A 72,089-nucleotide genomic window follows, 5' to 3' on the forward strand; every position below is an offset into this window, starting at 1 on the left:
TGTTGTGGACGATGTTGTTGTGACAGGACGGTGTTGTTGTGACAGGACGATGTTGTGACAGGACGATGTTGTTGTGACAGGACGATGTTATGACAGGACGATGTTGTTGTGACAGGACGATGTTGTTGTGACAGGACGATGTTATGACAGGACGATGTTGTTGTGACAGGACGATGTTGTTGTGACAGGACGATGTTATGACAGGACGATGTTGTGGACGATGCTGTTGTGACAGGACGATGTTGTTGTGACAGGACGATGTTATGACAGGACGATGTTGTTGTGACAGGACGATGTTGTTGTGACAGGACGATGTTATGACAGGACGATGTTGTTGTGACAGGACGATGTTGTGGACGATGCTGTTGTGACAGGACGATGTTGTTGTGACAGGACGATGTTATGACAGGACGATGTTGGTGTGACAGGACGATGTTGTGGACGATGCTGTTGTGACAGGACGGTGTTGTTGTGACAGGACGGTGTTATGACAGGACGATGTTGTGGACGATGTTGTTGTGACAGGACGATGCTGTTGTGACAGGACGATGTTGTTGTGACAGGACGATGTTATGACAGGACGATGTTGTGGACGATGTTGTTGTGACAGGACGATGCTGTTGTGACAGGACGATGTTGTTGTGACAGGACGATGTTGTTGTGACAGGACGATGTTGTTGTGACAGGACGATGTTGTGGACGATGTTGTTGTGACAGGACGATGTTGTTGTGACAGGACGATGTTGTTGTGACAGGACGATGCTGTTGTGACAGGACGATGTTGTTGTGACAGGACGATGTTGTGACAGGACGATGTTGTTGTGACAGGACGATGTTGTGACAGGACGATGTTGTTGTGACAGGACGATGTTGTGACAGGACGATGTTGTTGTGACAGGACGATGTTGTGACAGGACGATGTTGTGGACGATGCTGTTGTGACAGGACGATGTTGTGACAGGACGGTGTTATGACAGGACGATGTTGTGGACGATGCTGTTGTGACAGGACGATGTTGTTGTGACAGGACGATGTTGTGGACGATGTTGTTGTGACAGGACGATGTTGTTGTGACAGGACGATGTTGTTGTGACAGGACGATGTTGTTGTGACAGGACGATGTTGTGACAGGACGATGTTGTTGTGACAGGACGATGTTGTGACAGGACGATGTTGTTGTGACAGGACGATGTTGTTGTGAGGTGTTTCCACATCCCACAGCAGATTGACTTTCTTCTTCTTCTTCTCCTCCTCCTCCTCCTTCTTCTTCGTTCCTTCCTTCCTTCCTCCTCCCTGCCTTCCTTTCTTCCTCCTTCTTCCTTCCTTCCATCCTTCCTCCTCCTCCTCCTTCCTTCATTCCGTCCTTCCTTCTTCTCATTCAGGTGGGTGTTCCTGGAGACCTTGGGGTTCTTCTCCTTCCTGGGCATCCTCCTGCTGACTGCCCACTCCTACCGCATGGAGCTGGTCATGTGCATCGTCACCGTCTTCTCCATCTCCATGCTCTGCTACGTCGTCTCCGACCTGGACGCGCCCTTTTCCGGCTTCTTCCGGGTGGATATCGGGGTGCTGGAGGAGGTGCTCAAGCGCCTGGATCTCATCCACCAGATGGCCAAGCACCGTGGTCACGTTGAGGTGTTCTACCCGGAATAAGGCGAGTGACAGTGTTGCTCAGAGTCCATCATCATGGTCACGTTGAGGTGTTCTACCCGGAATAAGGCGAGTGACAGTGTTGCTCAGAGTCCAGCCGATGGCAGAGGACCATAATCATGGACTGGAGTACAGACGAGTGAGGAGGAAGTGACGGGAATGGTGACGATGATAAAATGATGGGACAATGTTACTGATGGAATACTGTTTGTGCATTCCACGTCTGTTGGTGCCAGAGCCCTCTGGGAAAAAAAAGCATCAAACCAATTAACAAATAAATGTAAATAAACAGACACGCACGTACGCACGCGCACACACACACAGACACAGACACACACACACACACACATTGGTAGGACAAATGAAGAGAGATTGTGTAGAGAAAGATCAGTATCATCTCAAAGTCGTCGAACCGGCGTGGGAGTGTTCACAGCTGCAGGAAGTTCATGAACTATACAAACCGAAATAACACAGAACTGAACAGAACATGTACGGTATGTATGTATGTATGTATGTATGTATGTATGTATGTATATATATATATATATATATATATATATATATATATATATATATATCTGTTGCAGTAACTGAGCAGTGGAGTGTGACATTCTTCAGTTTGAGATGTTATGACGGAGTTTACCATGAAGGAGGTTGGATGTTCAGTTCATCAGTATTCTGTGATGTGTGATGTGTGATGTGCCGAAAAGCTTATATGGAAGACCAGTATGGACCAAAGACGTTACCTTCTCTTGTGTTTTTTTGTTTTGTTTTTTTTTTTTTTCAAATGTGACGAATCTGTTGAGGATGATGTGAAATGATGTATTTATATGATAGATTCACCATTGTGAGAGGAACACACACACACACACACACACACACACACACACACACACACACACACACATGAACACACGATAATGTTTATCTTTTTCTTGTGGCATTGGCGTTTTCATTCCATTCAAGCCCATTGGGCTAAACCTTTTACAGCTTGTTAATTGATTTTAGACATTTTACTTTTCTGAAATGTTAATATAGGCTTCTTGTTCTTGTTCTCGTTCTTGTTCTTCCTCTTCTTCTTCTTCTTCATCATTATCATCATCATCTTCTTGTTCTTGTTTTAATTGTTCTTCTCCTTGTTCTTGTTCTTCTATGTGGAGAGATATTGGGACGCCACACAGAAGAACTCTTCACTAGATTCCCTCCAAGTCCGAGAGTATGTTAAGTCCTGGCCCTCTGCTTATGGGTTTCCCGTTCACAGATATGGTAATGCTAAATTCAGCAATATGATCTGCTTGGAAACGCGCAGACTGGTACTAAAGTGTTACTATTTCGTTGTTGTTTATTTCATGTCATGTTTATTTTTCAAGCACTTGTCACACTGCAATGGGGTGCAACAATCATGGGTGAGTTCAGTTTCAGTTTCAGTAGCTCAAGGAGGCGTCAGTGCGTTCGGACAAATCCATATACGCTACGCCACATCTGCCAAGCAGATGCCTGACCAGCAGCGTAACCCAACGCGCTTAGTCAGGCCTTGGGGAAAAAAAGAAAAAAAAGAAGAAAAAAAGGAGTGAATAAATAATAGATAGATACATTAAAACAAACTACTACCACTACTAATAATATGTATAAGGCGCAAAAACTTGAAAAAAATCATGGCTGAGCAGTGCGGAACTTGCATTGTTAAAAAGAAAGTGACAACCTGTCTCAAGATGACTGGATAAGTCGTGACACCAACTGCTTTTTAGACAAAATGTGTCCAGATTCTGTGCACAGTAGGATTTACCATTTTGTTCCATTTCATCCATCCACACTCCCCATAGCAAAAAAAAAAAAAAAAAAATGTTACACTTTCTTTTTGATATAGGAGATTTCTTGTGGAAAAAAAAGTCATGTGATATCATTGTGCTGAAAAAAAAGAATGTCATGTAATTTTGATTATAACATTTCTTGCTGAAGTTGTTTCAGTATTTTCATGTCCAGAATCAAAATTTTCGTTCCGTGCTAAGTGGTGGCACACCATCAGAAAAGAACACTATGGCAGTGACTGTTCTGCATGATGATGCCAGCGTTTTAAGCAGTTGGCCAACGTACGTCTTGTGAATCTTCTGGTTCCATCGGATACATTATATCATCATGTATTCATACACACACACACACACACACACACACACACACACACACACACACACACACACACACACGTCTCACAGATAGATTAGAGGCCTCAATAGTGGTAACACGTTCGTCGTGGGAAGCGAGAGATTCTGTGCATTCAAGACTTACCAGAATCCCCACCCCCACTCCAGTGGAGTCCGAATGGAGGGTTGTACATAGCATGCACTTAGCGCACGCTAACGAACCCACGGCAACAAGAGAGTTGTCCCTAGCAAAATTTTGTAGTAAATTCCATTATGATAATATACGTGTATGTGTGTGTGCGGGCGCGCGCGTGTTTGTATGTGTGTGTGTGTGTGTGTGTGTGTGTGTGTGTGTGGCTGACTAAATGACACAGGAAACGAATGAAGAAGGAAAGCACCTCTCAGCCAGATCTACCCAGGTAGCCAGCCTGTTGTGCAAATGCCTCTGTAAAGCGCTAAGAGCTTGGTTTCTGAGCGAGGATTTGCGATACACAGTTATCCACATCAATCCATCAATCAATCAATCAAACATAGGGCCTCTCTCAGCGAACTCACGAATGGAGTGTGTGGTGTCACGAGGTGTATGTACATACATATGTGTGTGTGTGTGTGTGTGTGTGTGCATGTGTGTGCATGTGTGTGTGTGTGGTTGTGTGTGTGTGTGTGTGTGTGTGTGTGTGTGTGTACGTGTGTGTTTGTGTGTGCGCATGATAGCGAGAATACACACCCTATGAACATTCAGCACTTGTTTCTTTCATTCTGTTTTATTTTATAGAAACTCTCAACCCACGTTCACGCAAAATTCTCATTCAAATCCATGCAGCCCGTTGTAATTTGCAGTAATTCCCTTGATCCCGTGTTATATTCACGGGTGCTTTGTCAGGGAGAGAGAGAGAGAGAGAGAGGGTGGGATATGAAGGACAGAGACAGACAGTCAGACTGGAAAACAGACAGAGAACCCAGGACACAGAAATGTACAGACAGATAGGAATACCAAGACAGGCAGGAGGCCCACATGACATTTGACAGTCATGAATGAATTGTGGCTCAGATTGAAACGTGACGTATCTTATCTCTAACACAGGAGCAGGTACGTCGCAAAAGTTCACAAAATATATCTTTAACACAAATATGTAGATCCAAAATTTCCCATTTTGTTGTTTCAATTTCTTCTACTCAATTGTTCGTTTACAACCATCGGGTCAACATCAGTGGCTGAAATGTTTCCTTTTGTAGATGAGCAGAATTGGGGAAAACGGGAGTCACGACATATCCGGACTTTCACACACACACATCCACACACACATCCACACACTCGCACACACACACACACACACACACACACACACCTACACTCACATCCACATCCACACCCACAAACACACACTCGCACACACACACACACACACACACACACACACACACACACATTCACCAAAACAGAGAAAACACAACTGAATTGATCAGAACGTCATATCTAATCTTAATCAGTTATGAAATATGGGCGTGTGTAGTGGTACAGCACAAACAGAATACAGATAGGCACACCCACGCAGACGGACAGACAAAACAAGTCTACCTATAATACACCTATCTGCGACTGTGAAATAGACACATTTCATAACGAACGAACGTCGATCAGATAGTGTCTTGGTAATCTTACCCACAAATAAACACCACAACAAATATTGAAGACTGAATATCTACAAACTTTAATAAGATCTTTAAAAGAAATAACTTCACAAGCCATTGCGTTAAAGTAGTGAGTCTATCTTTACCAACCACCCCCTTTTTTTCCTTTCTTTGGTAGGAGGTTGGTCTTATCTACAGTGTGGAGACGTGGTCAGTAGAAGGTAGCGCAGGCCGTTTCATCGTTATCTAAGGTCCGTTTTAAAAGCCGAAGCTATATAATGTGTTGTAACGAATATTTCTTCACCCAAGGACTCTGGACAGCACAGAAGACAACATGAAATATCTGGCACTGGTCTTGGTGGCCGTCTGTCTTCTGGCCACAGCGCAGGCAGGTGAGTCCCATGATGTGTGTTTTGTTGTGTTGCTGCGTCAACAGGCAGTGTGTTCAGGAGGTTGTGGTTCTTGTTGCGATTCTTGTTGTCGTTATCGTCGACACCATCGTCGACGTCATCATCATCAGCTTCATTTTCATCATCATCATTATCATAATCATGATGGCTATCATCATAATCGTCATTGTTAGTCGTGGCGTTGTTGATGTGTCGTCGATGGTGTTGCAATTGTCGTTGTTTTGTAACAACAATTATTTCTTTATAACAACTGTTGACCACAATGCTGCTTCATAGCGATCTTGCCATCATCTCTCCAGTAGTCCTATCCATCATCTCTCCAGTAGTCCTATTCATCATCTCTAGTCCTATTCATCATCTCTCCAGTAGTCCTATCCATCATCTCTCCAGTAGTCCTACTATTCATCATCTCTAGTCCTATCCATCATCTCTCCAGTAGTCCTACTATTCATCATCTCTAGTCCTATTCATCATCTCTCCAGTAGTCCTATCCATCATCTCTCCAGTAGTCCTACTATTCATCATCTCTAGTCCTATTCATCATCTCTCCAGTAGTCCTATTCATCATCTCTCCAGTAGTCCTATCCATCATCTCTCCAGTAGTCCTACTATTCATCATCTCTAGTCCTATCCATCATCTCTCCAGTAGTCCTATTCATCATCTCTCCAGTAGTCCTATCCATCATCTCTCCAGTAGTCCTACTATTCATCATCTCTAGTCCTATCCATCATCTCTCCAGTAGTCCTACTATTCATCATCTCTAGTCCTATTCATCATCTCTCCAGTAGTCCTATCCATCATCTCTCCAGTAGTCCTATCCATCATCTCTCCAGTAGTCCTATTCATCATCTCTAGTCCTATCCATCATCTCTCCAGTAGTCCTATCCATCATCTCTCCAGTAGTCCTACTATTCATCATCTCTAGTCCTATTCATCATCTCTCCAGTAGTCGTATTCATCATCTCTCCTGTAGTACTATTCATCAGATGTATGCAGTTCAGAACTCTGCGTCATGAGCCAGTACGGGAAGGACTTTTCTTACGTACAGATGACAAGGCTCGTTCGTCCGGAAAAGAGAAAGGAGAAGATTACAGAATGAATCAGAGATCCGAAAAAATGTAAATAAAAAAATTAAAAAAATTGGGGGGGTGGGGGGGACGAGTGGGCGGAGGAGAAAATCATAGTTTGTAGATTTTCCAAAGGACAACATCGTACATACCTGCAAAACCCATCCCAATGTCTGTGCAGGCTATTTTCCAATAATTTTGTGTTTGTCTGCTTTTGAGTTTGTCTGTGTGCGTCGTTATGGGTATAGAAACCATTATTACAACACTAGTTGTCTTCAAAATTTATTTTCTAAATTACGCTTGGAGGGATGTACTCAGAAGGTATATGCATAATGGACCTGTGTTGTAACCGTTGACTTCGGAATATAGAGTCTGGGTATCTCTCGGACAGAATGATTTCTCAGAAATGAACCGAGCCAGTCTGACTTTTGACCACCTTGTGACATTCTGTCTCCAGCACCTACCACGGTCACTCCGGAGGGCTGTCTCTACAAAGGTGTGGAATACCAAGTCGGGGAGACGTACAAAGCTGACTGCAACACGTGTAACTGTATGGGCAACAACCTGGCTATGTGCACTCTGATGGCCTGTCTGCCGCCTGGCCTCTGAACACCGTCACCACGATTCCAAGGACCATCATCTTTATAGCATCTTTCAAGATTAACCAATACACACATGGTCATATATCCATGTGGCTGAACAAGTTGAAAAACCTTGAAATGTTGACAATAAAGGGCTAGAATATTCGTGAGTGTTTGTGTGTCCCAGGTCTGTTTGTTTGTGTGTCCCTCCCAGGTCTGTGTGTCCCAGGTCTGTTTGTTTGTGTGTCCCTCCCAGGTCTGTGTGTCCCAGGTCTGTTTGTTTGTGTGTCCCAGGTCTGTTTGTGTGTCCCAGGTCTGTGTGTCCCAGGTCTGTGTGTCCCAGGTGTCCCAGGTCTGTGTGTCCCAGGTCTGTTTGTTTGTGTGTCCCAGGTCTGTGTGTCCCAGGTCTGCAGAATGTGTCTGGGTGTTTGTGTATCCCAGGTCTGCAGAATGTGTCTGGGTGTTTGTGTATCCCAGGTCTGCAGAATGTGTCTGGGTGTTTGTGTATCCCAGGTCTGCAGAATCTGTCTGGGTGTTTGTGTATCCCAGGTCTGCAGAATGTGTCTGGGTGTTTGTGTATCCCAGGTCTGCAGAATGTATCTGGAAAGCGAGAGACCCAGACTGACTCTTCATCAACAACATGAAGTAGGTCAGTGGGTTGGAATTTTCTTCCACGAGGTTCCCAGCACTATTTCGCCGTGATCCACGTGTCTCTGTCAAACACTGTGGACGGTCACTGCCAGTGCCGTGACATCTGACCACTCTCATCCAAGAAACAAAACTAAAGTTATGTCAACCACATACACAAATCCCTCTGATCCCCATCAGAGAGAAAACGATGACCAACTGAAATGAGACCTGCTGTCATGAAGGATTCACCATTTGCGGTGTCCTGTCCCCTTTCACTCATCCTTTTCCTGTCGTTTTTCTAAACATCTCTGGAGAGTAGTTTTCAAGATGACAGAGGGTCTGCATTTTTCTCATCCACTATACTTTATAATGTCCACTGAATGTTCTTCTTTTCACACGCGTGCGCGAGTAGATGCAGAGAGAGAGAGAGAGACAGATACAGAGACAGGGAGACAGACAGAGAGAGAGAGAGAGAGAGAGAGAGAGAGACCGACCGACCGACAGACAGACAAAATGACAAACGGGATTACAACGAGAAGTTGGAGGATCACTGAGTCGCACTTACGTGCTTTTTGTATCCACTTCTCGCCCTTTTCATTGTCTAAACTGTCAAACAGTACGTGACAAAATTCACATTTACCTACACACAGTCACACTCATGTGCCCCGGAAATACCATCGTTAAAATGTAACAAATTAAGAAATGAATGTTCAACGGGGTATAATGAGAATATAAACATCTAGACAGACTATCTGCATCACGAGAGTTGTGATCATATCAGCCGTTCAGCCAGCCACTGGCAGAGTTAACCAATTTCTGTTTCTCTAAGCCATCGTTTGAAATTTCAATTTGCCATTTCTAGCTTCTCAAAAACCATAAACGTTCCAAACTACGACATGCAAACCCAAGATAACATCGGAACTGGCGACTTGCAAACTTTGAGCGACACACACTCTCAGTCGACACACACACACACACACACACACACACATATATATATATATATATATATATCATGTAGGTTCCACATAGGATCTTCTTATTCGCTCTCTCTCTCTCTCTCTCTCTCTCTCCACTATATCCACAAATACATCCATCAACCTCTTCGTTGTGACAGCAGTTAGCCAGTGTCTTCCTCAGTCCATATGAACTGACAGAGGTGAAGAGGACATTTGTTCATGATTCACTAATTCGTTGTTTAGTTTAACTTGTCACATTTTGTTTAGCATTTTGATAATTATGAGGTATAGTTAGATGTCTCCTCTATGAGTGCGCGCGCGCTTGTGTGTGTGTGTGTGTGTGTGTGTGTGTGTTCTGATTTGGCAATGGCCTATGCTGAGAAAAATTTCAGAAAAACAAGAAAAACACGCCAATGAATTTAATTTGCTTATATTTCAAAAAGTAATGAAGATAAGTGCATAAAAGTATACATCAAATGAAAGGAAAATGAACCACGATTTTTGTTTTTGATACATGTTCAAATAATGAGTCAATCTGACAGAAAAATTCCATAAAATGCATTAATAAAACAAATTGGGACTGTCATTCCACCATGTAGGTGCTACAATATCAACCAGGTTATCAACCTGTCTTTCTTGTGACTGTTGTGATCAACCACACACACTGTCAAGGCTGAGCAACAGTGTCCAGGTGCATAAGACTCCAACACAGTCCACACAAAGAATGAAAAGGGTGTACTCACCCAGCATCTATCGCCAGTAAAAACGCTGTGTGTGGTACTTGCAGAAACAGTCTTCAAGACACACTGCTGGTTTGCTGGGGCAGTCTGGGCAGTAGAACCCCACACCCTTTCTTTGTCCTTTCTTCCAGCAGACTGCACCTCCTTTATGGCCAGGCCTTCTGTGGGGTAGGTGGGATGAAGTGTCGTCCACACAAGACAAACAGCGTGGTCATCTTTAGCAGTGTCTTGGTCACCAAAAATCATGGCACTAATTACATCCTTCTGAAGTCCAGGAGTGTACTGCTGTTGCCTGCTTTTTTGTAGAGGATGTGTGCATTCAGCATGGCAATTTGTAGAAAATGCACACACAGCTATTTGTACCACTTCAGGGTTTTCCTTGTGACATCGTAGGGCTGCAGCTGTTGGTCATGACGGTCCATGGCACCCATGTTTTTGTTGTAATCCAGAAATGCTGGAGGCTTGTTTACTGCCCTTTGGTCTTGCTGCTGCTGGTCTTCAGCTGTAGGTTTGTGGCAAGTTGTCAACTCCAGATGATCCAGGATGAACATCATGATCATCACCATGCTGCATACCTGAAACACATTGCATAAAAGACTAAGTTTGTTGGGTTTTGGGTTTGTTTTTTGTTTTTTCACATATAAAAAGATCATGAAATGGTACCATTTTATTTCTGATTGTTTTCAGAAGCTGAAATACAAACACACACATACCTACCCCACCCCCCACCCCAAACCCCCAAAACACACACACTGAAACTGATTCATGATATGCCACACCCCCTTCATTCTCTCTTTCTCGTACAAAATAAAATGACAACACACACACACACACACACACACACACACATACTTCTACAAATGTTGCATTTACAAAGTAATTTAGGCATATAGTTCTGTATATCATTCTCTGATTCCAGTTTTATAAACATCATCTCCCCCCCCCCTTTCTCTCTCTCTCTCTCACTCACTCACTCACACACACAACAACAACAACAACAACAACAAACCAATATACACTCGGGAACGAACACACAGAAAGCTGCAGGCGAGCGACACACGCTGTCATCAACAATGAGCCAGCCAGCAAGCCACGCCCCCCTGGGCTGTGATGGTCAGACACAGTACCCACGTGACTGACTCTCTCTCACTCACACACACTGATCAGTGACTGACGAAGCCACTTACCACAGCTAACACATTCAAAACACACACAATGCAGTCATATTCATTGTTACAACAAACAGAAAGCAAATAATAAACTGACAAACCTCGAAAACACCCACCTGCATCTTGAATCAGCTGAGCTTGTCTGTCTTCAGTTTCGTCAAGCAACTCCCCCTCCCACCCCCCTCCACTGTCAAAATCAGCGTCTTCGGCATCAACTTCACGCAGTTCTGTCTCATTCAGTCCACAATCTTCATCTCTACTGTTTGCATCGCGAAAGAATTCTTTCAATACAAGTGCAAGTGTTGGGGTTTGTCTGCGTTCAGCCATGGCTTTGCAAACACAACTTGAGCTTCGTACAAACTTGCAAAACTTTCGCCATAAATATGACAATCCAATGAATAATTTTAGCTTATGGAACTCAGGAGATAAAGAGCTCTCAGGGGAGCTAGTTTAATGGTTAGCAGACTGTATTTTCTGAAATGCGGGACTCGAAACATAGAACGTTGTAACATGACGTACGGCGCACGTCAATACAGCACTCGTGAGCGACATTTCATGACGTACGCCGTACGTCAACAGCGCAGTCAAGAGGTTTTTCTTTTCTTATATTCATTGCTTCTGCGGCAATGAATTTTGCACCACTTTTGATTACAACTTCGCTGATGCTGGATAGCAGATTTACAACATTGCTGTCGCTTGGGTTGTCCTTAAGTAATAATAATAATAATAATAATAATACATAGTTTTTCTATTAGCGGCGCGATATCCAGCACCAATGCTGCTCAAAGCGCCTTGCATCATCCAGTTGACTATAAACATGCCTTAAAAAACACAACCGCTATCTGATAATGGAAAACATCCAGTGTATTCATATGAATGAAATAGCACACTTAAGCGATGAATCAGATTATAAAAGCTATGAAGTTAATACAGCTTTGATTAAAACAATGCATTTCATCGAACCCCCACCCCCCCCCCCCCCCCCCCCCCCCTATATATATACAGTCGAGACCGGATGTAAGAAAGTCGTCGGGACCCACTTTTTGTCTTCCATACATCCGGTCTTTACTACAAGCGGATAACCGGATGTATGAAAATATTGAGGATCGACTTTCATACATCCGGCCACGCGTCTTTTACTTGATAAAAGTGTTTTTTTTTTCATGTTATTTTTGTATTTACTTTTTTTTATGTTTAAATGTTTTCATACATATCCTAGTAAGAAGAAAAGGTTTGTGAATAACAAGTGGAAAAGTACATGTACTTACATACACACAGTCAGGACAACCGGTAGAAAGAGCAACTGTTTGTGGGAACTGTTCTGCTTTGCATGTGCCGTGCACTCCCCCCCCCCCACCCTCCCTCCGCGCGTGTGTGTGTGTGCGCGTGCGCGCGCGCGCGCGCGCGCGCGTGTGTGTGTGTGTGTGTGTGTGGCACGACTGTATTGTGTGTGTTCCCTCCACAACCCTTTTGCGCTTTTGACGATGTTTTTGGTCGTGGAATCTTTGTAAGGGCCGTTGACGTAGCAAATAAAATTTTCTGAGTTCTCTCTCTCTCTCTCTCTCTCTCTCTTTGTGTGTGTGTGTGTGTGTGTGTGTGTGTGTGTGTGTGTGTGTGTGTGTGTGTGTGTGGTGTTGTTTTCTTTCTCAACATCACAGTATGTTGATTAAATTAAAAATTTTTACTTTTTTTTCTTATTCAACAAAATATTACCAAAAAAATTGTTTTGTTCGTTCTAATAAATAGTATTTCAATCAAGCTATAAATAAACATTATTATGAACCAAAATGACATCCGTAGCGCTACAGTATAGATGCAAAATACTCTAACACTCTTTGACAGAAATAGACAGATGGGGGCATTTAGAGAAGGGGGCACATAGAGACGGGGGCACATAGAGATGGGGGCACATAGAGACGGGGGCACATAGAGATGGGGGCACATAGAGACGGGGGCACATAGAGATGGGCGCACATAGAACACTGTACCTTAAAAATATAACTGAGTTTAGGGCAGATAGAGACGTTTTTTGAGTGCTGGGAGCAGAGACGAGGGCACATAGCTACGCACCCCATACACACACCCAACTACTGCACCCCCACCACTTCCTCCCCCTTCCCCTCACACACACACACACACACACACACACACACACACACACTGATGCGCTCACGCACACACACTGACACGCACGCACACACACACACACACACACACACACACACGCACACACACACACACACACACACACTTGTATTGCCCCCGTTATGCGGTCGCAAACTTTTTACTACCAATGTACTGCTACCAATTTCCAAGCAAACTGCTGGGCACATTGAAGTCATATTGCATATGCGGATGGCTCAAGGCATATATGTGTAGGTTAAAAATACAGGGGCACGGGCACCGAGACAGGAAGATAGACAGGCAGACAGACATACACACACACAGACACAGACACACACTATCACGCACGCATGCGCGCACACGTCAGTGTGCGTACGTGCACACGTACGCACGTGCACACACATACACACACTGTGAGACACTGATACCCACTTTTAGAGCGCGGACAGTATGAACATACAGTTTCAAATCAATCAACAAATAAAAATTCATAAAGAAAAAATAAGAATAGCCCACCTGCATGACGTAAACCAGTCCAGCAACGCTTTGTCCACAGACGCCAGCTGAGAGCTCCGTGCCCGCTTGCTCGTCGTCACAATATCGCCGCTTCTTGCCTGAGCAAGATATTTGTTCTTGTCTTTCATGATATTTGACAGCGTTGGCAGGGGGACACCTAAATTAATGGCCATCTGTGTTCGGGATTTGAATGGACTGTCCTCTACTGCCTTTATGATTTTAAGGCGCTCAGACAATGTCAACACTCTGCGTTTGCCTGTACCTTTCGCTTTGCGGTGCGGGTCCGCCATTTTGCAAGATCGAGTCGCTATGGAAGGGGAAATAATTTTACGGGGAATTTACCACACTTTGGTGAATTTGGTCTACTTTCGGTTTCGTTTTCTTACAACCGGTCTTGCAACAGCGCATTTGTGCTGCTCGGGACCAGAGATTTGCTTTCATACAACCGGACTTTTATACATCCGATTTTCATACAACCGGAAAATGCTAAGTAATAACAAAGAGTAGCTTCTGCCGGGACCCTGCCTGCCCCTTTCATACATGCAGACTTTCATACATCCGGTATTTTATACATCCGGTCTATACTGTATATATATATATATATATATATATATATATATATATATATATATATATATATATATATATATCACGGCAGTTTATGCCTTGCACTTCAGTTCCAAGCAGGCGGCATTTACTTATCAAAAGACGAAAAACCGGTATGAAGTAACGAAACAGCTTTTCGCTGTGGTAACTCCAGACGCAATGAATAACCCACAGCCGCAGAACAGAAAAACCACACAGAGTAAAGCCATGCACAGCGCGCTGTAGAATAGGACTAGCTGGATAACACGCTGCCTGTCACTGAACTGGCCACAGGCCACCTGCTGAGAAGGGAAGGAGTGTCTGTGAATATCTGCATTCACATCAGGGAATCTCTCTGTCTCTATATATATATCTCTCTCTTAAAATATATACATATATACATATACACACACACACACACAAGCAAAACAACACAACAATACATATATACACATGTATACATAATTATATACACATACATTTATATACATACCAGTACCGTGATTATACTTGGCAGTACATCCATCCCTCTTTCCAGGTCAGTCAGGAACCTCGGTGTTGTCCTTGACAATACACTGTCCATGCAAAAATTTATCAGTCAGACATGTCAGTCCTGCTGCTGTCAACTGCGGCGCATCAGTGCCGTCCGGAAATATCTGTCCACTTACGCAACATTTAGACTTGTTTCACTCATTCTCTCGCCTTGACTACTGTAACTCTCTAATGTCTGGTTTGCCTGCTTCATCCATTCAGTCCCTTCAGCGCATACAAAACTCTGCTGCCAGACTCGTCCTCAGAAATAAAAGATCTGAGCACATCACTCCTCTTTTGCAACATCTCCACTGGCTCCCTGTCTCACACCGAATAAAGCACAAGATCAGCACTCTATGTTATAGATGTATTCACAAAACTGCCCCTTCCTATCTATGCGGCTGCCTTCACCTCTACACTCCATCTCGCTCTCTACGATCGGCTTCGGATCCACTCTGTTTACGCATACCCAGATTCAAACACTCGACTGTTGGCCGCCGTTCTTTCTCTCTGGACCTTGCAATTGGAATGAACTTCCTCTTTCGCTTCGTCAAGTCTCCACACTCAGCTCTTTCAAGTATGGCCTTAAAACCCACCTCTTCCCAAAATAGCCTCCCTTGCCTGCCTCTTCCTTGTCTTTAGTTTCTACAGTTTTAGAGTTACGCATGCGTGTGAATGACTGGTGCTAAAGCGCTTTGATTTGTCTCTGCACAAGATTCAGCGCTTTATAAATACCATTATTATATATATCAGTATCAGAATAAATGCATGATTCTGACAAGACAAAATTAACTTTGAGAAGTATGTGATACATCATAGAGATAGCAAGCAAGACAGCAAACCAAACCCAATCATACATCCCCTTCCCACTGTTTAACACACACACACACGCACGCATGCACGCACGCACACACACCTTTTATATCTATATCACCCCACGCCCCTCCTGACACACATGACTATATTCCTGTTCATTGTACAAGCTGATATTCGCCACCTTTCTTTCTTTATTTTTATTATTATTATTATTACTTTTTTGTTTTAGGGAGAGAGAGAGGTGAGTGTAATTGTTTTTTTTAACAGGTTCCAAAAAGTGACATGCTGAAATGTGGAAAACACGAGTGAAAATGAATGACAAAGCACTAACGCGCATTTGTACAAAACAGTAAAAAAAAAAATATAAAAAAATTACAAAAAAAAGTTAGAGAGAAGGAGGGGTGGGTGGAGACAAGACAAGACAAGACAAGACAAGGCAAATTCTTTATTATCGAGGATAATAGATAAGCACTGGCGCACTTTTTTTTCATCCAGTCCCCGCCCTGAAACAGGGTCTACACTACACAATACTACATTATATATGTCATTGCATGCACTTCACAATGCTGCGTAAGGTCATAGAATGCGAATACTATACTACATAATGGCATAAGCATGGTAAAAATCACACACACACACACACACACACACACACACACACACACAAGAGAGTGAGAGAGAGAGAGAGAGAGAGAGAGAGAGAGAGAAGAAGAAGAAGAAGAAGAAGAAGAAGAATGTAATACTCACACATTAACACACACAAAAATACATTTGAGGTGCTTGTAGCATACTTTGTATGCGGACTGCTTGTAACATGCATTTGGAATTATAATGCCATTTACTTTATAAAGAGATAATGTTGTGTATGTTGCATGCCACAGACATGAAGTGCTTGTAACATGCGTATATTTACACACACACACACACACACACACACACACACACACACACACACACACACACATAAACAGGAGGCATATGCACATGAAATGACAATAGACCACACACACACACACACAAACACACACACACACACACACACACACACACACACACACTGACTGACTGAAACCATTTATTGTCAGATTAAGTTTTTGTTGTACTGATATTTTCGCAACCATTTGAATAAATATGTCACGACCCCCCTAAGGAAGAGGTCGAGAAATGTTTTAAAACCTAACACCCACTCCAGTTCACCCGACAACACAAACACAGAATACAGATATTTCTCTCCCACACAAAATTTATTCTCTTCCACTCTATCCCGCTCACGGAACCATACACACACAGCTAATACTTGCAAAAAAACCCCAGCAAAACCACATATATCATTACTAAAAAAACAAACAAACAAACAAAAAAATCGAACAGAAGTCACTTGCAAAACCCCCTCGCTTCTCCTAGAGGTTCTCAAGAACGTTTTTTCCACACACACTCAAGAAAAACCAACCATCCCAAACCCAGACCGGCACACAAATATTCGTGCTTTAGTGTAGGTTGTAGCCGGCTTCAGGAAGCTTCCCTTTCAAATCAAAACAAAAAAATAAATAAAAATAAAACATTGACACTCGGCTCCAGACGAACGTCGGCGGGCACGTGGCGCAGAAGTCCGACCAAAGGCAAGAGCCTTCATTCGAAAGGCCCAGGTGCTGGACTCGGGATACAGCGCCAGGCAAAGGCCCAGGCTGCAAGACAAAAGGCCCGGAACCCAGAACACCAGTCACGGGGCAGGAAGGGGCGAAGACCCAGGACACCAGTCACAGGACAGGAGGGGACAAAGTCCCAGGACAGGAGGGGACAAAGTCCCAGGACACCAGTCACAGGACAGGAGGGGACGAAGTCCCAGGACACCAGTCACAGGACAGGAGGGGACGAAGTCCCAGGACACCAGTCACAGGACAGGAGGGGACGGAGTCCCAGGACACCAGTCACAGGACAGGAGGGACGAAGACCTGGGACACCAGTCACAGGGCAGGAGGGGACGAGTTTGTATTATACTCCATGTTTGGTGATAAAATTAATATACTTACCATGTCAAACTCGAATGCCCGCCCGTCCGTCCCCTCGTCTCTGCCGTGGTTCTCATGGGGCATTTTTCTCGATGGCCACGGAATGATTCAGCCCTTGTAGCTTTTAGAGGCGTTTGATTGGCTAAGAGCGGACCAGGCAAGACGGGTCGTCTTTTCACTGTTAGCCACGCGAAATTTGGCCAAGCAAAGCAAACCGATTGGCCTAGTTTGCATCAGTTTGACATGGTAAGTATATGTATCATCAAACATGGAGTATAAAACAAACTCCTCCTGTTAGGTCCAAATGTGAGCATCAAAACCTTTCTTTTTACGATAAAACAGAATAAATTATGCTGATCACACTGATAGGAAGTTTACCACTGGTGGGGGGAGAAGGGGGGGAGGCAGGATCATAATTAGATTTTCATTTTTCATGATTATTCACACTTCTGGCCATAAGAGAGCGCCTTACAGAGAGTTGCAGGGCGAGAGCATTTGAGGGAAGTTACACAAACTGTGCGGATGCAGCTCGCTGAAGAGCGTTTAGCGCAGTACGGTACATGTGACTGACTGTTGCTGCGCTGATGCTGATCTACACGTCTGTGAACAGGACACTGAGGCAGATAACAGATACAGTACAGAATGTAAAATAGCTGTTTTTGGTCAAAAGGAAACAAACATTTTCATTTTCATGTATTTTATACTGAACTGGTAGAAGACACAAATTTGCTTTTATGAATGTTTTCCAGTTTCTTACCAGTCATGATATTTCATAAAGAATGAAATCGGTATTATACGGACTGCAAAGGTGAATTTACGAAGGCAGCACGAGATCATTTAGATAAGTACAATTGTGTTGACATTTTACGCAATGCACAAGAAATACTTCATGCTCTGCTTATTTATGTGTAGGATATAAATGCATAAATATGTGTTAACCAGTTTGTTTGGATGAACATTGTTGGAGTACTGTCCAGACACTTAATTCAGAAAGTATGGAAGGCAGAACATGGCAAAATCACTGATGGCTGAACACCACTGAAGTGACTCAGCAGCAATGCAGGGTCTCCTCTGGTATGTGGCCTCCTGGCGACCTAACATCGATGGTTCCCTGTGGACTGCCGGCACTGGGGCTGCGAAAGATCAACCCAGTTGTGGCTGTATATCGGGGACTCTGAATGAGCGGCGTGGTAGCAATGCCACTGAAACGGTGCAGATCATGGGGCAGCAAAAAAAAAAAAAAAAAAAAAAAAAGGGGGGGGGGGGGGGGTGAGGGGGGGAGAAGGAAAACCAAACAGAAAAGAAGTATGTGTGTGGGGAGAGGTGTCACCGAGTGAAGGAAAAAGGGTGGGGTGGGGGGGGTGGGGGGGGGGTGGGAGAAGGAAAAACAAACAGAAAAGAAGCATGTGTGTGGGGAGAGGTGTCACCGAGTGAAGGAAAAAGGGTGGGGTGGGGGGGTGGGGGGGGGTGGGAGAAGGAAAAACAAACAGAAAAGAAGTATGTGTGTGGGGAGAGGTGTCACCGAGTGAAGGAAAAAGGGTGGGGTGGGGGGGGTGGGGGGGGGGGAGAAGGAAAAACAAACAGAAAAGAAGTATGTGTGTGGGGAGAGGTGTCACCGAGTGAAGGAAAAAGGGTGGGGTGGGGGGGTGGGGGGGGGTGGGAGAAGGAAAAACAAACAGAAAAGAAGTATGTGTGGGGAGAGGTGTCACCGAGTGAAGGAAAAAGGGTGGGGTGGGGGGGGGGGGTGGGAGAAGGAAAACCAAACAGAAAAGAAGTATGTGTGGGGAGAGGTGTCACCGAGTGAAGGAAAAAGGGTGGGGTGGGGGGGGGGGGGGGAGAAGGAAAACCAAACAGAAAAGAAGTATGTGTGTGGGGAGAGGTGTCACCGAGTGAAGGAAAAAGGGTGGGGTGGGGGGGTGGGGGGGGGGGGGTGGGAGAAGGAAAACCAAACAGAAAAGAAGTATGTGTGGGGAGAGGTGTCACCGAGTGAAGGAAAAAGGGTGGGGTGGGGGGGTGGGGGGGGGAGAAGGAAAACCAAACAGAAAAGAAGTATGTGTGGGGAGAGGTGTCACCGAGTGAAGGAAAAAGGCGCGAAAGAGAGAGATGGAATGGAGGACAGGGGAGCGGGGAACAGAGAGAGGGAAGGAGTATGGACAGTGAGAAAAAGTTGAGAAGCTGAAACAGGTAACAATCTGTCCCTCCTTTGGTGATCCATTACCCATTGTAATTCCACTCGTTCTAAAACTTCAAATTAGCCTTCATGACTTCCAAAAACAAATTGGCACCCCAGCCAGGGACTGAGTGGGAGGATGCCCGGTGTGAAGTCAGAACAAAGTGAAGATTTATTTCAAAAAGGCCACATGGGTTCACATGAAAAAATACCACCAAAAAAGGCAAACCATACACAGCAACAATGTATGTGGCAAGGTTACACAACACATAATGAATGTAAGTAAATAAATGAAATAATGCTGCATTTAAAGTATTGACTGACAAAAGCATATAATTTCAAAATGATACAGAACTTCACTAGCATTTTAACTAACCAATGTACATAAAAATCTGGCCGAGCAGATTAAAAGTTTTTTTAATTCCATAATATTTCATGAAAAAAGATCAACAAAGACGACTTATTCTTTGTCATAAACAATTGTGAAAACTTCAAAGAGAGAGGGAGGAACAGACATGTCCGTCCATCCATGGATCCACAAAGTGCCCGATTATATCAAGTGCCCGATTATATCATGTATGTATGCAGTGTGTGTGTGTGTGCGTGCGTGCGTGCGTGCGTGTGTGTGTGTGAGTGTGTGTGTGAGTGTGTGTGTGGTCACATTTTGGTGTGTGTATGTAACATAGATATAATGTTTTTTGTTATCAAAAGCGTTTTTGTAAAGCACCTAGAGCAGATTTCTGGATAGTGTGCTATATAAGTATCCATTATTATTATTATTAAGTGAAATAGGAGACAAGAATATGCAAGCTTTTCTTGGAACAATCAAATGATATCGAATCAGCGAGTCCGATGTATTAATCCACACAGACATGGACTTGTGCAGTCACAGGCTCGTTTTTTAACACAAATGTAATATGTTCATGTGCACCATGAAAAGACGTTAAGACAAGTCAAATAAATCTCCACAATAGCTGTAGGAAGACCAGAACAAGGCAAACACACACACTTGTACCCTTGAGGCAGAAAGCGAAAAAAAAAGAGGAGAGAAGCTTTTAACGCATACAAAAAGAAAACCACAGAAAAAAGGAAATTCCCAATACAGAAGACAGGGATCGACTAAACCCGAAAGAGCCTGGCCCCCATGTTCATTGACGCATCCACATAAACCCGAAAGAGCCTGGCCCCCATGTTCATTGACGCATCCACATAAACCCGAAAGAACCTGGCCCCCATGTTCATGGACGCATCCACATAAACCCGAAAGAGCCTGGCCCCCCATTTTCGTGGACGCATCCACATAAACCCGAAAGAGCCTGGCCCCCATGTTCATGGACGCATCCACATAAACCCGAAAAAGCCTGGCCCCCATGTTCGTGGACGCATCCACTTCGTGATTGAATCCAAAATGCGTGACTCCATCTGCCTGTTAAACTTGGGCACCACATAGCCTCAATCGTCATCACTTTCAGCTAACCAAGTTAGCGTCCAGACAGCCGTCATGAGCACAGTAGTGACTACAGAGCGCAGAGTGAAAACGAGATAACCATACACCGGCAGCAGTGGAAGGGGCAGAAAGAAGAGAGCGGGGATGGGTGGGGTTGTCATCAGCATTACTTTGGGCACAGATGAGAAATAATCATCTGACATACTGTTGTCACAACTTTTTGCACAGGGTGAACTGGACAGTTTTCGTTGGCTACCGTCATCTCCAGCATATTGAGTAAGACCACGTGATTTTTCAGGTCACGAAACTCCTGCCTCAGCACACACAGACAGCGTGCAGGGAACATGTCCGCCTGTAAGGTATACAATTTTCCAACCATTGCATGTGGGCCCCGGATGAACACCTTCACACTGGGGTTGCGTTTGATGAGGGCACGCACAGCACGTGCCGTTTCCCTGGTGTGTCGCATGTACATGTGGGAGTGGACCTGAGAAAAGTGAGCGAAAAGATGAATGGCAATGACGTACTTTCCAGTGGCAGGTAAAGTATCAAGGATGCGATGAGGTGCGTTCTTGACTTTGACATCACTCCATTTGTGTTGGCCAGAATAAAGGGGATAGGCGTGAGGATACCAAGATATCCACAGTTTCTGTGAGGGACAGTGATGTATGAGAGGCACGTGCAGCATGTTGGGGTGATAGGAACTGAGTGGGTCGGGCTGCTGGTGGCAACGTGTGTACCTCTGCAAGGTTTCTATCACCTGTGAAAGAAAATGAGATACTGAGCACATCGGCACCCATCAAAAATGTGTAGCAATCACATGCATAATCTGATGCCTAAATCAGACACCAAGCTACCTTATCATGGGTCATGGGTCATCTCATTCATAACATACTGTAAAAGACATCTGTTAGTTTCTTCCAAACATGCAACAGACAAACATCCAAAACTCAAACTCCACTCACTCCTATTTGTCTCATGAGTGTGTTGACACACAACCTGAGTCTTTGCATAAAAAAAAGAAGATAAAAAGATAATGTCTTTGGTTGTGTGTTTGTGTCCGTCTGTGTGTGTGTGTGTGTGTATTCATGTGCATGTCCATGGTAAACTGCAATAATTTCATTTTCTCTGGAAATACTTTACCAATACCAGATTTCAATTAAACCTAGAGAATGAATTATTTCCAATCATACCAATAATAGGTTTTAGTCTTCCGGATTAAACCCCATTTCCGGATCGCAAATGGTTTATTTCGTTTAGCCTTTGGATCTGATAAGGTCGCTCCAATGTGCCGGAACGTTTGTTTTTTGGTTATAAGACAGTTCTGTGTTTTGTTAAAAGAGAGTGAAATTCTGGACATAACACATAGAATTACATCAAATTGACTAACTACACCATCTGTGTTTATTACGAACAAATGCTTTAAAGAGGGTACTGAATTAATTAGGATGAACATACTGAAAATTGTTGTCGACTGAAGGCATCATCTTACTTCAAAGGCCCGTCACTGTCGGGAATTCGTTCTTCATACGCCTGCTACTTTTGCTATGACAAAGAAGCCTAACTGAGCTATAAAGTCATGGAGACGTCGGGAATAGGTTATACGTTCGATATATACGAAGGTGTATCAAGAAGCCGTTTCTGTAATGTGGATCTAATATAGATAAAGATTGTCAGGCACAAACCAGCACAACCTTTCAACAGATCGGCACAAATTCGTATTTTGACGTTGAGCACAAAAATATGCTTTGTATCAACATATATTTGTGGATCGTCTTATTCCAGTACATCAATTGTTGATACGAGTGAAAATAACCCCAGAATATGAGATTATCGCCTTTTTGAGTGTTAGGCCTACGATCTAAGTCGGAAAGCCATGATGAAAACAGGGTTAGTTTGAAACTTTGATCTTGATCAATATTATGTTGAAGAATGCGTGTCCGATCCGCCGATCATAATCTTAACCAAAGAACTGGACAAAATTTTGATGATGTAAGTACTGGTGGTAAGCCCACCTTACCTTCCCTCTCCAGTGTCTGGGATTTGGGATGAGTTGTGAGTGGTAATGATACTGCAATTGGCGGGCAAATGGGAAGCAGATAAAGATGTCACAATATTTTGGCTATTAAAACAGCCAATCAGCTAATAAATATTAACCTGCCACCTACGAAAACAACCCAACAACAAACCAAACTTATACCCATACCTTATTTCAGAACACAGTCCCAACCTAAAGTCTTAACAACCATACCAACCCAAACCCCAATCTCAGTCGTACCCGTTCCAAAAAAAAAAAAAAAAAAAAAAAAGTTTCGAAGCGTCAGTTTCTCCCGCGTGTTGCTGACAATTACCACGTTATCTTTTCTCAGACATTTTACAGTAAGGTGTCATGAAAACAAAAATAAACTTACTGCTCGAATATTGGAATCCCCGATAGCGATGAAGTGCGTGTCGTGAAGACAGTCCAAGACGACAGACTCTGACAGTTCAGGCAGAGGGCAGCCAATCAGAGGACGCCACGTGTTGTTTTCCCAGTATCCTCCTGGTGACTGCCGGTCCTCCCATGTTTCTCGTGGTTTCAATGGTCGACAGGCTTTCTTGTCAAGACGTTTTTGCTGGCCTGTCAGAGTATTCAACAAAATGGACAATCCACATGCAAGCTACCCACATCAAGTGTAACAAGAAAACATCTGTGTCAGAGAGGTGATTAGGACAACAGCTTCACCTTTTTTGTTTGCTTGTACCCCCCCCCCCCCCCCCACGACCCCTTCTCTTTTTTTCTATGTCACCCCCTCCCTCGTTCTGTCCTTTGAAAAACAAACCAACAGTCCGGAATTTACACCGTTGGTTTTGGTAAACTGAACCTTCCAATACGCATTTACAGTTCACCAAACCACTGTGTAGTGCATATATTATTTTTCACGAACTCGCGTCTGGTTACCTGGTTACCGGTCTACACTACCATCTCTCTCTCTCTCACACACACACACACACACACACACATATATATATATATATATATATATATATTTTTTTTTGTTTTGTTTTGTTTTGTTTGTTTTTGTTTTGCCAAAGTTTCTTTTTTGTCATACATATAATTGCAGATTGCAGATTGTTTCTTTGGTGTTGTCTCTTTCGCTTTAGTGAGTGGTAATATTGTATTTGCACACAAAAACACACACATGTACACACATAGAGACAAACACACACGCAATCATACGCACATGCTCAAGCACGTCCTTTTCATTATCTTCTGTTCCTTTCAGGGCATGATTTCACATACACGCGTGTGTGTATATGTACGTGTTTATTGCAACAGCAACAATAACAAAAACAACAACTAAGAGCTACAGTAAGATTACGATTCATTAACCATGTTGCGCACACACGCATTCGGGCACATACACACGCGCGCGCACATATACACATGCGCTCAAATGCATACAAGCACACATACGCAGGCACACACTCATCTATCACACCTACATAACACAGCATGCACAACCGATATCATGGAAACACGACAACAAGCAGAACGTGTCAAGGGATATTGTTGGAGTTTGGGGTGGTTATATGTATTTGTCAATACAATCGTCAATAATTGAAGCAAGGCCTTCAAGACGCACACGTGATACCCATTTATCATATTTGTTTACAATGAGGCTGTGGCACAACTGCAGAAAATGGCACCAGTTTGTTTACGTTAAGGCTGTGGAACAACTGCAGAAAATGGCACCAGTTTGTTTACGATAAGGCTGTGAAACAACTGCAGAAAATGGCACCAGTTTGTTTACGTTAAGGCTGTGGAACAACTGCAGAAAATGGCACCAGTTTGTTTACGTTAAGGCTGTGGAACAACTGCAGAAAATGGCCCTAGTTTGTTTACAATAAGGCTGGGGAACAACTACAGAAAATGGCCCTAATTTGTTTACGTTAAGGCTGTGGAACAACTGTAGAAAATGGCACCAGTTTGTTTACGTTAAGGCTGTGGAACAACTGCAGAAAATGGCACCAGTTTGTTTACAATAAGGCTGGGGAACAACTGTGCTAAGTATTAATGTTTTGGAAGTATCACGAAAGGTGATTATGTTAAAGTCTTAGTTCGAATGTACCTTTATCCTGGACTGCGTTCAGTGAAATTGTCTGTTTCAGTTTCTCGAGGCAGTCAGCCCTGAAATCACAAATGGGAGGCATCGGTCAACAGCTAAATTATTGACAACAGATGCTTGTTTTACAGTCTGTCCAAAACAGCAGGACTCAGTCAACTGCAATGGCATCTTACATTTCCGTGAGACCCAACTTAGGTGCTTGATTCTGGTTTTCATTTGCACCATCTCTGTTCTGAAACACATACACTGTACCACAGACCACACACACACACACTCACACACACACACACACACACACTCACACACATACACACACACAAAATTTGTGAACTATTTGTACAATTTACTCACAACATAGTAGTGACGGATTTTTTTGTTAAGGCTAAAATCTAACTTAGGTATATTCGCATTTGGATATTGACTCCAGAAAACTTCCTGGTGTCAGTGATAAAAACAAGTAAGTTTATCACAGTCATGTGCAGGTACACACACGTGTGCGCGTGTCCGCATGCACACGTAGGCTATTCATTGGCACACATCTTCTGGGATCACATCAGCTGTTCTACACCTCCCATTTTGAATAAAATCCTGAATGTTTACTGGTTTTGAATACAGAAACGTTTGCCTGAAGGTAGAAGTTGGAAATGATAATCATGATTTGCTGCTGCTGCTGTGCCTGCTGAAGTCCATTCCACTTAAAGATCACCAGAGAAGCCAGTGGTGACAGTTCTGACATTCCAGTTTGCAAAGTGAAGTGCTGGCAACTCATTTATTGGTCTTGCTTTCCTTGGTCCTCCAGTTCGTTAGAATCATTGAATACGTTTCACGCACCTTGCGAAGGAGACAGGCCGTGTAGGTCAGCTTCAGTTGCTAGCTGTAGCTGAATACTGGAGATAACCCATGACGTCATACTCCACATCCTGACGCCAAACGTGCTTGACTTCTCCTTGGCGAAGGCCTGAGCATGCTGCATGGGAATCCAGGGCTGTCCAATCGTTAGGGTTCCCCGCTTGACCCTGTGGATGTCATCCACATGAGGGCAGAAGTGTATGTCTGACACCTGCATGTATGATAGTCAGTCGTGTCCGACTATTAACATCAGAACAGCTGTGGAGTCAACCGTACGGGCCAGAAATTGAATATGATGGAGAGTGTCTTGCCCGACACAATTGGTGGAGTTTCCGGAAGGATATCAGTGCTGCCATTCAAACACTTAACACCTTTCCGTTTTCTAGAGATGACACGCAAGGCAGATGTGGCATGATTGCTGGATGCTTACAGGTCGTCACGCTTCAGGCTCACTACATTACTGGATGCTTACAGGTCGTCACACTTCAGGGCTCACTACATTACTGGATGCTTACAGGTTGTCACGCTTCAGGGCTTCCTACATTACTGGATGCTTACAGGTCGTCACGCTTCAGGCTCACTACATTACTGGATGCTTACAGGTCGTCACGCTTCAGGGCTCACTACATTACTGGATGCTTACAGGTTGTCACGCTTCAGGGCTCACTACATTACTGGATGCTTACAGGTCGTCACGCTTCAGGCTCACTACATTACTGGATGCTTACAGGTCGTCACGCTTCAGGGCTCACTACATTACTGGATGCTTACAGGTTGTCACGCTTCAGGGCTCACTACATTACTGGATGCTTACAGGTCGTCACGCTTCAGGGCTTCCTACATTACTGAATGCTTACAGGTCGTCACGCTTCAGGGCTCACTACATTACTGGATGCTTACAGGTCGTCACGCTTCAGGGCTCACTGCATTACTGGATGCTTACAGGTCGTCACGCTTCAGGGCTCACTACATTACTGGATGCTTACAGGTCGTCACGCTTCAGGGCTCACTACATTACTGGATGCTTACAGGTCGTCACGCTTCAGGCTCAGTACATTACTGGATGCTTACAGGTCGTCACGCTTCAGGGCTCATGTCAGGACTGAGACAGCGCTAAGCACCAAATGTAGTGTGGTTGTTGCCAGGTTAGGCAGCGAGTGCAAGAGTCTAGATCTGTAAATAGACTTGTATATAACCAATCAGCTGTAGTGTATTTTAAGCAATCAGAATGTAAGGTGGATGAACGGTCATCCAATCAGCTGTAGTGTATTTTAACCAATCAGCTATAGTATATTTTAACCAGTCAGAGAGTTCTACGTGGGGGTAGTTGAGAGAGATACCTATGTGTGTGCTCCCTGCGGAAGGCAGGCGTTTTTTTTTTTTTTGCTCCATGTGTTTTGGTGCATGGTGGTACTGTGTGCTAGGGACTTCAGTCCAGAGGTGATGGACTATTCCTCGTTTTCCTTGTGCCTGAAGCACTTGTTAGAAGTGTGCTGAAGGATTGTATTGCTTGTTTTGGGACTGGGGTACTAGCATTGCTGTGGGTGAGCTACATCTTGCGTTACTAAGCTTAGTACAACGTTGCTGTGCGGCGAAGAACGGTGTTATTCCTTTGTCACCAGTGACTGTGAAGTACGGGGTGTGAGCCAGTTCCCTTTTGTGTTCGTCGTCCTGGGAAAGCGTGGCCAGCGGGCGTCGGAGGACGTTGGATACGTGAAATTCCCATTGTGCATCTCCGTTCCTGTACATAGCCCCATAACCTTTTCTTCTGGCTGGATCTGCCTAATCATATTTTGTTTTACCGTTTAGATCTATCCCACCCCTGTACATTCTCCCTGTGTGAGTGGTCCGACGTGTGGTAGGGGAAGCTGAGTGAAGGTTCTCGGACAGAGGGAGAGCGGAACGTTGGTTATCCACGTGTGGGGGAGCTGCGGTTGCCGGAGGAGGCGGACTTCGGACTTCACCCCGAGGTCGACGAGGCAGGAGCCCGGAACGCTCGTGGTGAAGTGTCCCAGCACGAGCGTGCTCTTCGACGAGAGGAGGGAAAAGGTGGTGGCCGTCAGCGCGACGCGTCGATTTGTTGCTGCTGAAGATGTGGAGGCATTGTTTGTGTAGTGCGTGTGTCAAGTCATAACAGAGACGTGAGATTCCAGCGTGTGTGGTGTAGTGCACAATGAGGAGTTCGTGACGTCAGAGAGTTCTTCGTAAGTACTGTGTTAAATAACTAGGCCTGAACGTGCCTTGAGGTTGTCGGGAACTCCAGGGGATGATTCGTACCGATCATAAGAGACCCTAAGAATGTCTTTTGCTCTTGTTGTACTATAACCTTTGCATGCTGGATTGTGAATGTTCTTTGATTGGTGACCTATGTATGTGGTGGTCGAGAGGTTATCGACCAGGCATTGAGATTGTTGCTCACAGGATTGCGTGGAAAGATTGTGGGTTTAGTGTGGAGTGTGCTGAAGTTACCATTACGTCAGAAGCGAACGAGAAGGCTGAGTGTTGAGTGTGTGATTAAGTGGGCTGTGCACGTGTTGTATTAAGGGAAATAAAAGGTTAAATTGCGATTTAGTGTTATATTGTGTCATTTTGTGTCTGTAGCTGGCGAATGTGGTGAAAGTTCTTCGTCACAAGTGTTTATTTTGGTGTTGTGATTGTTGGTGGGAGCCAGCCTTTAATTTTATTATTTACTGCCTGCCACTCCAGGTCGTCAAGACCTGACAGCTCAGTACATTACAACTGGCTCTCAGGGTTTGGAGTCGGGGCTCACCGTCTCCTCGTACGGCTGTGAAGAAGTCTAACCAGCCCAGCTTGCCCCAAGAAAATAACACAAAACAAACCAAAAAGAGTAAACTGATGAAGATTCAGTAAAATAACTCAAATTTAGTTCTAGCAAATTATAAATAATCGAGATATGGTAAAAAGCAAAACAAAACAAAAAGAAAAAGAAAAGAACAAACAAACAACAACCATATCTGTCCAAGAAATTAACATGAAATATGACAGCCTTTTTTCTTTCTTTTCTTTCTTTCTTTTTTTTTTTTTTTTTTTTTTTTTTTTAAAGAAAAAAAAAGAAAGACAAAAGCGCACCGCTTATTAAGGATCTGATGCATGAGGTCATTTTCAGTGTCGGACAACGGGTAGCGCTGAGGAAAAGAAGTAACTGTAGACCAGGCCCAGTCACGACACTTTAGACCCGGGGTGGAAGGGCGACCACAGTACCAAGACATTCCACTGTTGAGGGTGGTCAGGTTACACACTTCCTGGTAGCCGGGTACCACCGGAATAGAGCTGCACAACGTTACCTGCAAATACAACAGATTATTTGTGAAGGTCTCAGACTAACAGTACGGAGTACTAGATCGCTACATTACGGGGGGGAAAGCGAATCAAACGAATGGAATGTGAAACGACCCCATGAAATAAAGGAAGCCGACGATTCTGCTCATCGTCTTCAACATTTCTGAAGGGTTTGCATGACTAACTGGGGAACAGTAAGACAGAAAGGAGGGTGGAAGTAAAGGAAGGAAGGAAGGAAGTGATGGAAGTATGGAGGGAGGGGCGGAGAAACAAAAAAGAAAGAAAGAAGAAAGATTTCAAGGAGAAAGGAAGGAAGAAGAAGGCAAATAAATTAAAGAAACACACACACACACACACACACACACACACACGCACGCACACACACGCACACACACACTCACACACCCACACACCCACTCGCACACACACACACACACACACACGGACACACACACACACACGCACACGCGCACATACACACACACACACACACACACACACGCACACACACACGCACACACACACACACACACACGCAGACACACACACACACACACACACACACACACACACACAGCAAACCAAGATTGCCTTGATGGGGAGATCGTCATACCACAGTCACGTGTTGTAGTATGTAACAGCATGTAACGTGAGCAACCGACAGAAATGACGGCATTCATATGAGAATGTGGTGTCTACAGATACTACTGTTTATCATTGGACAGGGGCCTACGATGACCAGTGAAGACCTGAACAATGGCAGCTCGGTACATGGTGTACAGAAAAAGGGAGTTCAGTTCCAAACGGCGGGACCAGTACACGAAAGGGGATGTTACCCAGGGGGAAAAAAGCATACAACCACTCCTCAGAATGAGACCGCCAAGTGTACCCCACAACGACAATCCCCCGTGAATCTGTCGACACCAAAGACCTCGACAGGACTCACCCCCAAGCATGTAAGTGGCGGCGGAGAGGTGGGGGTGGGGGATCGAAACTGATGGATCTTGTCTGCTTATTTCCATGCGTCAGGTCTCGCTCCCTCAAAAGTACACAGACAAGGTGTCCCAGCTTGGCCACACCTCATCCCTCGCCGCCAGGCCCACGCAGGCATGTTAAGCAGGTTTCGGCTACAGCTGATTTGATGATTCCAAGCCCGTTTACTGAGACTTGTTTGCCTGTCTTTCTGACTGCACGATTACCTCTCTTCTTCAATATCGTACTGAAGGGGGTGGATCCAAACTGAAGTTTACGATTGTAAGAAAAGACACTGGAACTGGTCAGTGTGCCAGATCTGAACGTGACTGGACAAGAAATGCGAATTTGCAGACAGGTAGACCGACAGACAAACTGACCGACAGTAAATCCTTTACTCACATCCATATTGGGGCGGACTGTCGTGAGGGCAAGCAAAAAGCTAAAGCATAGTCAATATGCAGTACGTTAAGAGGTGTGATAAAAATGTATGTATGTTGAAATATGATCACACACACACACACACACACACACACACACACACACACAGCCAGTAGTATTCTTCTACTGATGTTATTTATGTCAGTGTGGTGGAGTGGTGATGTTGGTGCAGAAGTAGGATCATTGTCCTACCTCTTCTGTCTTGTTGGATACAAAGGAGCTGACAATCCCGATCATTATTTTCATGGTCGTCATCAGTGACAGCACCAGACGGCGAAACTCCCGCGGCCTCAGCAATGCTGCACGAACCTCAGTGAGCCCTGGCCACAGGACCGGAAGTGATGCCACGTATGTCCCATTGCGCAGGCCCGTGACATGCGCAGCCGCCGATCTTGGTGTCTTTCCTTTGCTGATCATCCAGACTCTGACTTGGTGACCTCCTTTTAGCACAGGCCTGCCCACAGCATCTTTGACAATGACTCTTATCGTGATGTTCTCTCCCACCTGAACCTTTCTCGTCTGCTTCACACCCACCAGCTCTACCACCGTTCTGTCTGTCGAGGCCACTGTTGTCAGGTTTGTGACGGGTCCGTCTGCTAGGCTGTCCAAGTCCATCGATGTCAGACATTCATGTTCTATCGGGTACCTGAAAATGTAGCATTGTTCAAAGAATGACATCGTTGTAAGTAATACCTCTTTTACTTATTTACCAAGCTGCAAATGACTCGGGAATGGTTTACAGTTATATTTTTTCTTTTCCAAAATTGAGATTTGATAGACTTTGAACATTTATCTTTGGAAAATTTGGCAAAGTGACAGTTCTTTTTTTGTCAGTAGTAGTATGTACTCAAATTGATTTGAAGAGATATGCACAAAATTTTCAGCTTGTACGGAAGTACAAGTCTGGTCGTTAACAACTCATTCAAAGCGGCTTCTTCATGTGTAAAATTCCAGGTGTTCCCGTGCACGGAAAGCCGATTATAGCAGATAACATCAAATATCCCAATACGTTTTGCACATTCAAAAACTTGGAAGAAAGTTCACCTGGGAGGACAACTTCATCAAGACTATTTTTCAGATTTCACTTCAGCTGTGTTCATCATGCATTTGTTTATTGCACAAGCCGATAGTGCATACTGGTCAGACTGAATGCGTGTGTGTTATAGCTTTGAAAACATGAATGGCTGATAGTGATAAAAGGAACACTTTATATATGTAAAAGAAGGTGAATGTTGACCATAATTATGCATAATTTTCTTTTAGACTGTCGGTGGGGATGGGGTGGAGCTAATTTTCATTGGAATATTAAACACACACACACACACATATATGTATATGTATGCATGTATATATCTATATATATATGTATTAATATAATGTCTATGCATGTGTGTGTGTGTTCATTTCTTACTTCTTACAATGATGATGACGCAGACCCCAGTGCAAGGGGGAAACAGAAGAGACTGACAGTATATCGATTACACATACTGAGAAAAAAATATGTCTCACTTTTTATTTTCATTTATAATATATGCTCCATAATAAACGTATGCAAATTTTATAGTCATTACCTCAGTTCAGTCACACGTGTTATCATACACACACGTTAACTTGTACCTTAAGCTCTTCTCAGCTGTGTTTATAATGGAACTCCTATGACTGACAGAGAGGCTGTGATACAAATTTCAAAAAAAAGAAAAAAGAAAAAAAGGGGGAAACACACACACACACGCACACGCACGCACGCACACACACATACACACACGCACTCACTCACGAACATATAGGTATATATATGTATGCAATCGAAACACCTACGCACCCAAACACACACATACAGACACAGACAGACAGACATACAGACAAACAGACATCATGAATCAAGTGGTTTCTCAAAGCCAACGGAGACATCGATATCATCAGAAGGTGTGACTGTAGCCCCAACGCCTCGAAAGCACACGTATACACACATGAACAGGTAAACACACAGAGACACAGAGAGAGAGAGAAAAAAGAGTTGCCTCGTCCAATACTTACCCCCACCCCCACCCCCCAACCTCCTCTCGCCCACTCCCAAGCCTGGTTTCACAAGGCAAACACCCCCTCATCCCCCCCTCTACAACCTCCCCTCACCCACTCCCAAGCCTGGTTTCACAAGGCGAACACCCCCTCACCCCCCCCTCTCCAACCTCCCATCGTCCACTCCCAAGCCTGGTTTCACAAGGCGAACACCCCCTCACCCCCCCCCCAACCTCCCCTCACCCCCCCCCCCCTCCAACCTCCCCTCGTCCACTCCCAAGCCTGGTTTCACAAGGCGAACACCCCCTCAGCCCCCCCCCCCTCCAACCTCCCCTCACCCACTCCCAAGCCTGGTTTCACAAGGCAAACACCCCCTCCCCCCAACCCCCTTTGTTTCCTCTCCCCATCGATCACACGGGATTCAGTTCACCATCAACAGTGGCAGAAAACGGTGACACAGTTCTTTTCATGTAGGCCTACTCTTTCGTTTCGAAGGCGGAAAATTGTATACAGAAATGGGTATACCGGTAATGGTTGTCGATCCCATATCATTCATATCCTCTACATTTCTCCCCCATCCTCTCTCCTTTTTTTATATACTCTTTTTTACAATGCTACACAGGGGGACAGGGGGATCATATATCACATTCCTACTAATCGGGAAGTTCAGTTCATCCACAGTGGGACAAATCCATGTACGCTTTACCACATCTACTATGCAGATGCCTGACCAGCAGCATAACCGAACACCCTTAGTCAGGCCTTGAGGGAAGAAAATGGATACATAAACAAATAAACGGATAAGTCAATCTAATCTAAAGAATAAATATATTAGAATAAATGAGTAAACAAATCTTACAATAAGATCAAATAAAAAATAAGAAAATATATAGAGAAAATAAATATAGAATTAAAGAACAATAATAACAGATAAATAAAGAAGCCAATAAATGTAAATAAACACACAGACACGCACGCGCGCGCGCGCACACACACACACCCCTACTTGGCCACACGACGATAATCCAACTGTCCATCCCGGACCAATCTGGACAGCAGAGAGTAGCCTCCCTCCCTTCCCAGGCCGCTCGTGTCGATCCTTTCCACCACGCGTTCCGGACCCAGCGTGTTCACCTTCACCTGGACCGAACTCTTCACGCCCAGGTCGTCCACCTGTAGAACCAGGTCGTCAGGTGGGGCGGTAGGTGGAGGCGTCTGTGGTGGTGTAGGTAGGGGGTAGTGGAAGCTGCCTGTGGCTTTGCTTCCGATGGAGAAATAGCTGACCACCGTTTCCCATCTGATGATCATGATTAATCATTATGATGATGAATCAAATCGATACTACTACTACTACTACAACTACTACTACTATTACTGCTGCTGCTGCTACCAGGCCTAATTCATATCACATAGAAGCTTGTGCACATGATAATCAAAGCCATAATAATAACAATAATGATGATAATATTAGTATTAATGGTGATAATGATAATAATAATATTATTATTAATGGTGATAATAATAACAACAATAATAATAATGGCGTTGATACTGATACTGATACTACTATTACTACTACTACTAATACTAATAATGACAATAATAACAATAATGATGATGATCATGACGACAACGACGACGATGACAATAATAACAATACAAAAATAACTACTACTACTAATGTTGGCACGCACAAGAAAGGGTTGAACCCACACCTTCAGCGAACAGAATTCACCACTTCTTTGTACTTTCCGTCAATACCACAGTGCTCAAAACAAACAAACAACAAGAGAGGCAAGGCCTTCAAGACTCACTTGTGATACACTTTAAAAAAAAAAAATCTAATCGTTAAAATGTGTTCTGTATTTGTTATTATAAAGCTTCGCGTTAAAAAAAAAAAGAAAAAAAGAAAAAAAAAAAGTCCTAACCAGATTCGAATTACCTCCCCTAGCATTAATTACAGAGTAATTTCCCTTTTTTTTACTATCTGCACCAAAACGTTTGCAAAATAAATAAAACTTCCATGCTTAGCAAAAGAAGTTCCTGCTTGAACAAAAAATGATAATAATGACTGCTCTTGTTGTTGGGTCAGAATATCAGATCAAAATGCCAAGTTTAGAGAATACAAAAAATATAAATATAACAGTAAAGGCAGTTTGCATATAATTAGGCTTCATTTATTATTTTTTTTGTGCCCATCCCAGAGGTGCAATATTGTTTTAAACAAGATGACTGGAAAGAACTGAATTTTTCCTATTTTTATGCCTAATTTGTTGTCAACTGACAAAGTATTTGCTGACAAAATGTCAATGTTAAAGTTTACCACGGACACACAGACACAGACACAGACACACACACACACACACAGACAACCAAACGCCGGGTTAAAACATACTCACTTTGTTTACACAAGTGAGTCAAAAATCATTGATCGTATTCTCTCGGTTTCCAAGGACTGAATCCGTCCAACCAGTTCTCGTTCACTGACATTGTCCTGTCTCTGAATAATAAATGTTTCAACTAACACAATGAATTTGCACGTTTTATGTATTGATACCACTTTGTAGTAAATACTAGGAATAACAACATGTCTAACGAATGTGTATTTGTCTTTCGACTTTACAATTCTTTCTTTTGCCCGCAAGGAATGGCTGAATTTTTTTCGTCTGTGTTTTTATGAAACTAAAGAATTGTGCTGCCAAAAGAAATGGAGATGAATTTTGCCTACGCAGGAACAAAGAACACACACACACACGATCGATATGCGGTGTAGTGTCCCAGATTGTCCCCCACATGTACACACATAATCGATAATGCGTGTGTGTGTATGTGTGTGTGAGTGTGTGTGAGTGTGCGTGCGTGCGTGTGTGTGTGCAGTTGCAAGTGCAGGAGGTGGGGGATGTGTCTGTGAGTCTGTTCATATATACATCTGTGTCTGTGTCTGTTTTCTTGTTTAAAGCCAGCATGTAAGCCAGTGTACAGGTATACATCCAGTTGTATGTGTACATTGGGTTCATGCTTATGAATATGATATGCACTTTTACACGCACACACACGCGCGCGCATGAGTGAGTGTGTGTGTGTGTGTGTGTGTGTGTGTCTGTGTACATGCATGCTTTTGTGTGTGAATATGTGTGTAAGGGGGGCCGAGGAGCGTGTGAATGTGTGTCTGTTATGCATTTACGCGCGCACGTGTAGGTATATGTGAAAGTTATTTAAGTGATCAAAACCATTTTTCAATGCAAAATCTTTGGTATATATTCCCTGAGTTTTCCCTGTCTTTCTGTCAGCGTGATCATGCCTTTGGGTAAAATCTCGGAACATGCCTCCACTGACAGAACTGAACAGATCATTTCTATGGAAGAGAGAGAACAATGAACAATGAACAAATGTTTTATTGAGGGTAACTGGATAAGCTGGAAGCTTCTTTACACCATGCCCTCCCTCACACACAAACACACACACCCACTCACATGCACAAAAGATGAAAAAAAAAGTGAAAGAAAAAAGAAAATCGGTACGGACACTCGATGTAGACGGTAACAACAACTACAACAACAAGAGTTAATCACGAAACATAAAAAAATAGCATGGAATATAACTCACACACACACACACACACACACACACACACACACACACACACACACACACACACACACACACAAACAAACACGCACGCACGCACCAGCTTACGCACGCATGTACACACGGACTGATATACACTAGTCAGAGAGAGAGAGAGGGGGAGAGAGAGAGGGGGGGGGGAGACAGAAAGACAGACATGTGTGTACACGTGTTGATGACCTGGAAATATTGAAATAACAGTTTAAAAGCAAACAAATGACATAAAACAGAAATAAACTTTTATGAAAGAAACAAACGTGTGGTGTAACAACATTTTCACGTCCTGTTTTGCAGTCTAGAAATACAAACAATTCAGCACCTCTTTTGGGACTGCCAGGTTGTGCAACAGTTTTCAACTTGAACTTGAACTGTACGATGTTTGAGGTCTTGAAGGAAGTCCAGGTCATCGATCCGTGGGGGTTATACGGTTAGTATAGTGGATGGATTTTGTATCCTTGTTGCACAACAGATACTGCATTAGTGAAAGATTAACACTAAGAGACCAGCTCACTTTTTTTGGTTGTACAAAAAATGTAAAGACAGATAAAAGCGTAGACTTCATGATATTAACTGCAAAATTCTTCATCCATAAGTGTAATGTGCAAGGAACATCACCAACACTAGACCATTTTATTAACTATTTGAAAATACGATCCAGGTTGGAAAAATATTTGTCCTTCTCTCTTGGGAAATATGAACAATTCTGTTCAGCATGGCAGGTATATATGCCTTTGATAACTTAAGTAATCAGTTGATATTTAGTGAGTGGGAACAGAATAGTAGACCATCTCTGTGCAATCCAACACGTTGTATCATATTTGATTTGTATGATCATGAATATGCCTTTACTTGTCGCTGTAGTACACAGCAAGATTCAGCCAATTAGAAACAAAAACATACACGTTCACTTGTGACTTTAATTCCGTAGGATGCTTAAGAAAACATATTAGCAGATGATTATGTCAGTTTTGTTTTGTAATTAATGTTATCCATGTGATCATGGTCTCTGTGCACTCTTGATGTTATGTGTTGCAATGTCTTATATCCTCAATATCTGTTCATTAAAAAAAAAATTCATGTCAAAAAACAAAACAAAACAACAACAACAAAACAACAACAACAACAACAAAAAACAATGAAAATTCGAATGATTGCCGCGTCGGACCATTGCTACAAAATGTTTCAGTACAGCGGCTTCAGTTTTCGGAATAATGCTATGTCGGACCATTGCTACAGTGGACCATTGCCACGTCGGGATATTGACACGTTAGACAAACAACCGTCGGACTATTGACACTCGGACTATTGACACTCGGACTATTGACACTCGGACTATCGGACTGTAGCCGAAGGGTGCACTGCAACGGATTCTTGACAATCTCAATTAAAATGATAAGACTGGTTAATCAAAGAATTGAGGAAAACTTTGTTAAAAAGCAATGTTTGGACATACGAATTCTCTGTTGGAGATTTTCCAAATCAACAACGACGACAAAAAAGATAGAATAACAACAACAACAACAACAAAACCATTTAAAAAAAAATATGGATTGCCTCTGTGGTGCACGATATCCCCTCGTATTGTGCAGAGGCCAGCAGTTTTGCGAAATGCTCTTTTCTCGACTTTTTTCTTTGTTCTGCATCCCGGAGTGAACTTCGGTCAATACCTTTTTTCAAGTGTGAAACCACATCGGCATGCTTTTCATGATAACCCACGTTGAATTTGATACCTCCGTCAAACAAAAATCAAACAGTCACGGCAAAACCACACACACATACAGACACACACACACACTGACCAAAGGAGAGCAGCACGTGTGTGCGTGCACGCATACGACCAACACCAATATAGGTACAGACTCATACACAAATTACCCTGCAACCCCCTACCCCCACCTCGCCCTCTTCCACACACTCATTCCTAGGCTACGTATCGCAGCTTCCACGGCACACAGACACACACGCGCGCGCGCGCGCACGCACGCAAACACACACACACACATTCACTTATACAAGCACACATACATACGCCCATATCACCCCACCCCCACCCTCCCGTCCCCCTACACACACATATACAAATATATATATATATATGCACACCCGCACATTCCAATATTCCGTTGCTCCCACAGTACAGACATGCACACACACACACATACCTCATCCTCTACACACACACACACAACACACACACACACACACACAAACACACAGAGGCTGCCACTGATTGGCCGCAAGAGGGGTGGGAAAAGATCTCTTATGCCAGGAGTAACAGTTATAGTACAGTCAGAGGGACACGGTAGAATATGGATAGAAGTTCACAGGACACACACAAGTTTTTCTTATCATGATTATTAGTATCATTATGATGATGTTGTTGATGATGATGATGATTACTAAGGCAAAATCGGGGTTGCTGTTATGATCCTTTCGTTGTTTACTTTGCACGTGTTTAAATTGTTGTACATGCATCCGTGTTCAAATTGTTGTACATGTATCCGTGTTCATGTATCCGTGTTTAAATGGTTGTACATGTATCCGTGTTTAAATGGTTGTACATGTATCCGTTCAAATGGTTGTACATGTATCCGTGTTCAAATGGTTGTACATGTGTCCGTGTTCAAATGGTTGTACATGTGTCCGTGTTCAAATGGTTGTACATGTATCCGTGTTCAAATTGTTGTACATGTATCCGTGTTCAAATGGTTGTACATGTATCCGTGTTCAAATGGTTGTACATGTATCCGTGTTCAAATGGTTGTACATGTATCCGTGTACATGTATCCGTGTTTAAATTGTTGTACATGCATCCGTGTTCAAATGGTTGTACATGTGTCCGTGTTCAAATGGTTGTACATGTATCCGTTCAAATGGTTGTACATGTATCTGTGTTCAAATGGTTGTACATGTATCCGTGTTCAAATGGTTGTACATGTATCCGTGTTCAAATGGTTGTACATGTGTCCGTGTTCAAATGGTTGTACATGTATCCGTGTTCAAATGGTTGTACATGTATCTGTGTTCAAATGGTTGTACATGTATCTGTGTTCAAATGGTTGTACATGTATCCGTGTTCAAATGGTTGTACATGTATCCGTGTTCAAATGGTTGTACATGTATATGGGGAGAAGAAGTCTGGAATCATGACGATGATGTTCATGATGAAGGCGATCATCAGAATGATGGCTAAATCGGAAGAAGTTATCGGATTTGAGATGGGAAGAGAATAATGACATGTATGTATGTATGCATGTATGTGTTTGTGTGCGCGCGCGCGTGTGTGTGTGTGTGTGTGTGCACGTGAGCTTGTGTGTGTGTGTGTGTGTGTGTGTGTGTGTGTGTGTGTGTATGTGATCATATTTCAATGTAAATACATTCTCAGCATACCCTTTAACCTACTATTTATTAACTATACTTTAGCTTTTTGCATTTTATTTTTTATAAATGTGGAACAGTGAACTGTTGTACCTGTGCATAGACAATAAACCAGTCTTGAGTATGGAGTCACACACACACACACACACACACACACACACACAACCCGAACACACACACACACACACACACACACACCAACCACACACATTCTCTCAAGCACACACACACACAAGCACGCGCACGAATGCACGTGCGCGCACATACCTGTAAAATAGTATACACGCAGCTACAGTCCACGCCAGTAACACCGCAAAATGGAAAACACTTCGTCTGCTCGCGTTCATCGCCATCATTGTCGTCCACACGACATTTGTCATCACCTTTTAATACAAACAGAAACATCCACAAACATATCAATTTTGACAAGATCAGTTATTTAATGGCGCTGCTCTTCCAGCTGACCCAGATATAGAACTCAAAAGAATATCAATATCCGAGCATTTCTTTTGAGCATTCTTAGAAATGTAACCTGTCCGAAAATGATAATGCATAAACATGTGGTTTGGTTTAAACGCCGTAGACTGTTACTACAAATAAAAGTAGTTAAAAAACCGCACCATGAAAAGTTGTCAATATTAAATAAAAATCAGCCCGATGCTCGCCACTGAACTTAAAATTTTGGTTTCCTGGGACAAGCAGCTACCTACCATGGTGAAGAGACTAGAGGACACTAGCGATATGTCCGTGAAGACGAAGAACCAAAACGTTGTGTCCAACACTGTGGCCACCTCCAGCTGTCCAGTCACAGAGCGAAGGACAAAGAGGGAGAAGCCGTAAATCGAACTTGAAACGGTTGTGCACGATCGAGCCTTTACTGGTCAAATGGATATGGGCATCTCTGCACTAAATCATTATATCGATCCGTCTATCTGAGGAAGTAGTGAATGTTTTATGGATTCCCCCCCTCCCCCTCCATGAAAATGTTGACTTTTCCGCAGGCACACATTCTTCTTCTTCTTCTGTTGTGTAGCCACAATCAACACCTTGATTATTTTGCCACATATTGGGGGGTTTCCGCAAACCAGTTGCTTGAAACAAAAACAAAACAAAACAACAACAAAAAACAAGAAAGGCAAGGCCTTCAAGACTCACTTGTGATACACTTTAAAACAAAAATCCAAGCTTTTTATGTATTGAGTATAATGCATTTACTGTTATATTTATATTTTTTGTATTCTCTAAACTTGGCACTTTGATCTGATATTCGACCCAACCAAAGATCTATCATTATTATCATTTTTTGTTCAAACAGGAACTTCTTTTGCTAAGCGTGGAAGTTTTATTTATTGCAAACGTTTTGGTGTAGGCAGTAAAACAAGGGAAATTACTCTGCTGGGGAACTTAGTTTGCTTTAAACTGATCTTTCTCATCTTAAACATTACATTTTGAAATTATACTCAATACATAAAAAGCTTGCTTTTTAAAAAAAATTTTTAAGTGCATCAGAAGTGAGTCTTGAAGGCCTTGCCTCTCTTGTTTCAAAATGTAATGTTTAAGATGAGAAAGATCAGTTTAAAGCAAATTAACTCCACTAGCATTACATAGTAATTTCCCTTTTTTTTCTATCTGCACCAAAACGTTTGCAAAATAAATAAAACTTCCATGCTTAGCAAAAGAAGTTCCTGTTTGAGCCAAAAATGATAATAATGACTGCTCTAGCTGTTGGGTCAGAATATCAGATCAAAGTGCCAAGTTTAGAGAATACAAAAAATATAAATATAACAGTAAATGCAGTTTGCATATAATTAGGCTTCATTCTTTATTTTTTTGTGCCCATCCCAGAAGCGCAATATTGTTTTAAACAAGATGACTGGAAAGAACTGAATTTTTCCTATTTTTATGCCAAATTTGGTGTTAACTGACAAAGTAGTTGCAGAGAAAATGTCAATGTTAAAGTTTACCACGGACACACAGACACACAGACACACACACTTCCGGTTAACAAATGGCTGTAAACAAGAAATTCGCTTCATTTTAATTACAATCGACCTGCAATCTCATACATTGTCAGCCAACCATCGACAAATGGCAACAAAACGGAAAGAGAATAAACTGTACGCCGTCAGCTACGGAAGAAAATGCGGAATTTTTAAACACTGGAACGACGCTTCAAGATCAGTTACTGGGTTCTCAAGAGCAGCATATAAAGGTTATGAAACTATGGCCGAAGCACTTGAAGCAATGCGACTTGCTGGACATGAAAACCCGACAATCTACGATGTCGGTGAGTACATGAATGATGAAAACGATGAAGTAACAATTGATCAGATGTACCGTGATGAAGATAACCATGAAATGATAGAAAACAGGAAAAGCTGCTTATGTGGACAAGAAACGGAAGAACGCACGTTGCGATGTTCCGACTGTCACAAAAAAAATTCATTTTTCATGAACAAACCTCCCAACCTACCAGATTTGTGTGTTCGTGAAATCGTCACGCAAGTATACGTGCAAAGTTTGCAGTGACATTTTCTACGATGAAGCAATAGCAGAAAACATATTTCCCAAAGAAACAGAACATAAAAATGACGTAAACAAAGATGACGTCAGTTATCCTGGTACGGTCACAAATAAGCTATTGATGTCACAACACCAAACAGTGACGTCAATCCTGCGGAACCTCGAGCGCGCAGTGGAAAATGTAGGCTCGTCCCTTGCCGATCTTCAACATCCTAAACGCCAAGAGGAACTGATGTCAAATATAAAAGAAGCTCTACGGTCCCACCAACTCCCACAGGAACCATCCATTCAAGTGACCACATCCCATGCCACAGTCCAAACAGAAGAGAAGGCATTTACAAACCTGAAATCGTCCATCAAGTCCTTTTTCTCACCAAAGAAACCCACTGTGAATGAACCCTCTACCCCAAAACTTTCGTCCATTCCCTCAAATCAAATTGTTCAATCAACATCCACCGTAAAACCATCAGTTGAATTGTGCCCTGTCAGTAGTCAAAACACCTATTCTGCGGGTATTCATGACAAAACCAAACACCAGACACCGGTGAGCAGCAAACACTCAGTCACACCAGGATCAACAGTTGAGCCGGCGAAGGCAGCCCCCTCAATCAACATGGCTGTAAAGTCTTCAAGTGACTTATTATCCACAAGTAAAACCCGAACTGGTCCTTCAAAAGGAGCCAAACACGACAGAAAAGAGAAAGCCACTTCACGGAAACAACGCCAACAGCTGGACAAGGGAGAGTTCAGAGGAAACACAGGACTCTGAAAGCGACACAATGGACAACGACGAGGACGAGAATCGTCAGGACACCCACAAAATTTCCCAACTCCCACGAGTTACCCTGCTCCGTGACTCAGTGTTGAAAGGAGTGCAAGCAGACAGACTTGGTCGTTCTTATGGCCTGGACATTGATAAAAGAAGATTGTCAACAATTGAAAATTTCTCCATGCATGACTCAGAACACCCAGACGCCATACTTATTCACTCTGGTATCAACGACCTAAAAAATATGACAGCTGAACAAACATGCAACAACCTTGTAGCAGCAGTCACAACAATCAGAACAAAACACCCCACAACAAAAATTATAATCAGCAAAACAACTGCAACAAAGTCAGATGAACTCAACCACAAAGTGGAGCTGTTGAACGCCCTGGCCTTCACAAAACTACACGACGCTGACAACGTGTCCTTCCTGGGACACGACAGCCTTCAGACAACTCGCCATCTCCAAGACGAGATCCACCCAAACAGGAAAGGAGACAGTATCCTTGCAGGAAACATTGGTCGACATTTGGAAGCTATTTTGTGGGAAAGACCTAGAAGGAAACGATATTCCTCGACTAACAATATTCGAAAAACAACAGGCCAGTACCAAAGACCACGCCAGCAACAACGAAGAGAGGGAGAATTCCGCAGAAGAAACTACGACAGGAGCAACAACCACAATGCTGGATTCTTCAACGGATACAAGACGACAAACACAGGTTTCTATCGCAACAACGAAGAGAACGTCACCTACATTGGACAGATGAGAAGATCCCGACAGCACGCTACACAGAATCGTCTACCACGTTCGTCAGACATGAACACTGCCACAAGTCAAAGATACAATCAAGGGCGATATGATAATTCTGTCTACTATGACGTCAGGGAAGATGGTCGTGGCCGTCATGCAGTGGACCACCACTGGAGAAAAAACTGGTACAACAATGACAGGCCAACAAGCAACTATTGCATCTACTGATGAAGTGCTGACATTGTAGATCTTGCAGGCAATATTGTATTGAGTTAACGCGCATTAACTGTATTATATATTTTGGGTTATTTTCTTTCTCTTTTTCTTTTTTTTTTCATTGTCTAATGCCAAAAACAACTTTAAAGATATTATCATGGAACCTTAAGGGTTATAAAGAGACAATTGACGGACTTCAGATAAATAAATTAGTTGAACCCGATGTTTCACGGGATTTCAAAGAATATGACATACTTTTTTCTTTTTTTTTTTTAAAGAAACGCACCTGAATAAAGAAAGTGCACATGATATATATCTTCCAGAATTCTCACCAGGAATTCACTATGTACGACAAAAACGGAGTAAAGCAGCAAGTTCATCTGGTGGTATATCGGTATATATCAAAGAAAATATCCGAGGATACGTCAAAATTCTACCATATAGTAACAGTGATCTAGTATGGTTAATGATACCTGGGACCAACAATGACAATGATATTTACATTGGATGTGTATATATCCCACCACAAACATCGTCATTTCGTCGGGACAACACCGCGAGCATATGGGACAAGATAGAGGACAGCGTGGAACAATTAACACTAAAAGGAAATGTTATATTGTGTGGTGATTTTAATGCACGAACTGCGCAAGTTACTGATTACATTAAGATGGATTCTGATAACAATGTATGTAATTTACCACGTACTTATTCATTTGACACAGAGTGTGATAGAAATTCCATGGACTCTTTGATACAAAGAACTGGCAGAAGATTGATATCAATGTGCATTGACAATGATCTGTGCATCCTTAATGGAAGAACACTGGGTGATCTTCATGGGCGTTTCACATGCTATAATCAGCATGGTAGCAGTGTTGTAGATTATTTTATTTGCTCTAAGGCAATTTGTCAGGAAATATTACACATGAAAGTTCACCCTCTTACAAGATTTTCCGATCATTGCCAACTAGAATTAAAATTATTTATGACTGGATTATGGAGACAAAAACAAAATATAGTAGATAAATCTCATGATAGAAGTTTACTTAAAAATACATTTAAACAAAACTATATTGATAAAAAATACATTTGGGATCAATATTCATCAGCAGCATATGTCAAAGCTTTAGGTTTACCATGGATACAGGAACAAATACACAATATATATAACAAACTGAGCAGTCAAACTGTTAATCAATCTATCATTAATGATATGGAAGTGAATGACGTTGTTAATGAATTCACACAAATAATGACGTCAGCTGCGAATGTTAGTCTAAGAACAGAATGTAGATTTCATAAGCAAAAACGCCGAAGAAATAAAAAATGGTTTGACAGAGACTGTTATCAACACAGGAGAGACATTAAATCAATTTTGAACGCGTTAAATAGGCAGCCATACAATCAGTCTTTACGTCAAAAATATTTTGCTAAACGCAAGATATACAACAGACTGGTAAAGCAAAAGAAACATTCATATAAAAATCTCTTAGTGAAAGAATTAAACGAGGCGCTCAATAAAGATCCAAAGTCAGCATGGAAAACAATTAGAACTTTACAGACAATGGGAGAACAGAACGTATGTAAACATCAATTAAATGTTTCAAAATGGATTTATCATTTAGAAAATTTAATTGGAAAAGACGTGGAAATAAATGACGAGCAAAAAACAAAAGTTCAAGATGAACTTGAAAACACTGAAATGTTAGATGATGGTACTACATTAAGTTTCAATAAAGAAATTACTGAAGAAGAAATAAGTCAAAAAAACAAAAAATCGCCAGGAAGGGACGCAATAACAAATGAGATGATCAAAAGCAGTCTTCCAGTTCTGTTACCTGTCATGCAAAAGCTATATAATATAATATATACAACAGGTACATATCCAGACAATTGGAAAACTGGTATCAGTATCCCTTTATATAAAAGCGGCAACCCAATGAACCCAAATAACTATCGGGGGATTACACTGACTAATACATTAGGTAAAGTATTCTGTACAATCCTGAATACAAGAATGAATGAATATCTGGAGACTAACGACGTTTTGATCAAAGAACAAGCCGGATTTCGAAAAAACTATAGAACCACTGATCAAATCTTTGTTTTAAAAAAGCTAGTAGATGAGATAACAAAAAGAAGAAACAGTCGACTATATGGCTGTTTCGTAGATTTTCAAAAAGCGTTCGACAGTGTTTGGCATGATGCAATGATGCTGAAGCTACACCGGATAGGAATAAAAGGTAAATGTTTCAATATCATAAAAAATATGTATACGAACGCTAAAATCTACGCAAAATCACAAGATCATTTCAGCAGAGAATTTATTATTCGAAAAGGGGTACATCAGGGAAATACACTCAGCCCAACTATATTCAATATTTTCATAAATGATATCACCACAGATATGACAGATATGAACTCCCCAACCATTCACAACACTTCATCCACTAGAATCCCATGTCTTTTATATGCAGATGATTTAGTTATCTTATCATTATCTAAAGACGGCTTGCAACAAAAGCTTAACATTTTACACTCTTACTGCAGTCAATGGGGCTTACGTTTGAATAGAGAAAAGACAAAGTAATCGTTTTTTTCAAAAGCTGTCCCTAAAATACCCCTACATTTTAAATGTGGAGAGGACATAATTGAAACAGCAGAAGAATATAAATATCTAGGGGTTATATTTCATAGAAATGGCAACTTAAGTCGAGCACAAGGTCATCTTAAAAATCAAGCAAATAAGGCTCTACATGTGCTACTCAGAACATTTCGTAATACAAATATGAATATAGATATCATGTGTCAGTAATATGATACTTTGATAACGCCTATTTCAACATATGGAGCAGAAGTTTGGTTCCCATATGATGTTACAGGAAATGTATCGTTTAATTTATTCGAATTATTCAGTAATTGTCTTTTCAACAAATTTCCACATGAAAGACTTCATGTCAAGTTTTGTGAGCAGTTGCTTGGTGTACATAAAAGAGCAATGATTCTCCCCGTTTTAGGAGAATTAGGAAGATTTCCTATTAGCCTAAAAATAATATGTCAAGTTATTGGCTATTGGATACACATATTAGAGCTTCCTCAAAATTCACTTGTATACACAACATATAACTGCATGTATCGTCAAACAAATGAAAATGTTCAGTGGCTACTTTTCATAAGAAATGTATTAACTAGCACTGGATTAGATCATGTTTGGAAAAATCAGTTCACTTTTAGTGTTAAAAGATTAAAGCATGCTGTATCCAAGAAGCTTGAAAATGAATATATAAAATTTTGGAAACAGAAACATGACAGTTCATCTAAATTAGCATTTTACAAGAACGCTGTGACAAATTATAAAATTGAACCATATTTAAAGAATACAGCAAATACACAACACAGGAAAGCACTGACCATGTTACGAATCAGCGCCCATGACTTACAAATCGAACAGGGAAGATATAAAAATACACCGAAAGAACAAAGACTGTGTGATACTTGTAACAGTTTAGAAGATGAGATTCACCTTTTAGACAATTGTGTAAAGTACAATACTTACAGACACAGATTCCTACTCGATATATGTCGTCCAAATGCAAAGCCTAGTGAATTGATCCTTCTAACAGAAATACAGCCAAGCTGGCGAAATTTGTTCATGAATGTTTCTCTTCTTAATATGCTCATGTTTATGTTTCATTGTGTCTTATAAACTTTAAGGTTTTATGACAATAAAAAGTATTCTATTCTATTCTATTCTATTCACACAGACAACCGAACACCGGGTTAAAACATAGACTCACTTTGTTTACACAAGTGAGTCAAAAAGGAATCGCGCGGCAGGCTGTGATGGATTAATTGATACGGTATACACACACGTCAATGTGTGCAGGCCCGTTTTAAATACAAGGCACAAATGTTGACTTAAGCTTATACCTTCCGTTTCGATGTCTTTTCCAAACATGCATTACCAACACTAATGACGACAATGAAACATGACGTAATATAAATGACGTGCACATGTGATTAACATATGAGATTAAAACGTACAATCAACTTTTGGTGCCGCGTTTGTTGTATGTGTAAGCTGCAGGTAACCCGCTCTGTACCCGAGCGTGTAGGTGAGAATATGATGATCTGGGAATATATTTCACTATAGTATTTCAGCATAGATAGAATATTGTTATAACATAGGCCTAATACTACAGATGGAAATAGGAAGAAGAGAAGGCAAAAAAAGGGAAAACAGATGTAACCATGGTCCCCAGTGGTATTATTTTTATAAAGAAAAAAGACGGTACAAAAGAATTATTCATTGATGATTTTCTGTATTAAAGAATAGAAAAGAATCCCCGTGCAGGCCTGGAGACATATAGACGGCCAGTCACAAAAGGGTTTTTCTATTGTTTTATTTACAATAGTTATAAGAAGATGAGAATAGAGAAAACAAAGCTGGGAAGAAGAGGAAAAGGTTGCAAGTGATATGGCGATGACGCCAGCTGTTGTGGGAACAAACACAACACACACTGCTTGTGACAAAGCGAGAAAGACAGAGAGAGAGCAGGCTCTAGCCAGTGACTGGCCAGGTGGAAAAGTGACCAGTGATCACCCACTCTGTCTACGTGTCTGCACTGACGCTAGCGTGGCCCGTGAAACAAAAGGTCCCAATCAGGCTAAATCTGATTAGAATTGTTTGTTTCAAGGTGTTCAGTGATAGATTTCTATATGATTCCTGAACTGACTTACGTCGGATAGGTCGCAAAAGAAAGACCTCAACACCTACTTTCTAATAAGTATAAAATGAAGTGTTGATTATTTACGATGAATTTATCATCTTAATTTGTCACCTGAAAAGGGTCAGTTTTAGCGAGCTCATCGCGGAAAATTTATGATGATGGAGTCTCCCGTCGGGCCGACGGATGAGTAGGCAGGCAGGCTTATCTGTCGGTGTGTGTCCTCATATGGGAGAAGAGGCCGATTCTGGATGCGCAGCATTTCCCACAGGTGTTGCAAGGGAAAACGTCTCCAGAAGTTGAGCCCTGCTTCCTTCGCTCACGCTTCTCCTTAATGGCCAGCATTCTCTTGTTTTCAAACGTCTTTATGCCACTAGAGCACAGCATCCTCCAGCGAGAGCAGTCAAGGGCATCAGTTTCCCAGGAAGCGATGTCTGTGTCACGGGCTTTGAGGTTTGTCTTCAAGGTGTCCTTGAAGCACTTGCAGGGTCTTCCAAGTTCGCGGTGGCCTTCCTTCAGCTGGCCATACAAAAGCATCTTCGGGATCCTCCTGTCTGTCATGCAGACAACGTGTCCTGCTCAGCGTAGCTGGCACTGGATCAACAGGCTTTCGAAGCTGGGCAGGCCGCTCCTCTCTAGGACCTGGAGGTTGGAGACCCTGTCTTGCTACTTTATGCCGCGGAAAATTACAAACTGGTTTAAATCAGTCTAACGTAGGCAAATACAAATGGAATAGATTTAAAGATGGAACTGCGACGATTCTGCCAGTATATAATACTTGTAGTTTACTGATCTGACAGAAGATATATTAATTAAATATGCTGTGTCAGAAGCACAGATTAGAGCTCACCCAATGGCGTACAGCAACACTGGTTATGGAGTGCTTGTGTGGCAAGGAGGACAAAATGACTAAGTTTAGCGTCAGTTGAAATCTTTACACTGACGAACGATTAAACTGAAATCAAGCATGCTTCTAACTGATTAAAGTGTGTGTGTAAGCACAACAATTATAATATTACAGTGAACGATACAGAGACTTGATTTAATAGATGTTTAGAGAAAAGGTTTAGAATGGGCTTTGAATTCAAACTGGGAATGGCGTCACACATTATGAGTGAGTCACTGAAGACCAGCGTGTTAATTGCGGAAAAAGCGTCTGCTATAGCTCAGCTTTCGGCTTGCGTTGTGAGTTGAACTACGTGGTTAGTAGCCAGTCGTACTGAGCACTTGGCTACACAGAATTTGCAAGGAATGTAATATGAGTACTTTATCATATCATATCAAGTGTCACGGCATTTTGGCTTTATCAGCCTTTTGCCCGATCAATTAGGACTTTATTTATTCCTTAAAAAAACAACAACACATTATAACTTTATAATTTACTAATGTTATGGCTAACTTCCTATGGAGAAATTAACTTGGAATCCACAATCCTTCCAGTGTTTATCTAATTAATTCTTAAAACTGTTAAGCGTTCCTGCAGTGACGATGTTACTGGGCAGATTATTCAAGAAGTTAACAACCCTGTTAGTAAAAAAAATTTTTTTTTAAAGTGTGGAAAAAGGTTTGGTTTGGTGAATGTCTTCATTAGTTTTAATGGGTGTCCTCATGTATAATTATTGTCCTTCAGAGTGAAAAGATTTTGCATAGTTCTCTTATCATAATGTCCATGTAGAATCTTATATGTCTCAATCATATCACCCCTTAACCTGGGGATGAATTTCATTTTGCTTTAGAATGTCACCAAAACTGATACCACATAAATATAAATCACATATGTCAATGTTCGGTTTATGCAATTCATTCAGTGCTGGGATGAAAACACAAATTAATCTGAGTAAATTCATAAAACTTGGAAAGGGTGTGTAGCTTTTGTTACATCTAGAACATACTTGTCGGTATGTTCAAGTTTGATTTGTTTTGTTGCATATCATTATCACTAGCGCGCGCGTGTTTGTGTGCGTGCGTGGGTGTGCGTTTTTGCGTGTTTTGGAGACGTCGGTGGACTGAAGTTGTGATTCAATGAGTATGTATTGTTATTGTATCATCCACACCTCAAAAGGGGCAAAAGGGTTAAATTTCTTTGAATATGTGAATCTTCAACTTGATTGTAAGATCGTTTATTGTTGTCAAGGTCTTTATTAGTCATTTATGTAAATGTCAAGGACAAAATGATGTCATGTTAGCTTTTGCGTGGATGGTTATGTAAGTTATGATAAAAGAAACGTTAAGGAGAAGCTAGAGGTAATTACTATTGTTGCAACTTCTATGAGTTAACAATTATAAATTCTTAACTGATAGATACGATTATACTCATATATGGATGAAGTGAGAGTGTATGTAGTAAAGTTAGTGAAATTGTACAGGGCACACACACATACACACATGTGACTGACGGGACCAAACGGACAATACAAGACAATATGGAGACACCAGCATAAACACGTTCATTAGCAATGACGAAGAGAAAGTGTTGTTTTTTGGGGTTAAAGAGCTTGTGGTGTGGCGCTGGACCAAGGACCAGCAGCAGTAACGGAACTAGGGCGCCTCGTGGTTGGCTGCCCAGAGACCCTGAAAAGAGGTGCCAAGGATTGTGCTGCCTATATGGACCGGAACAATGTTACTGTCAATTGTGTGGTGATGTGGTGTGTGTGTGATGTGATGTGGTGTGAATCCGTGAATGAATGAGAATAAATTCTATTAGTTTTCTATGAATTTCACTGTGTGTGTATATATATATTTGCGTGATAGGTGAGTGAGGATATAATTATCAACATGAGCATGCGCTTCTTGAAAAGGGGTCAGTGAGATACGAATGAAATCAATCATAAATTAATTTTATTGGTGAAAACGTTGCATTTGACAGGCAATGGGGTGAATATTAACATCTCAAACGAAAAAAAAAAGTGTGAAGCACAATAGAACAGATACGTGCAAAATAACATTACAGAATAGAAGAGAATAGCGGAAATATAACAACCAGCTGGGCGTGTTGTCCAAGTCAGTTGCACTTACTTCTTGTATCTGCTGTTGTCTGTATGCTGTTGTCTGTATGCCGTTACAAAATCAAAGAAAAAACCAAACAATGAACTGAATGGAACTCCAGTCACTGTCGCCCTCAAACCACTGCCTTGTGTTGCTGCTGACCTGGTGGCTGGCGAGACACGACAGACAGATTGACAACCCGCTGCTGTCATGAGCGACAAAGGCGGGGTGCGTGCAGCGGAGAGCAACGAACAGCAGCCGGTGTAGTATCCCACATTGTCCCCCACCTGGAAGCGTCCCCGGGGCACAAACTGACCGCTGGAAATGTCCCCCGGGGACTTTCTCGCCGTTCCTAATGTCCCTTGCGGACATGTCAACGGCCAAAATGTCCCCTTTCTCTTGTTTTAGCCTCGTTCTGAAATGTCCCCCTTACCCTGAAAATGTCCTCCCCATGTATCCCGTAACGACCCCTTTGCCAAAAATGCCCCCCTCCCTGTGTGTGTATGTGTGTGTGTTTGTGTGTATAATTGTGCGTGGGTGTGGGTGTAAGTGTGGGTGTCTGCGTGTGTAGTTTAAGTGTGGGAGATGTGGGGGTGGGGAGGGATGTCTGTGAGTCTGTTTATATATTTCTGTGTCCAAAAAAGCCACCATGTAAGCTGGTGTATAAGTGTGTAAAAACTGTTTGAGAGTGTGGGTGGTGGGGGTTACACTGCCGGCACACTATAACGCCCACCCCAGGCTTTTGAATGCAATGTCCTCATTGCTGCTGACCAGTGCTGTCATCAAGTAATGCTAATGGGGAGATTGGTTCTCTTACCCAAAAATTAGCAAAAACAAGACATGTGTAAATGAGAACATTGCAAGACTCTGTAACCATACATTCTCCAGTGTATGTCACCCTTACCAATACAAATCAACAGAAAAATTGCAAATGTCAAAAAAAGAAAACAAATACATGAATAATTTACAATCAATGAAATGCAGTACCTCAACAACCACAACCCAAAAATTAACATGCGAGTTCCAGCTGACACACATCAGCCACCACAAGCCCTGGAACGGATGAAAAAAAAAACAAACAACAACACAGAACAACATTGCATGGCATACACAATTTCCTCATCCACATCATACCCTTCACAGGCTTCAGCAATAGGCTTAGACCACGCTGGATGGCTTGCATCAACTTTGTACCTGGCTCTATCCCTACAAGCTGACTCTGACAGTTTCCCACCTCTGTCAGTCTGAGCTGGTACCCTGGCACCTGCACATGTCCCGTGCACCCCAGACATCGGATGAGACCTGGTGCCAGTCTCACACAAACCAGTTACCACTGGTCTGTGTGACTGTCCGGGAGACTTGACTGCATCCTGGCAGTCTCCATCATCTGTGCCCTCCCTTGTGGCACATGTACCAGGAACACCTGGATCAGGTGGTATGGACAGCAGCACCCATTCACCCTGGCAAGGAGCATCTTCACAGTCACCTATCGTCCTGAGTCTTTTCTTTCGGGCTCTGATCCTGCCTCCTGAGACTTTTGGCAAGTCTCTTTGGTTCTCATTGTGGGAATCTTGATACTTTCCCTTGGGGAGAACCTTACCTACCTTTGGGGAAATCCCATTTCCCACCACTGACTGACCTTTCCCTTTCCTACCTCTGTTCCTTCTCTTCCTACCCACAGCCCTTTTCTCACCTAAAACTCCTCTCTGATCAGCTAAATCTGAAATGAACCCCTGCATGGACCTAACACTCTCTTCTAAATGCAACAGTTTCTCTCCCAATTGAGCTGTCTCTTCCCTGGCCTGTTGCTGCTGTTGGTCCTCCTCCAGCTCTCGCTGCAGCCTCAGGGCTTCATCCCGCGCCTGGATGGAGGTGGTTTGAGACTCCCTGCTCACTACCCAGCGCAGCTCCCTTTTCAGCAGGAGGTTCCAGAGGCCATCGATGAAGTGGTCCCTCAGCATCTCAGCGGTGAGGGCCCCAGTGCTCTTCATTCGGATGGTTCTCTCAAGACTCCACAGAGCATGAGAATAGTCCAAGATGGACTCCTCCGGCAACTGCTCCCTGCTGAAAAATGTGGACAGCAGTGTGGTGACACGCCGCCCGTCACCGAACACCCCCAGCAAAATGTCGATCACCTTCTCTGGGGTGTTGGTCTCCTCCAGGTCCCGCAGCATCAGCTCCCTGCGTGCGGTTCCCTGCAGATGGCTGTAAACGAAGAAAGCAGCCATCTCGTCTCCCATGGGGTACACAGCCAGGACTCTCTTCGCCTCCACGATGAAGTCCTCAGCCGACATCTCGCCAGGCTTACCAGTGAATACTGGCAGTGTGGGTGCTGCATACCACCCCATGGGAAACTCCTGCGCCATTGTAGTTGGGGTTGTCATCTCTGGGTTGTTACTGGCCTGTGTTACCTGTCTGTGTGCTGCTTAAGTCCCAGACTTAACCTGCCTACAGTAAAACACTCTACCTGCCTATCCTGTCGGCGACGCCAAGTTGTAGAAACTGTTTGAGAGTGTGGGTGGTGGGGGTCACACTGCCGGCACACCATAACAAGTGTATACATCCCCTTGTATGCTGTACAAGCATTGGGTTCATGCTTTTGAATATAACAAGTATTTTTACACGCGCGCTCGTGTGTGTGTGTGTGTGTGCGAGCGATTGTGTCTGTAATTGTCTTTGATGCGTGCATGCGTGTGTGTGTGATAGTGTGTGCGTGCGTGCGAGGGTGGCCGAAGTGCGTGCGAATGTGTCTGTATGCATCATACGCGCGCGCGTATAGGTATATGTGAAAGTTATTTAAGTGATAAAAACCAATTTTCAATGCAAAATCTTTGGTATATATTCCCTGAGTTTTCCCTGTCTTTCTGTCAGCGTTATAATGCCACTGAGTAAAATATGCTAACATGCCTCAGTTGACAAAACTGAAGAGATTATCATGTGGGAGAGAGACAGAGACAGACAGAGGGAGGGACAGACAGAAAGAGAGACAGGTATGTATATGTGTAAGTGACTTGAAAATATTGAAATAACAGTTTGAAAACAAACAAATGACATACCACGAACATAAGCTTTCCAGAGAGAAACATGTGGTGTCACAAAATACTCATGTCCTCAATAAAACAACGAACAATCGAATTTTGGCCACGTAAGACCATAAAATAAAAAAGCAATAACAATTGTAAAAACAAAAACATACAACAACTATAAAATATGAATGGCCTCTGTGGTTAAAAAAATCTCTTCGTATTGTGTAGAGGCCAGCAGTTCTACGAAATGCTCTTTTCTCGGCTTTTTTCTTTGTTCTGCATTCCGGAGTGCACTTGGGTAAATGTACTTTCTTTTTTTTTCTTTTTTTACAATACAATCCAATACAATACAACTTTATTCATCCATTAGGAAACTGAATTGTGCATCCACAGGCTCATCACTCACCATTCACAATATCTCAGCCAACAGCCAAGTCCAGCACACTCGCAACACGACAAACGTTGGACAAAAGATAAAAGAGAAATGCATGAAGCTAAATACACACAAGCAAGTAATACAACACAGCGGGCACATATCCCCCCCCCCCCACACACACACCCAAGTCCCGTTACCCTCCAACACACACACACACACACACACACACAAACAAACAAACAAACACACACACACACACTTTGTAAAATAGCATGAATATAAAGAAACACAATATCAGAATAAAATAAGTACACACACACACACACAAACACACACACACTTTGTAAAATAGCATGAATATAAAGAAACATAATATCAGAACAAAAAATGCTTCCATAAAATTATTATGAATTACAAACATGTAAAACATCAACATCAATATTGTAAAACTCGTGACTCACACAAGGGCACAGTTATCACCCATGCTAATTCGATACATCCAGCTTTTAACACTCTTCCTAAGAAAAATCAAATAGTCATCGCTGAAACCACACACACACACACACACACAAACACACACATGCGCGCGTGCGCATGATCCACACCAACATAGGTACAGACTCATACATATAGGCGCGCACGCGCGCACACACACACACACACATACAGCGTGTGCTCGCAGATGTAACAAATGTTCTGTTGGAGAAAAGAGGGGGTGGGGAGGTGCGGGGTATTTTTGGCAAAGGGGACCCTACAGGGTACAAGGGGAGGGGACAGTCTGGGATGCTACACCGGTGTAACACGAGAATTTCACTACCACCCCATGAGAAATTTACTCTACCGAAAAATAACTTTACCCCCAGAGTATACTCAAGTAAAGAGCTTTTTCAGCCTACAAAAGGAAATAAGTTTACTGTGGTGTTTTCATACGTAAAAAAAAGTGATTCATATTGTCAAATGGTTCTTTCATTTTGGAAAACCAGTGTCAAACTCACCCAGGGTGACCATGTGACTAGCTAATAACTTCCAGTGTGAGAGAATTACCCATTTAATTTGTCCTTTTCAGACGGGTTTTTGTCAGCATTTGAGTCCCACACCCCTGACACTTATTATATTTGTACACAAGTCATTCAACAGCATGCTTTTCCATATCTGTTAGACGGTTGATTGGACGCGATTCACTTCACAGCAGCAAACCCTGTTTCTTTGGATTCGTTTAGATCTTTTTGGATAATAGTATATCCAGGAACGGAAATTTCTTGGCTGGATAAAGAATATGTTTATTTATTGTAGAAAGGTACGGCCTTTATTTAGTGTAGAAAGGTACGGCCATAAATGAAAGCATTTGCCATGACTTAAAATCAGTGAAGAAACAGCGCGCTTAAGAAAATCAATTAAGTGACCCATTCACACACCACCTTTCGGTGGACAAGTATTTTGGGATGAGTTCAAAAGGAATGAGTGGTTTGTAGAATATAAGTGAAAAACAGAAAAAGAACTATGAAAAACTATGTCACGTTGACCTTTAACGGATCAGGCACGTACACAGTTCAGCACACACACACACACACACACACACACACACACACACACACACACACACACAGAGTCAGCAAAACCCCTTTTACTTCACTACATTGAACAATCAAGCGGAACGAAATCAATATACAGGTCGCTGCTGTGGTCACACCGGTTTCAGTTGCTGTCAACTCTTTTGTCCCGATGTAACGGACTGGATTTACACCAATCTCATTTTTAACCCCGGAGGTAAATTTTGTACACAATAAAAACTGACAGCATTTTTACAGCGCTTACCACGTGCCACCAGGGCACCAAACGCGTTTACATGTTGCGTGAATAAGGTATACAGGAATATGAAAAATATGAAGATAGCAAGTGGCTAACCCCATGCAATAGCTCACTTAGGTGTCAGCACTACGGCGCCTGTTCCGTTCACTGAAAAAGGAAAGGAACAGACCATAGTTAGTTGTGAATGAATTGGACCCATGGACCACCCCTCTCCTTTTCCATCTTGTCTTGTCTTGTGCAGCACTGGAGTCACGGTGAACCATGAAGGCTTTGCCTCTTGCTGATCAATAAACACACACACACACACACTCACACACCTCTCTCTCTTCAACACGCAAAGCCATGGTTCACGTGTGATTCATGCTCAACAACAGCAAAATCAAGTGACAGGGGGAGTGTGGGGGAAAGTAACAGCGTGTGTGTGTGTGTGTGTGTGTGTGTGTGTGTGTGTGTGTGTGTCTTAGTACCTGTCTATCTAGCTACATATATATATATATATATATATATATGTGTGTGTGTGTGTGTGTGTGTGTACATGTGTGCGTGCGCGAGAGAAAGAGAGAGAGAGAGAGATCCAAATAATATTTTTGGTAACCATCTGAAAGAACTGTTTTTCGAACTGAAGATGTGTGCTGTAAACGGAACGATTCTACGATTCTTTTCACAGCAACCCACATCGATCGGCATTGGATTGTAATAAGATCAAGATATGGATCTGTTTCAAACTTACCCTATCTTTATCGCGACTTTCCGGCCTTACTAAATCGTAACAAAATTGCCAAAAACAGTTCATGGCGAAATGTATACGGTAATCATTCCGTGCAAGTTCAGTTCTTTCGAAAAACAGCGATTCGCGGATCAAACGCGTTATACCACTCCAAACATGCATAACATGATGTATTCTCCGTGACTCAAATCAGGGTGTACTAAGGTTTCTCTCCATGACTGCAGAAGTTTGCCTCACTGATTCACTCAGAAGCCAGTGAGATATAAAAGAAATTGAATAAATTAATAGGTTAAAAGACTCTTCAAACGGGCATGCAAAATACGGGTTCAGTTTAAAGCCCTCTAGACAAGGGAAATGACAATTGTTATCATGAAATCAAAATACAATTCAAATAATATCACACACACACACACACACACACACACACACACACACACACACACACACACACACACACACACACACACCATTGTCGTACATCGAATCATCTGGAAATTGGTAGCTGGTTAAAAGTGAAACACCATATCGAAAATCAGCTGACCCAGAAACAACTGCATGAAACTGAGGACTACTATCACAGACACGATCTTTCGATTCGTCCTTGCGGGTGATTCATGCACAAGTCAAGCCCTTCATGGCTCACGTGATTCCTGCTGAACGACGACAACACAGCGGAAAACGTGAAGGGGTGGCCGGGAAGAAGGGGTGAGGGCAGTGGTATATTCTTATTTTTCGTCACCATCAGAAACAAAATTATGTTTGTCAAACAAAACGTTGTGTGCTGGAAACAGAACAATAACATTTTTAGCAGCCTACATCGATCAACATTTCGTTGTTTAACGAGCAAACTAATGAACCTGTCGAAGGTTTCTAACATTTCCTGTCGTCATCATGAAAGTTCGGTTTCTATTAATCGCAACAAAACCACCAAACGCTTTTTCGGGCGTTAGATACACGATAATTACTCAGGACATGTCCAATTCATTTCGATAAAATGATCGGCATAGCGGACGCTGTAGTACTTCTTATTCTTCCACTTGACGACCAGCATAATGATAATAATAATAATTCATAACTTTCTATGGCGCGATATCCAGTACTAACGCTGCTCAAAGCGCCTTACAGCATCAGGTGGTTGATGAAAACTGTCGTGTTGTGGGAGGCTGCTGTTGGGTGCAATTCAGCTGGACTACCGAGAGGTGTAGAATAAACTGATAGGGGAGATGGGGCACAGTCCACTGGTGTGTTCGCATCTCCAGCTAGGCCAGTCCACTATCTCTCAACCGATGCATCCAAGACACTTGTATGCTCTCTGGTTCTCCCAAGATTGGATTACTGCAACTCTCTTTTGGCCGGCCTTCCCAAATATCTGTTAGACAGACTCCAACGAATTCAGAATAACACTGCCAGACTCATTTGCAGAGCTTCTAAATTTGACCATGTTTCTCCTCTCCTTCAGTCTCTCCACTGGTTGCCTGTTTCTGATCGAATAGACTATAAGCTATCCACTCTGACCTTTTCTGCAGTCAACGGATCTGGCCCCAAGTATCTTTCTGAACTCATCCATATCTATACCCCGTCTCGCCAGCTCCGTTCTTCCTCTGATACTCGACTTCTCAGGATACCTCACGTCAGAAGTAAGACCTATGGACACAGATCGTTTTCTTTTCAATCGCCAAAGACGTGGAACAAGCTCCCTGATAACCTCCGTCATTCTGATTCCCTCGCATCTTTTAAATCTCGTCTCAAACCTCACCTTTTCCCTCAGCAATAAGTTCAATTGTGGCAGGTCCACTTCCTTTTCGTTAGGTGTGCTTGACTATGTGTGTATACATATGTATGTGTACATAACTACATGCATGTATATGAATATGTATTGTGTGTGCGTGTGTTTATGTAAGCTTGTGCCTGCCTATGTGTGCGTATGTGTTAGGGTAGCTGTTAGATACACATGTATGTTAAAATGTATGTATGCAGTGTGTGTGTGTGTGTGTGTGTGTGTGTGTGTGTGTGTGTGGTCACATTTTGGTGTGTGTATGTAACAGATATAATGTTTTATGTTAACAAAAGCGTTTTTGTAAAGCACCTAGAGCAGATTTCTGGATAGTGTGCTATATAAGTATCCATTATTATTATTATTATTATTACGGTAGCGGTCCCCGGGAACACACCCAACCGGCACAGCCCTAACTCTTGGTAACATTAGAGTGAAGTTTATTCTTCTCAAGGAAATATATTATTATTCTATTCATGAACCTTTAAACTAAGTCTCTTGACGTCACCCACGAGACAAAGTGACTATCGTAATCTATTCTTGTTTTTGCTTTTTGTAAAGCATTCAAACGGAAAAGGGTGACTTTGTTGGATATCATAAATAGCTTTTCCAGTGTTCAGTCCTTGAAATTCTTTTTCTTCAACACATTGTAATTTTTGCTCACATATCCGGTTATGAGCAACCATGGCCTGATGGTTTAGCCTCTCTCGCTCTCTCTCTCTCTCGATACTGTACACACACATACTCACACACACACGTCTGTACATATATATATATATATATATGTATGTATGTATGTATATGTATATTATATATACGTATGTATATACATATACATCTCTCTCTCTCTGTCTATATATATATATATATATATGTGTGTGTGTGTGTGTGTGTGTGTGTGTGTGTGTGTGTGTGTGTGTGTGTGTGTGTGTATTCTTCGGGCAGAGTAAACATAAGTACTTTCATTCAAATCATTTTATCACTTTAATGTCAGTATTTCAAGACAGATTTCAATGCACTGAGCACAGCATTACTGATATGAAGTAATTGTGTGTGCTGATGCACTCAAGCGAAACGTCAACATTCCTGCTGAGTATAGCTAAATAGTATTCACATTGCTGAAATGTACCTATGTGTTCCAGAATCTTTATATACAATGGACACTACACGCGCACAAAAAGATGATCAAGATAACGGGAAGGACTGTAATAGTCTTGGAGAGTGGAGTGGAATTGGCTGGGATCTTGCAGAGGTCCAGGAGGAGGTTATTGCGGGTAGTCAGTTGAGAGAAGCTCTGTTGGCTGGAGATTGTGGACCCTGGAGCCACAGTTACGGACAGGCCATCAGAGTGCAGGTAGCCAGGTTGTTGCCCGCACAGTGACAGGTGTTGCAGTCGTTCATGTAGGTCTCCCCTGCTTTGTATTCCACGCCCTGGAAGAGGCAGCCCTTTGTGCTGGCTGCTTCACGGCATGGGGACAGAGCAGTACAGCGTCATCACAAAAAGTGGGCTTGATTCTGTTCGTTTTCGGTAATTAGTCGTGAGGACGTCTAGCTAAGCGAGAAATGAATGCTCTATTGTGAAAACACCATAGCCTAGACATGGTTCCTATCCTGTACACAGAGAAGTCGTTAGAAGACGTACGCACAGTTCTATGAAGGTTCATTCATTGAGGTGGATGTTTGTTTGTTGTTTGTTGTTGTAATTATACAGTGTTGTCCTTTAGAAAATGTGCATGACTGATTCCTTCCCCCCACCTTTCCCCATCCCCACTTGTTCTGTCATTGTCCTCATGTCCTCAGCATCTTTCTCTGCTGTCTCCATTCACCTCTTCAGGAACAGCCGGCCTGGTCGTGTACATCAAAGAAAAATAATTTCTGAACATGTTCCTTCTCTCTCTCTCTTTGTGTGTGTGTGTGTGTGTGTGTGTGTGTGTGTGTGTGTGTGTGTGTGTGTGTGTGTGTGTGACAAAGAGACAGAGAGAACGACAGCAAAAAACAAGCATTACCAAACAGAAAATAATGAAAGTGTAAAACTGGCTCTCTACTTAAGGTCAAAGGCGTGTAAAGTGTATTTTTCAGATATGATTTAATTCCTCCACATAATCCATCTGACATAACTATGTTGTGATATTCATTTGTGGATTCAATTTCGTCGACTTTTGTTCAGTGTGAACTGTGTCTTTATTGCATAGTACAAGTGTAGATACGTGGTGTAAAACCATGTCTGCCAGTCTTCGTTGGGTCTGTCTATCAGTATTCTGTATGTACTGAACTATAATGAAAACCCATAATTATTTCAATGGTTGAACTTAAACATGACATTCTGATCACCTCTGGTGTGTACGCAGGCCATCAGAGTGCAGGCAGCCACATTCTTGCCGACACAGTGACAGGTGTTGCAGTCATTCATGTAGGTCTCCCCAGGTCTGTATTCCACGCCCTGGTAGAGACATCCCTCGGGGCTGTCCGTATCAGGGGCTGGCAACAGAGCAACACAGCGTGACCACAGAACAGAGCAACACAGCGTGACCACAGAACAGAGCAACACAGAACAACACAGCGTGACCACAGAACAGAGCAACACAGAACAACACAGCGTGACCACAGAACAGAGCAACACAGCGTGACCACAGAACAGAGCAACACAGAACAACACAGCGTGACCACAGAACAGAGCAACACAGAACAACAGAGCAACACAGCATGACCACAGAACAGAGCAACACAGCGTGACCACAGAACAGAGCAACACAGCGTGACCACAGAACAGAACAGAACAACACAGCGTGACCACAGAACAGAGCAACACAGCGTGACCACAGAACAAAACAACACAGAGCAACACAGCGTGACCACAGAACAGAACAACACAGAGCAACACAGCGTGACCACAGAACAGAACAACACAGAGCAACACAGTGTGACTACAGAACAGAGCAACACAGCGTGACCACAGAACAGAGCAACACAGCGTGACCACAGAACAGAACAACACAGAGCAACACAGCGTGACCACAGAACAGAGCAACACAGCGTGACCACAGAACAGAACAACACAGCGTGACCACAGAACAGAGCAACACAGCGTGACCACAGAACAGAGCAACACAGCGTGACCACAGAACAGGGCTGATTCTGCTTGTTTCGGTTATTAGATCTGAGAACGTCCAGCCAAGCAAGACAAAGATGCTGTAATCTGAAGACAGCTAGACATGTATGGTTCCTGTACCCATTAACACGCAATCAGATAAAAATCAAACGTAGACGTTTACACAATTCTATGAACGATCCCCTCGTTTGCCTCTGTGTGTGTGTGTGTGTGTGTGTGTGTGTGTGTGTGTGTGTGTGTTTATGGTACATGATCGAGCGTTTAATTCTCTAAGCGATGTCTGCTTCCTTTATAATTTTTGGCTTACGTGGTTAAACAACACCAGTCTATAATAACCATGTGCTTCCGTGTCTGCGTGTATGTGTGCGTATGTATGCGTGTGGCTGTTGTCAACTTTAACAAACTAATTTCCTCTGAAAATATCTTGTCTGTCGACTCCAAAGTGGGCTTAAAATTGGAATGATCAGTTCTTTCCGCACATTCTAATTGTAATGGCAATGCACTTCTCGGAATGACACAAAATTATAAGGAAACCAGAATTTTTCCACAGTCAAATTAGTTACATTTTCATTTGTTATTTGGAAACTTTGCACGTTTATCTGACATATCAACATACGGATTTATTGCAGTCGTTCTATCATTTGTAGTTAAAATAAGAGCTTCTGCTTCAAATGCAATTTATATTAATGCATACTCTACCAACTAATTGGACATCATTCTGAACACACTTTGGATATTGACTAAATCAATACTTTTTTTCCAAATTAGGATGGGATTGGCATAGCTCTGGACAGTGTATATTTCATGATAAAACAATAAGAAATAATGCACTCCTATATATTTTGACTGGTCGAGTTTAAAGATAGCATTCAAACCAATTCTGTCTCCGTTGTCATGAGGACAGGCCATCAGAGTGCAGGTAGCCAGGTTGTTGCCCGCACAGTGACAGGTGTTGCAGTCGTTCATGTAGGTCTCCCCTGCTTTGTACTCCACGCCCTGGAAGAGGCAGCCCTTTGTGCTGGCTGCTTCACGGCATGGGGACAGAGCAGTTCAGCGTCATCACAAAAAGTGGGCTTGATTCTGTTCGTTTTCGGTAATTAGTCGTGAGGACGTCTAGCTAAGCGAGAAATGAATGCTCTATTGTGAAAACACCATAGCTTAGACATGGTTCCTATCCTGTACACAGAGAAGTCGTGAGAAGACGTACGCACAGTTCTATGAAGGTTCATTCATTGAGGTGGATGTTTGTTTGTTGTTTGTTGTTGTAATTATACAGTGTTGTCCTTTAGAAAATGTGCATGACTGATTCCTTCCCCCCACCTTTCCCCATCCCCACTTGTTCTGTCATTGTCCTCATGTCCTCAGCATCTTTCTCTGCTGTCTCCATTCACCTCTTCAGGAACAGCCGGCCTGGTCGTGTACATCAAAGAAAAATAATTTCTGAACATGTTCCTTCTCTCTCTCTCTCTCTCTTTGTGTGTGTGTGTGTGTGTGTGTGTGTGTGTGTGTGTGTGTGAGAGAGAGAGAGACAGAGACAGAGACAGAGAGAGACAGAGAGAACGACAGCAAAAAACAAGCATCACCAAACAGAAAATAATGAAAGTGTAAAACTGGCTCTCTACTTAAGGTCAAAGGCGTGTAAAGTGTATTTTTCAGATATGATTTAATTCCTCCACATAATCCATCTGACATAACTATGTTGTGATATTCATTTGTGGATTCAATTTCGTCGACTTTTGTTCAGTGTGAACTGTGTCTTTACTGCATAGTACAAGTGTAGATACGTGGTGTAAAACCATGTCTGCCAGTCTTCGTTGGGTCTGTCTATCAGTATTCTGTATGTGCTGAACTATAATGAAAGCCCATAATTATTTCAATGGTTGAACTTAAACATGACATTCTGATCACCTCTGGTGTGTACGCAGGCCATCAGAGTGCAGGCAGCCACGTTCTTGCCGACACAGTGACAGGTGTTGCAGTCATTCATGTAGGTCTCCCCAGGTCTGTATTCCACGCCCTGGTAGAGACATCCCTCGGGGCTGTCCGTGTCAGGGGCTGGCAACAGAGCAACACAGCGTGACCACAGAACAGAGCAACACAGCGTGACCACAGAACAGAGCAACACAGCGTGACCACAGAACAGAGCAACACAGAGCAACACAGCATGACCACAGAACAGAGCAACACAGCGTGACCACAGAACAGAACAACACAGAGCAACACAGCGTGACCACAGAACAGAGCAACACAGCGTGATCACAGAACAGAGCAACACAGCGTGACCACAGAACAGAACAACACAGAACAACACAGCGTGACCACAGAACAGAGCAACACAGCGTGACCACAGAACAGAACAACACAGAACAACACAGCGTGACCACAGAACAGAGCAACACAGCGTGACCACAGAACAGAACAACACAGAACAACACAGCGTGACCACAGAACAGAGCAACACAGAGTGACCACAGAACAGAACAACACAGCGTGACCACAGAACAGAACAACACAGCGTGACCACAGAACAGAGCAACACAGCGTGACCACAGAACACAGCAACACAGCGTGACCACAGAACACAGAGCAACACAGCGTGATCATAGTACAGAGCAACACAGAGCAACACAGTGTGACCACAGAACAGAACAACACAGCGTGACCACAGAACAACACAGAGCAACACAGCGTGACCACAGAACAGAACAACACAGCATGACCACAGAACAGAACAACACAGCGTGACCGACCACAGAACAGAGCAACACAGAGCAACACAGCGTGACCACAGAGCAACACAGAGCAACACAGCGTGACCACAGAACACAGCAACACAGCGTGACCACAGAACAGAACAACACAGTGTGACCACAGAACAGAACAACACAGAACAACACAGCGTGACCACAGAACAGAGCGACACAGAACAACACAGCGTGACCACAGAACAGAGCAACACAGAACAACACAGCGTGACCACAGAACAGAGCAACACAGCGTGACCACAGAACAGAGCAACACAGTGTGACCACAGAACAGAACAACACAGAGCAACACAGTGTGACCACAGAACAGAGCAACACAGAGCAACACAGTGTGACCACAGAACAGGGCTGATTCTTTTTTTTCCTTCTTCTTCTTCTTTCTTTTTTTCCTTCGCTTATTGGTTTTGATAACGTCAAGCCAGTATATGCTTGCAAAACCTATTAAAAAGTGTAGACGTACACATAATTCTAGGAATAATCCCCTCATATGACTGTATAACAAATCACTGAAATGGGTGGATTATAGTTATATATAGTGTTGTCCTTTGGAAAATAAGCCTGATTGCTTCTCCGAAATTTTCCTCTTCACAGTTCTGTTATTTTTCTATTTCTGCATCTTTCTGTCGTCTCTTCCTTCCTCTTTTTCTGGTCTGCCAGGTCGTCTGAATCAAAGTACAAAACCTTTGTGTTCAGTGTGTGTGTGTGTGTGTGTGTGTGGGTGGGTGGGTGGGTGGGTGTGAGGTGCATGAGCGGGTAATTGTCTTCATGATGTATACTTTCATGTATCACTTTTGAATGTATGTATTTGTTATCATGTATCAATACGGCGTGCTCAGTTATTTCTTTTGCAAGAAACAACATTAACTCACTCAGTACGCCCAGTCCTCTCTTCTCCTCTACACAGACCCCTCGGATGTCCAGTGGGTGTCTGAATGACCCAACCTTTAGCTTCCGTCGTCAGAATTGTGGTATTCTTTGTCAACATTCAAATCTTCAGTATAAGAGCCTTCCGCTTGCAATATTTTGATGATGGTAATTGGGGTGAAACGCTGTTAACGTCGTCTCTTTCGCCGTTCGTATGGAAAGAGTTAAAGGAAGAAATATCTGCAGTCTTTGAGGTATATCACTGACTTATTGACATCATGGATATAACTTGATTTATACGTATGTACATTTTCTTTACAGGTTTAGGATAGTATAGTTCTGGACAGCATACACTTTACGATTAAGATTAACATTCATTGATTGTGCTTGAATATGCCATTCTGACCAATTCTGGTGTTTCCGCTAACATGACAGGCCATCAGAGTGCAGGCAGCCACGTTGTTGCCCAGGCAGTGACAGGTGTTGCAGTCATCCTTATAGATCTCCCCAGGACTGTATTCCATGCCCTGGTAGAGACAGCCCTTCACGGTGGCCGTGTCAGGTGCTGGGAACAGAGCAACACAGCGTGATCATAGTACAGAGCAACACAGCGTAATCACGGTACAGAGCAACACAGCGTGAACACGAAAATACGGTTGATTTTGTTTATTTCGGTTAACAGTTAGTTCCGTTAATGTCTATCCAAGCGAGACAAAAGCGCACACCTTGCATGTTGTTGCAGCAACACATCACACGCTTCATTGTGATAACTCACCACTTCATTGTGTTTACTCACCTGTCGTTGTTGCAGCAACACATCACACGCTTCATTGTGATAACTCACCTGTCGTTGCAGCACATCACACGCTTCATTGTGATAACTCACCTGTCGTTGCAGCAACACATCACACGCTTCATTGTGATAACTCACCTGCTTCATTGTGATAACTCACCTGTCGTTGCAGCAACACATCACACGCTTCATTGTGATAATCACCTGTCGTTGTTGCAGCAACACAACACACGCTTCATTGTGATAACTCACCTGTCGTTGTTGCAGCAACACAACACACGCTTCATTGTGATAACTCACCTGTCGTTGTTGCAGCAACACAACACACGCTTCATTGTGATAACTCACCTGTCGTCGTTGCAGCAACACAACACACGCTTCATTGTGATAATCACCTGTCGTTGTTGCAGCAACACAACACACGCTTCATTGTGATAACTCACCTGTCGTTGTTGCAGCAACACAACACACGCTTCATTGTGATAACTCACCTGCTTCATTGTGATAACTCACCTGCTTCATTGTGATAACTCACCTGTCGTTGTTGCAGCAACACAACACATGCTTCATTGTGATAACTCACCGTTTCATTGTGATAACTCACCTGTCGTTGCTGTGGCAACACATCACACGCTTCATTGTGATAACTCACCTGCTTCATTGTGATAACTCACCTGTCGTTGTTGCAGCAACACAACACACCCTTCATTGTGATAACTCACCGTTTCATTGTGATAAATCACCTGTCGTTGTTGCAGCAACACAACACATGCTTCATTGTGATAACTCACCTGTCATTGTTGCAGCAACACAACACACGCTTCATTGTGATAATCACCTGTCGTTGTTGCAGCAACACATCACACGCTCCATTGTGATAATCACCTGTCGTTGTTGCAGCAACACATCACACGCTCCATTGTGATAATCACCTGTCGTTGTTGCAGCAACACACGCTCCATTGTGATAATCACCTGTCGTTGTTGCAGCAACACATCACACGCTTCATTGTGATAACTCACCTGTCGTTGCAGCAACACAACACACGCTTCATTGTGATAATCACCTGTCGTTGTTGCAGCAACACAACACACGCTTCATTGTGATAACTCACCTGTCGTTGCTGTGGCCAAAGGACAGATGGCAACCAAGACCAAAGCCAGGGAGTTCATGTTGTCTGCTGTGTTGTCTAGAATCCTTCAGTGAATGAGAGATTTATCACTGCCTGTTATATAGCCTTGGCTTTTAAAACCGAATGCAGATAAGGGTAGAGGTGAAAAACAACAACAAAAAACAAACGTAAAAAACTTGAAGCTTGCCTCACCTGCCCCAGATCACGTGTCAACATTGTGAAGATAAGACCCCCCCCCTCTCCACACTCATCACGTGTCAACATTGTGAAGATAAGACCCCCCCCCCCCCTCTCCACTCCACCAAAAGAAAAAAGAACATTTCTGTCCAGTAACTGGGGCGAGGGAAAGAATGCAAGCTGTCTGTGCTATTTATCTGTGGATAATATCATAATTATCTGAATTATTTTTGCTCAACTTCTGTCCTTATTACAGGCACCGAATGGATTACTTTGAAAAATGGATAATAACTGAATGACGCGTATGGTTAGCTCTGTCGGTAGACCGTCGAGTTAAAAGCCCACACGTTGTGAGTTCGAATCACAAACCCCCCCATACCCTCTCACCTATACCCCCTTAAAAAGGGGCATTTACGCTGCCTATCCTAACGTGCTGTCGATCTGGTGATGTCAGTGCGGAGGTAGATTTCTCCCCTACTTTCCTGAGATTGTTATCCGCGTCGACCATGTCTCCTGACATGGGTAAGTACGTAAGTGACGAGAGCACTGCACTCACCTCGTGGACAGAAAACACGAACAAGGTTACAAAACTCAAAACAAGACAAGAAAGCGATACCGTTCGACCTTGAGCTCTTCCTAAAACATAACGGTATAAAAGTATTAAAACGTAATGAGACAAAGAGATAAAAAGAGAGGCAAGACCGCCAAGACTCACGTGTGATTCGCATTTAATCCAACCTAAGAATCGTGCAAAATAGACAAATAAACAAATGAACAGATAAATAAAATAAACAAGAACCCACTACAAAAATAAATACGTCAAAACCATATTCATGCTGATGAGACCTTGACCTTTTACTTCTGTATTTTCAAAGCACTGAGATTAAACCAAACCATATCACAATCTGGAATGCCATGTTTAATGAAAATTGGACGAAATCCCAAGTTCAATCATGTTTTTACATTTTCCCAATGAGCCATGTTGTGACCTTTGAATCCTGACCTTGTTTCATTACATGGGTTTTGTTTTCATCATGACCAATCATTGTACCAAGTCTGATGAATATCAAATACAATTCTCACTATCTTGCACACAGACACTTTTCCTGTCAATATAATGTGGCATGCTGTGACCTTGACCTTTAACCTGTGATTTTGATGTCAGTTGGGAATCATGCTGTACTCGTGACCAATCAAAATACCTGCATGTTTTATTAAAGTGGATAGGGCATGGTGTCTTTTTCAATTCAATCAAATGATGACCTTGACCTCTTACCTGTCAGCTGCTTACCATATCATCATAAAGAAGATGACCGGTGTTATTCATACCAACCGTCTGCTCAGTTCCAATGCTACTTGTAGTGACCGAAGAATTGCCATTGTTAAAGTTGACCGCGCGCGCGCGCGCACACACACACACACACACACACACACACACACAAACACACACAGCGTGTCATTACATTGACTCACTTTGTTTACACGCGAGTCAAAAATACTTAGCTGAACATGGTAAACATAGTAGTTCTTTGCTGACGTGTTTTCTCTCTCCCATGTGATGGTCTTTGTCTTTTCCTCCCCTTCCTGCCAAGAGTCATTGGTGCAGCACACAGAACTGTTCCCTACATTCCTGCGGGTTAGTCGCTTGTGTGTCGAAACCTTGGTCCATGCAAATGGTATCCCGTCAATTCCTGCATGGCGTCATCTTTCTGTCTACCTCTTCGTCTCCGTTCCGCAACACTACCTCGGGGGATTGTTTTTGGCGTGGCTGTTGGATCCTTTGGGCCCATTGCAACGCGAATTGTCTTTTCTTAACTGAGGTCATCAGATCTCCACACGTTCCAATGAGCTTTTTAATTTGTGGTTTGGCGCGTTTATTCCTTGGCGAAATGATCGGCGTGTCTGTTTAGTATCTTGCCAAAACTACTTATTTCCATGGCTTGGATTCTTCTTTCCAAATCACCTGAGAGGGTTTCTGGTCTGGATCCTTCATTGCAAATGATGCATCCCAGGTAAAATAAACAGTTAAATCGTTCCTAGCTTCAGTCCATGGGCAGTTATATTAGCAGCGGTGGTGCTGTGCGGCTGACCATCAACTCATAATAGTAACAGTAAGAAAAAGAATTGTTCAAACTCCTCAAAGCGCTTTACAATAACGTCACTAATATACAAAGCATATAGGTGTGAATCCATCAATACAGATATGGAATGAAGTGCCTTAACTCACTCAGTACGGCCAGTCCTCTCTTCTCCTCCTCTACACAGACCCCTCGGATGTCCAGTGGGTGTCTGAATGACCCAACCTTTAGCTTCCGTCGTCAGAATTGTGGTATTTTTTGTCAACATTCACGTCTTCAGTATAAGAGCCTTCCGCTTGCAATATTTTGATGATGGTAATCGGGGTGAAACGCTGTTAACGTCGTCTCTTTCGCCGTTCGTATGGAAAGAATTAATATGTTGAGACAGTGCAGAGACTGCTTGAAAACTGATAACTTACATTTGTTTTAAAGGATATGAGTAAGGGACTGTGTCAGACCGATAACGGCAGAGATTTCCTGGTTTGTACAGAACTATAAGCTTTCCCGCCGTGTTTCTATCTGTTGAATTTGGGTCACGAATTCTGCCATAACTATAAGCTTTCCCGCCGTGTTTCTATCTGTTGAATTTGGGTCACGAATTCTGCCATGAACGGGAGAACGGAGAGACATTGATGGGACATAACCGCGTGCACTGTCAGACATAACTGAAGTGCATTTCCAGAAATTACATGAAAGCAGAGACGCAACATCCTGTATCCAGTTCAGTTCAGCAGGAAGCCAGTGTTCTTTAAACAGTAACGTACATTGCTGAGACGTGCTTAAAATGAGTTTAGAAGCAGGAGTCTGAACTTACTGGAGATGTTTGTGATGGTTCCGTGGATAATCAGCGAGAAGGAAATGGCCATAGTCTGATCTTTGATATTTGGCGGGGGGGGGGGGGGGGGGGGGGCCGAAGAAGCACAGTTATGTTTTAGCTGATTCTGGTATGAGTTATCTGCGCATGGAGCTGATGCTCAAACTTCATTGCACACGGCCTTTTCGGCGCTAATTTCCGTGACTTATCTCGTAAGATTAATGTTTCATCCAGTCTTGGAAACAAATTTGGCGAGTTCCTGCTCACTCCCGTACTGGAGTCTGGTTGCTGGGTGATGTTAAGTTTTTGCCCAATGATAAATCTTTTCATAGCGGCCAATAATGTCTCGTGTTAGACTATGTCGCTCGCCTTCTTGAAGTCTATGAAGATGTGGTTGCTCTCTCTCCGTCTCTTTTTTCAAAGGGCGCGCTTCGAAGATACTTCTGTCTTTACGGAATCCAGTCTATTCTTCAGCAGTAATGGTATCTGCTTGCGGCTGTAATCTGCTCAGAATGATTTCTAACATTACCGTGTTGGCATTGCTTTCAATTATGTGACCGAGTGAGTAAATGTAACATTGAATGCACATGTGTAAATGCGAGTGCATGTGTATTTGTGAGCATGTAAGAGTTTGTGCATAACTTGTACACATAATACAGTATATGGAATACCATAACAGGAACAAGAACAGAAAAAACAACAACAAAAGACCAACTTCTTTAATGCTCAATATTCTGTTTTAACATACAAAATGTACAAAACACAGATAACAAGAACAAAAATGGTGTTCTCCACATC

The 72,089-nt window shown here is 42.8% G+C and overlaps 3 protein-coding genes across 3 annotated transcripts in view; 1 reads left to right on the top strand and 2 right to left on the bottom strand.

The window, feature by feature from the left end:
* LOC143282555 (uncharacterized) overlaps positions 1 to 1,650 on the top strand; it is a 30,648-nt gene extending 28,998 nt beyond the window's left edge. The window contains exon 11 of the mRNA XM_076588242.1: positions 1,383 to 1,650. Within this exon, the coding sequence (XP_076444357.1) occupies positions 1,383 to 1,650 (268 nt within the window). The remainder of the gene's footprint in view (positions 1 to 1,382) is intronic.
* Positions 1,651 to 14,455: 12,805 nt separating this feature from the next.
* Positions 14,456 to 34,173, bottom strand: LOC143282556 (NXPE family member 3-like). Its single transcript, XM_076588243.1, has 9 exons — positions 33,872 to 34,173; positions 31,039 to 31,492; positions 29,224 to 29,438; positions 25,288 to 25,346; positions 23,587 to 23,795; positions 21,381 to 21,935; positions 18,130 to 18,158; positions 17,130 to 17,234; positions 14,456 to 14,501 (listed from the first exon to the last, which is right to left on the bottom strand). Exons 1-9 carry the CDS (start codon positions 34,171 to 34,173, stop codon positions 14,456 to 14,458), a joined length of 1,974 nt encoding a protein of 657 aa, XP_076444358.1.
* A 26,357-nt stretch (positions 34,174 to 60,530) lies between these two features.
* LOC143281858 (uncharacterized) lies at positions 60,531 to 68,336 on the bottom strand. The gene is made up of 6 exons (XM_076587110.1): positions 68,205 to 68,336; positions 66,704 to 66,862; positions 64,577 to 64,723; positions 63,544 to 63,690; positions 61,891 to 62,037; positions 60,531 to 61,016 (listed from the first exon to the last, which is right to left on the bottom strand). The coding sequence occupies exons 1-6, from the start codon at positions 68,260 to 68,262 to the stop codon at positions 60,889 to 60,891; spliced, it is 786 nt and encodes a 261-aa protein (XP_076443225.1). The 5' UTR covers positions 68,263 to 68,336; the 3' UTR covers positions 60,531 to 60,888.
* Between the last annotated feature and the right edge of the window lie 3,753 nt (positions 68,337 to 72,089).

The sequence above is a fragment of the Babylonia areolata genome, chromosome 5 (assembly GCF_041734735.1).
Source record: "Babylonia areolata isolate BAREFJ2019XMU chromosome 5, ASM4173473v1, whole genome shotgun sequence".
Lineage (NCBI taxonomy): Eukaryota > Metazoa > Mollusca > Gastropoda > Neogastropoda > Buccinidae > Babylonia > Babylonia areolata.

What these genes read in the sequence shown, in the direction of transcription:
- LOC143282556 (XM_076588243.1), bottom strand. Translation starts at nt 34,173, where the DNA reads ATGATCATCAGATGGGAAACGGTGGTCAGCTATTTCTCCATCGGAAGC. An exon ending in GATTATCGTCGTGTGGCCAA is followed by an intron (nt 31,493 to 33,871) that starts GTAGGGGTGTGT and finishes CTACATTTTCAG; the next exon opens with GTACCCGATAGAACATGAAT. An exon ending in GAACGCAGTCCAGGATAAAG is followed by an intron (nt 23,796 to 25,287) that starts GTACATTCGAAC and finishes ATACTCTGACAG; the next exon opens with GCCAGCAAAAACGTCTTGAC.
- LOC143281858 (XM_076587110.1), bottom strand. Translation starts at nt 68,262, where the DNA reads ATGAACTCCCTGGCTTTGGTCTTGGTTGCCATCTGTCCTTTGGCCACA. An exon ending in TTTGGCCACAGCAACGACAG is followed by an intron (nt 66,863 to 68,204) that starts GTGAGTTATCAC and finishes CTCTGTTCCCAG; the next exon opens with CACCTGACACGGCCACCGTG. An exon ending in TGACAACGGAGACAGAATTG is followed by an intron (nt 62,038 to 63,543) that starts GTTTGAATGCTA and finishes CTCTGTTGCCAG; the next exon opens with CCCCTGATACGGACAGCCCC.